The 72,089-nt window shown below is 41.4% G+C and overlaps 1 protein-coding gene and 1 long non-coding RNA gene across 2 annotated transcripts; both read right to left on the reverse strand.

The window, feature by feature from the left end:
* Positions 1–20,767: 20,767 nt before the first annotated feature.
* Positions 20,768–29,022, reverse strand: LOC310748525 (vomeronasal type-2 receptor 26-like; the record flags this gene model as incomplete). The annotated part of the gene is made up of 6 exons (XM_083584356.1): positions 20,768–21,669; positions 22,461–22,587; positions 22,857–23,084; positions 25,172–25,459; positions 27,044–27,221; positions 28,847–29,022. The coding sequence occupies 6 exons, from the start codon at positions 29,020–29,022 to the stop codon at positions 20,768–20,770; spliced, it is 1,899 nt and encodes a 632-aa protein (XP_083440482.1).
* A 30,226-nt stretch (positions 29,023–59,248) lies between these two features.
* On the reverse strand, positions 59,249–64,683 carry LOC310747207. Its single transcript, XR_014540898.1, has 4 exons — positions 64,465–64,683; positions 64,030–64,257; positions 61,625–61,751; positions 59,249–59,458 (listed from the first exon to the last, which is right to left on the reverse strand). It is a non-coding gene; the product is annotated as an uncharacterized lncRNA (long non-coding RNA).
* Between the last annotated feature and the right edge of the window lie 7,406 nt (positions 64,684–72,089).

Below are 72,089 nucleotides of genomic sequence, written 5' to 3' on the forward strand. Positions count from 1 at the left end.
TCTATCTTAACATAACATTTCTCACCCCTTTCATTTGAGTACATCCCGCTGGGACATGCTTTACAATCATAGCAACAAAATTTACTTCTCTCCTTCTTTTTCTTCCCATAACCAGGACGGCAGTTGTCATTACATACTGACAGGGGTGGCACCTATCCAAAAATATTGGAAGAATTTCTTTTAAAAAAATGGTTGGGTGGTATTAACCTAACACCAGGTGATATATAAGGAATAGGAGAACCAAGAGCGTGAAACATATGGTCCATATTTGCACAGGTGGCACATAAAATGGGATAAGAAGCAGCTACATAGCATCATACAAACTCAAGAGGATTATAATGTTCATTTTAAGCCCAAGCAATGCTATAACAAGCTTAGCATTCTATCTGATGCCACTAACTGGAGATCTGCCTCAGGTATTTCACATACAAGAATGGCTGACAACACTTTCTGATACCCATTGGTCCTCCTCAATGTTAGAAGTCTTCTGAGCTTGCTCTTTTTTGTATTGTGGTTCGTTTTTTTATTTAGTGATAGACCTCACAGTATTCCTTAAAGTATATTGATTACTCCTTGCTGGCTTACAAATATACAATAAACAAAAATGGAATTTCCATATGGTATACAATATAATATCACATACCAAGCAGAATGCAGTCAACATAAGCTGGACAGCAAATAGGATCTCTTAAACTAATGTGCAAGCATTTTCCCACAAGCAAAGCTAATGGTTCAAATAGAGATTCTCTCCATTAAAATACTATCCATCTACATATTAATTTCCTCATAAAAAATTTATAAAATAAAAAATTTATATAAAAAAAATACATATTAATTTCCTCTTCTTAAAGTCTACTTTTCTCTCCCAGCAAACTTCACATTTAATCAGGTGCTAAGTGAAAAAACGCCTCCTTGTTTTCATTGCATCCCATTTTATGAATGTTCCTATGTGATGCCAATAAAGGTTACTTGTTTGATAATCATGAATGCTGGTATTTGGGAAATTAATTTCCTCACCTGAGTCAAGCCCCTGTGCCATTTAATCTGTCCATCATTAATGGTGAGCAATTTGCCTGGAGGGGCCTGAGGATTCAGCCTTCCCACTTTGACCCTGATGTAGGATCTATTTGGAAAAGTGATCAAATTTCTAATATCAAAACCAGCTGCTAATTCTCCATGTTCATTTAATGTAATTTCATCACCAACAGAATTGTTGAATGAGATCTTCTGTAGGAATGAGTGGAGCTAGGTGGAAAGAGAATCAAAAGGTCTATAAAGTATTATAACATTCTGATTAAGATTGTTGAATAGCTTTCCTAGATGCATTCAAGATCTTTATACTTAGGGGTTATAAAGTTTTAATTCAAAGTATAGTTTATGACAGTGTAGAATTGGTAGAACCATTCTTGTTTTCTGCAAATGAAGGAATTTATACCACACACACCACATATGGAGGAAAAGTTACATGCTGTCATGTTTAAAGACTTCATTTATGCCCCTTTTCCATTTCACTTTTTCATCAGTATTGTGTGATGATATATTCTTGACCACTATATTGCTTGTTAAACCCCATACTGATCATTTTTATTGTTTATGTAGAGAATTATCCATAAATTTTGATTTAATATGCTAGCTGTTTGCCATAATAAACATTGATTGAGCTTATGGCATTATATCCCAGCAAATGTATTTAAACAATTATGCCACACCACATTTGGTTTGGATTTCTGTTACTATCCACTCCACAGTTACTACCAGCCCCAAAGCTTCAACAATTGTCTAATTGAAATATAGGAGCAGCATTCATTCCAACTCTTTAAATCTCTGCTGTTATTTAGCCACTATTTATAACTACCGTAAATACCAACTCACATAAAATATCAAGGCAGTGAACAATAGTGAACCAAACTCTTTGTAACAACAAACACTACCTTCCAAGGCTCTATATTCTGAGGAGATCGTCTTCCTGCAGCCTCCATTCTTCTGTGGTTGGATCCAGCCAAGTGCCTATGTAAGGCATGTGCCAAAGCAGAGACAGCATTATAGATACTGTAGCTGTGGCTGGTCATGCTCATTTCAAAAAATGGCGCAGGAAGGCTCTCCAGCATTTCCTCTCCAGTACAAGGCTTAGCTTTGTATATTGACTTAGTATAGTCTGTAAATGAACAACCGAATGCTTGTTCCCAGAAATCTGTGATAAAACCATTTCCATCTGCCCAGGAAGGATTTACATTCTGCAGAAAGTATCGGAAGTCATGAATTTCCTTGGAATGAATTGCAAAGGAGATAGCACCATGGAACATTTGTATATTAACATCAAATTTTTCTTGGAAAATATTTATTACGAAATCAATTTGAGCTGTGGTAATCCATACTTTCCCTTCAGGTAAGTTCTTTTCGGACTGAGCAAATATGAGCTGAGCTACCTTCATTACGTTTAGAGCAAATGACAACCACATAAGAGATGTACTTTCTCCGTATACAACAACTGTGTTTGCTGTGCTTCTCATGAAAGCTGGGAAAACAAAACTTGTGTCACGCACCACATCAAGTATGTTACCAGTGAAACGTAGATGGTATTCAACTCTTTCTGTGAATGCTGAACAGATCCCATTTTTGAAAAACATTGGTTCAATGGTATTCAAGAAGCGTTCTCCAGCTTCGTTAGCAGGAGTGATGAGCCCAACCCATTTCCATCCAAAATGCAGAAGTAATTGGATAAGTCCCTGATACTGAAGTCCTTCATTAGGAACCATGTGGTAAAAGGAAGGGAACTTAATTTGATTATTTGTGGCTGCTTCAAATGAACCATACGAAGTCTGTAAAAGGAAAAGCCCAAGCATTCTGAGTGAAAGAATTCATAACAAACCTATTTATCCCATAGATTTCCAATATACTGATTTTATGGAAAACACCCACCCACACTTACATAATAAATAAAAACACAGTTTTGCTCATTCCCCTGCCCTGTAGATATTAATTCCCATTATTACGGAATCAAAGCAGATTCCTACCTGTAGATGTTACTTTACTTCAAGTATAGGAGAGCATTTACTGTTTTTTAATTTGATGCTTTCTGCACCACAAAATTAAAAAGCAGTAAAATACAAAAATACCATATCAATCACAACCAGCAAAAAACAAAAGAACTAAAATGAAATTAAACAATACAGAACACCATATAATACTGGCACTGCTAGAAGTGTCTCCCAAATGCCGAATGACAGAACAGTAACTAGAAAACATGGTTTTCAATTAGCCGTTGAATGTGAACATTTTGCAGAAACAGCATAGTTCCCAGAAAAAGAATTTCCCAATTCTTACGGAAAGCATTCCTAGTTAACATGTCCTGAGCTTATATGATCCCATGATAATAATTTAATAATAATATATATCCCACATATCCCAAATTGACTGGGTTTTTTGGGAGGGAAATACCCACTTCTACTTGCATTAAAAATACAAACACAATGTTGCTTAATTTCACATTTCATATGGAGAGCAAGTCTAGTTATCATGTCCTGATCTTATATGATCCACTGATAACATGTTCCCAGGATATCATATGATCCTATCTGGATATCCCATTTACCAACCTGGCTCCTTTGAAGCAACTTCCCTTACATGCATTAAGCACACATCCTTTGTAACCTTGCCCCTGTCATGCACATTGTTGGAGACCCCATGCTATAACAGCAACAAACCCATACATTTCAGTCCCCTTCACTTGTCCCTGCTATAACACTCCAAATTTATGAATCAATAGACTCCTGCTGGAAAGAGAGCTGGAGAGTGAATTATGGTGTGAAATCTCAATTTTCTGATAACCATAATATTCCTACCTGTGGAATTTTGTAAATACCCAAGATGTCTGCCATACATGAGGTGACCTCAGAGCTAAGTCCCCCAATGACTCCTATTACATTTTCCTGGGAGCCACATTTGTAGTTGGGGACAAAAGCATATGAGTTAAACAGCAGATCCAGAGTGATGCGGTAGGTCATCTTAGCATCAAAGTAGCTGTCATAGATGCGGAACCCAAGCGTGACATTGGGCAAGACCTTGGGATTCCCATTGATCTCATCAATCGCAAACACCAGGGCAAGGATGTGCTGGAAGAACTTTGATAACACGCTGCGAATAAAGTGGCATTATTTCATGGGAAAATAAAATAGTGCACAAAATCTAGATCTGAGAGATACAGCTTTCAGACTTTTGGGCTATAGAAAAACTATAAGGACTATATTCTTTCCTATGAGCAATAGACATGACCAGTTTATTTTTCACATTTTTTACCACCTTTCAGCAATGAAACATAGGCTGGCTTTCTCTGTTCTCTTTGCTTCCCTTGAATCCTCACAACATTCCCTTGGCTGGAGTTAACCCAGAGAATGGAGATTGGAAGCTGTATTTCCCTAGTGTTAGTCTGCTATGCAACTAGAATGCAGGTGGTGTAAATGTCTGTCTGAAACAGGTCCATCAAACGTGTGAGGTAACATTAGCACACCAACCACATGGCGGTGGCGAAGAATGCTTACATGGTGGCAGAGCTTTTATGAGTGGTGAATGGGTATCTGTCATCTGGCCAAGTTACCATTTCTCTGGCATCAGTAATGATGCATGAAAGAGCTATCCCAGGAGCTCATTCCTGGTCAGTCAGCACCAATTCAAACGCCATAGATTTATAAGTGAAATTAAGACTTTTTTTTGCCCAAATTCAAATCACTTCACTCATTGAATTTCAATTGTCATTTTACTGCTCGTACATCCAGCTTGGAAAGATACATTTGGAGCTCTTCGCAATCCATTTTTGTTATAACCAATCTGAACAATTTGGTCACATCAACAAACTTGACTGCTTCACTTCTTCGGTTTTATGCCACCCGCCTTCTTCTCTTACTCAATTCTCTCTTTGCAGAATTGAATCACTAAGTCTTAAGGATTCCTAATGTCCAAGTGAGAGTGTAGACGTGACTTGTATGCACAGATGTTTCTCATACACTCTATCAAATCTTTCAAGTCAATACAGGCTGTCAAATCAATGCAGTTCTAAAACTATTCATTCAAAGCAAAGTATATTTCAGTCAAATATTAGAATGTAAAGCATGAATGAAATAATATTAAGGGCTATTTACTTACATTGGTCTGTCAATCAAGACTTCAGAGGGGTGTATATTAAATAAAAAATTGGGGAGGATGTAGCGGATATGAGATGCAATCCCACCAATGACAGGGTCACCTGGCTCATACCACTCATGTGGAATAGGTATAGGATTAGTTGTAGTAAAATTAGCACTATGCACTCGGCACACCATGTTGGGGAAGAGCAAGAGAAGCAGCAGCAGCAAGGTTCTACACATGGACTCTTCTTTGCCTCTCTACAATATCATCATTATCATCAGCCTGATTTGAACAGGATGGATTTGGAGGCAGCAGACTCTGCCAGTTCAGTGCTTAAAGAGACATGTATGCACCTTATCAGTAATTTCAACCCTTTCACAAAGACCTGCCTTGAATGGTAAATAAGATACAGTGGTTTAAAACTTGACCTATATAGTCACAGAGCCTGGCCTCTGTAACCTGCATTATACTAACTGCCTATGGAAGACTGGGATACTGTAAATATTTCGGACTTTCTTGTTGATTCTTCCCCCACCCCGCATTCTGCCTTTCAGAGCTTTGGCTAGGTGAATAAATTATTGTAATTTTAATAATTACAGGGGAGACCATCACTTTTTGCAATTTTTAAAGGACTCTGTGGTGCATCCAGAACTGCCAAGTAAACATATTTATCACCTCAGTGACATATAGATTAGGAATGGTTCTTCAAAGTCATCTAGTCCAACCTTCTCGCTGATACAATACACCCATAGTTATGAAACCATTGATAGACAGGCACCAGCCATTTCCCTAAAAAGCCCTCTATCAAAATACAGTATTTTTAGAGTTGAGCCAGCCCTAGCCTTCCCCCAGTTTGCTAATTTGCTACTACTGGGGCTCCTGTACTCTCTCATGTATGTATAGTAACTTTGTTGGGACACTTTTACCACCCCAATAACTGGATCTTGGGAACAGAGCTGGAACTGTTCCAGCATGTAGGGACCCTGGGAAATGAAGTAAACCATGACACCTAGCCACTTTAGAAACAATACATTTTTATTGTCTGAGGCAATCTGGTACGCATGGGAACCTCTCTGGCAGTGCACTCACTACTGATGGGTGGTCCCATCAGTAATAGTGAACACAATGTGCTCCAGGTCTTGCTGAACTGCAGGTCCCATCATCCACCCATTTACATCCATTTCTTAAATGATTCAGTATATTTAAAGGACATGGTTGGATTGGTGATTAACACAGTGCAATTTCTTTATGGGCTTCTTTGTGTCAGCTTTGCCTTTGAGCCAGTGCCAACAACTGGGCTCAACGTCTTCAGCCCCGACTGGGCCAGGCGAGCTGGGAAACCACTCCCAGAGACCTTCCACTACAGGGAGCAGGTCTAAGTGCTGTGGACTCACAACTTAGAGCTGTGAGCACCAAACTCAGTTCCAAAAGTCAGCGGAGCACAGCAGAGCATGAACCACATGAACGACAGCTCTGAAGTATAACTTCTTTATTTTCTACAGCTACTGCACAAACTAACTAAAGACTAATCGGAGACGCTGGACTGCATGAGTGTTACAGCTGCTTGAGCAGTCACCTTATCTATATACAGATAACACTCAGACTCCCTTTGAAGTCAGGCTGGAGCGGAAGAAGCAATGAGCTAAATCCACCCCCTCCTTTCTGAAACATTGTCAGCAGATTCTTGCAATGGGAGGGGTGAAACATCCTCACTTTGATGTCGTAAAAGGCACCTTGAGAGTGTCAGTGAACAAGCAATCTGGGTCCTTATTACTGGATTCTCATCATACTTGGGTACTTTCCTGAACAAAAAGTGAATGTCTTTCTTGCCAGACCGGCTCCGCTCAACTGCCTTTAACTTCTGTAGCTTCTGGAGTGGCACAGCCAACTGTAGGCATTGGTTTGGTTGCTAGTGCAATTCGGCACAGGATGAATAACAAGGCCTCAGGCAAAATTAAACTAGAATTCAATATGCTTTACTAAAAGTTTCATTTTCATTTTTTTCATTAGGCTTTCACATAATACATTTTAAGAACACCATATGTTAACCATTCTTATTTTTCTGGTTTTTTCCTGTGACTTCCCATCTCACTCAATAAGACATTATATCTCCATTCTCTGTACTGTCCATTAGTTTCTAACATTACACAAAGTATAAAAAATAGGCCTAAAAATAACATATTCTTGTTGTTCTGTTACTCAAGATATAAATCCATCTCATATTGGACAAGAATCAAAGTATTTTCTTAAGGAATCTGAAAATGGTTTCCATTCTTCTACAAACATCTCATTGGTCTGCTCACCTTCTGCAGTGGGCGGTGTTGCGGCCAGGCATCCAGGACCTTTAGTCCAGGACCTGGCTGTGGGGCGGAGGGATGCCACCCGGATCATTCTGACTCCCGGCTGTGTCAGGCCCCCGGCTGTCCAATCAGCACAACCGGGGGCATGGCCGTAGGCTGTTTAAATGATGGCGTGGCTCGGGGACACCCTCCTGTTCACCTCCTCACTGGATCTCCCAGCCCACCCTTCCTCTTTTCATGCATTGCTATAACAGCGACCTTGTTATAGACAAAAGGCACGGCAAAGGGCTCCCCCTACTGGTGTTTTAAGGGGAAAGTTTCACTCACCTTTGTATTTTTACTCATTGGGAAAGAAGTACAGTGGTACCTCGGGTTAAGAACTTAATTTGTTCTGGAGGTCCGTTCTTAACCTGAAACTGTTCTTAACCTGAAGCACCACTTTAGCTAATGGGGCCTCCCACTGCTGCTGCGCCGCTGGAGCACGATTTCTGTTCTCATCCTGAAGCAAAGTTCTTAACCTGAGGTACTATTTCTGGGTTAGTGGAGTCTGTAACCTGAAGCGTTTGTAACCTGAGATACCACTGTAATCATCCAAAAAGCAGATAGGTGTAAAGGTGGTGTTCCCTCTTTGCAGTAAAACTCCAGCACACGCCGCGTGATATTTACAGTCTTTATTACATATATACAAAGAACAGCTGCAGTTCAAAATAATGCATCTGGACCTGTTGAGTCAGTTTCGGGGAGTGGCTTCCTTTGATTTTGGCGCCAACAAAGCAGGCATGGAAACCTCATGATACGTCTTTGCTCTTTACGTTTCATTTCCCTCCTTGCCTGTGCTGGTGTGAAAGCCCCCCCCCCCCCATTTTCTGAGTCTGAACTTCCTCCTACTGGCTCTTGTGGGTTGTAGGGCTCTTCACCATCCCTGACGCCCTGCTCCTCCTGACTATGCCCCACCCCACCCCCTGCTCTGCTTCGTGCTTCAGTTCCCTGTCTTCCTCTTCTGCCAGTTCCTGCTCAAAACCCTCCCCTGCTACTGGCGAAACTGCGCATTCTGGCTCTTCCCTGACAATAGGGTGCTATCTGTTTGTGTCCATTCATGAGTAGAAAAGACTTCCATACGTATAGAAGTGAAGGGTCTTAGCTCACTGGCATGTTCTTTTCAAGGTTCTCACAGGACCAGTGGTCAGGGATGATGGGAGTTGTAGGCCAAAAACATCTGGGGACCCAAGGTTGAGAAAGTCTGAATTAGAGCATAGTAGTGAGCTACCTGTAGATGGGAAGAAGCATCAATCCTGTGGGGTGGGATGTCTGGCACAGAGGAGAGTCAGGTCGCATCAGGCTTTTACATTCTCCTGATGCTTGCCTAAGAACTCCCACCTCTGATCAGGAGAGTTTCAGGAGCTCTGGGGGGGGGGAGGGGGGCACACACCTGTGGCTGCAACCAAATAAGAGGAAGGGGACATGTAGACATTCATTGACACAATGTTGGATATTGTCCATAGTTTCATTCATACACACAGTGTCAATTCATTTACACCTCATATGTTACTATGCTGCATATCAATAAAATAAATGATAAAGCATTCTCTTCTGTTATTTATATCTTTTCAGGAAATTTCATTTCTAGGAAAATCTTGGTAAAATGACAATGCCAACAAGTCTAAATAGCCTAAATCCCAACAAAATGGACTCCCTCGGGAGGTAGGATGGCCATCTGTCATGGATAGTTTAGTTGAGATTCCTGCATTGCAGGGATTGGACTAGATGACCATTGAGGGGGGAACTCTACACTTCTGTGATTTGATGAGATATTACAAACTATTCTGTCATTACATCTTTCTCCGTATCAGCTGCTCTCTGTTATTCAGCTCAGGCCTCACCACAATGATGTAGCATTTGGGGGAAAAGATGCAACCCAGTAATCCAGCACTGGAAGCCAAGATGGAGAAGATCTCCACAGCCACCATATATTTTCCTCTGGTGCTCAGGTATGTGGGAATAAAGGAGAACCAAACACTGCAGAAGACCAGCATGCTGAAGGTGATGAACTTGGCTTCGTTGAAGCTGTCGGGCAACTTCCTGGCTAGGAAGGCCACAGTGAAGCTGACAGTGGCCAGGAAGCCCATGTAGCCCAAAACACAATAGAACATGAAGATTGACCTTTCATTACAAAGAAATATGATTTCTTCCGTCATTGAGTGCATGTCCACATCTGGGAATGGGGGAGAGGTTGCCAGCCAGAAGACACAGATTCCTACTTGAACAATGGAGCAGGAAAAGACAATGGAATAAGCCAGTTTTTTGCCTACCCACTTCCTGATTTTGGAATCTGGCTTGGTAGCCATGAATGCCAAAACCACCGATATAGTTTTGGCCAAGATACTGGAGAGGGCCACAGAGAAGACGATGCCAAAACTTGTTTGTCGGAGAAGGCAGGTTGCCTCCTTAGGTGTTCCAATGAACATCAAGGAGCAGAGGAAACACAAGAGAAGGGACACAAGGAGAATGTAAGTGAGGCTTCTGTTGTTGGCTTTGACGATGGCAGTGTCCCTGTGCTTAATGAAGATGGCAAGCACAAGAATTGTGATCAGAGAGAATAAAAGTACAGAGAAAGTTGAAACAATGGCCAAAGTTTCATCAAAGGCCAGGAAATTTGGTCTCTTTGAAATGCATTGATCCTGATCTTCATTTGGATACTGACCTGCAGGGCACCTGACACATATTTCCATCTCTGGAAATACAATGTACAAGAAAAATGAAAGAACCGTGATTATGCTAAAGAATTTTGTTATCAAAAGAGGGGGTGATCTTATGAAACCATACATAATTGTGCATAATTGCAAGTAAGTAAGGGGTTAAGGGACACAGGGCTGTAATTTTTTATAAAAAGACTTTGATATCACATCTTCACTTTTCCAAGAAGGGAGGAAGTATGTATTATTTCCAGATCCCTCCCCACCCCCAACCCCCAACAATATATTAAGCCATAATTTAACCATTTTCTCTTTCAGAAATTTAAAGGCAAGAAAACTGCCCAGAATTTACTAAAATAAATTGTATAGTTTGGTATATGCTAACACGGCATCTCTCACCCTTCTCATTTGAGAACATCTCATGTGGACACGGATCACAATCATAACAGCAAAACTTCTCCCCCTCCTTCTTTCTCTTCCCATAACCAGGACGGCAGTTGGCGTTACATAATGAAAGTGGCGGTTCCTTATATAGGATATACGATAAGAAAATGTTTGGGGTAAATTAATCTAACATAAGGTGATCTATTAATAAATAATGTGAAATGTATAATTCATATTTACAAAGGTGACACGTCCTTCGGAATTCCCCCCCTTTCTCTTCCAGTAAAATACAAATTTAATTATGTATTAAGTGAGGAACTGCTTCCTTCCTCCCCTCACGCCCCCATCTTATTGGATAACTGTGAATGTTGCCATCTGAGAGCCTGTGCAGTTCTTTTCTCACCTGAGTGAAGCCACTGTGCCACTTGATTCTGTCTGCATTAATGGTGAGCTCTTTGCCAGGAGGGGCCTGAGGATCCAGCCTCCCCACTTTGACCCTGACATATGATCCATTTCGGAGAGTGACTAAGTTTGTAATATCAAAGCCAGCTGCTAACTCTCCGTATTCATTTAATGCGATTTCATCACCAGCACTATTATTGAATGAGATCTTCTGCAGGAATGAGTGGACCTAGATGAAAAGAGAACCACAAGGTCTATAAAGGCAGGGGATGGACGGGTGTGTGTGGGACTCCCTAGTCCTGAATGGAGTAATTGCACCCCTAAAGGTTGGGTTGCCATATGTTGAGAATTTCTCGGACATATCCAGAATACTGCAGTCAGAGGTGCAGATAAATTCTGTGATGCATGTTACTGCAGCAGCTCCATCTCTGTCTATGTTTCCTTGGTTCTACATACAACCAAGAGATAGCACTCCAGGCCTTCTCCTTAAACATCCCTGCTAAATGTCCCTGTTTACAAGTCCTGTTCATGAACTTCTGCTTATGAGGTGCAAAAGAGACTGCAAGCAGTTAAGCAGAACTTGTTTCCTTATCCATCACTGTCACTCAGACCTTTCCCCCACCTCTCTCTGTGGTTTTTTGTGGTATGTGGTATATTGGGAACAAGGTTTCTCTTTCAAAATTGGTAGCTTCTGCTTCTGCTTTTGATGGTGATGGCAGCAAAGAAGGCTGGTTAAAAGTTTGCAAAGCTTGGGCGGGTGAAGCAGACATTTGTGTGTTGGGGAGATTGCATATTTTCTTCTTTACCTGAGTTTAATATCACAAGGTGGCCAACTGGAGGATGTGCTTGACTTTCATTTTCTTTGCCTCCTGGAATCCCTGCATTTTACTAGTTCACTGTAGCATGACCCCCCCCCCCCTAGTCAAATAGCCTGGCTCTGTGTGCTGGAGTTACCGTGGAAACCAGAAATTTTCATGGACACTGCATCTGGTTTTGAGAAACTACAGAAAGTCGCAAGGGTCATTTCAGACAGTTTGACATGCACTTGACTTGGCCAATTTGTGCTGTTAACAGTAGGTAAGAGGAAAAACAGATAGGCACACTTAAGCCACAAGTTTATTAACAAAATCCGTATCCCCAACCAAAACTTGGTTCAGATTAATGTTACTGCCCACTGCTGTTATTTGAGAGCATCTTAAAAAGCAGAGACATCACCTTGCTGACAAACGTCCGTATAGTTAAAGCTATGGTTTTCCCAGTAGTGATGTATGGAGGTGAGAGCTGGACCATAAAGAAGGCTGATTGCCAAAGAATTGAAGCTTTTGAATTCTGGTGCTGGAGGAGACTCTTGAGAGTCCCATGGACTGCAAGAAGATCAAACCTATCCATTCTGAAGGAAATCAGCCCTGAGTGCTCACTGGAAGGACAGATCCTGAAGCTAAGGCTCCAATACTTTGACCACCTCATGAGAAGAGAAGACTCCCTGGAAAAGACCCTGATGTTGGGAAAGATGGAGGGCACAAGGAGAAGGGGACGGCAGAGGACGAGATGGTTGGACAGTGTTCTCGAAGCTACTAACATGAGTTTGGCGAAACTGCGAGAGGCAGTGGAAGGCAGGAGTGCCTGGCGTGCTCTGGTCCCTGGGGTCATGAAGAATCGTACACGACTAAACGACCAAAAAACAACAAGTTCTTCAAGTAGTTGCTGTTATTTTCTTGCTTATGAAAACATATGTAATTTAAATTATTTTTATTCATTTTCTAATACCCATTTTGGATACCACAACAAGGTTTATTTTTAGTTATCAAGGTCTATTCTTTTATTTCTTTACTGATAGTACATTGCCAATTCACATAATATAATCAAGGCAGTGCACAACACTGAACACTCTGTAAACTGAACACTTTGTAACAGGAAACCCTACCTGCCAAGGTTCCAGATTCTGATGAGAGAGTCTTTCTCCACTCTCTGCTCCTTTGTGGTCGGCTCCAACAAAATACATTAACTGTAAGGCATGTGCCAAAGCATAGACAGCATTATAGATACTGTAGCTGTGGCCAGTCATGCTCATTTCAAAAACTGGTGCAGGAAGGCTCTCCAGCTTCTCCTCTCCGATACATGTGCCATCAACGTATTTTGACACAGTGGAGTTTGAAACTGAACAACGAAATGCTTGTTCCCATAAATCGTTGATAAAACCATCTCCATCTGCCCAATAAGGGTTTACTTGCTGAAGAAAACCTTGGAAGCTGTGAGTCTCCTTGGAGTGGATAGCAAAGGAGATAGCACCATGGAACATTTGTAAGTTAAAGCCTAAATCTTTTTGAAACATATCTAATATGAAATCAATTTGAGCTGTTGCAATCCATACTTTTCCTTCAGGTAACTTACTATATTGATGATATATTAGCAGATTTATCTTGATTGTCATTGCAGCACGTGACAGCCATGAAATAGACTGACTTTCTCCATATATAATAACAGCACTGGCTTTGCTCATTATGAAAGCTCGTGTGACTAGCTTCGATCTACGCTTCATATCATCTATCATATCAAGGATGTTACTGCTGAAACGCTGATGGTACTCAATAGTTTCCGTGAATGCTGAACAGATCTGATTCTTGAAAAGCATTGGCTCAATAGTCTGCAAGAAACGTTCTCCAGCTTCATTATCTGTAGTGATGAGCCCAACCCATTTCCATCCGAAATACAAAAGTAACTGGATAATTCCCTGATACTGAAGTCCTTCATTGGGGACCATGCGGTAAAAGGAAGAGAATTTGATTCGATTATCCACGGCTCGTTGAAATGAACCATATGAAATCTGAAAAAAAGGAAAGAACCAAACTGTTCAAGTGGAAGCAAGAACTCACAACACACTCATTTATCTGAATATAAATCTTATTTAACCAAATGTACTCATTTTAGGGACAACACCAATCTCTTTACATAGAAAAATGCACACAAATAATTGTGCTTAATAATTTCTGTAGCTATTCGTTCTTAATATTATTGAGTCATGACATTTGTATACATTGATTGTCTCCAAGTATTTGGTGCATTTTTTATTGCTGGTTGTTACTGCTTTTGGCACTAAGTGCAGATTCAACAAAACTCCAATGTGGAGCTGGAGCAACAGAAACCACTGATCCTGCTCTTTTGTTCTATAATCCTTATAGTGATTGTAGAGAGAAGTTGATGCTCCATCTATTATGAACTCTCCTGAAAAGGTATTCTGGGAACTCCAGAAGACCTCCAGAAGAGTATGTATGTTGTTGGTTTGTGAGTGCAATAAACCATATATCAAGAAAATACAAAAATAGGATGGCAATCATTGCCAGCAAAAGTTAGAGCAACTAAGATGAACTCAAACAATGCAGCAGAACAGCACAAAATAGTCTTCTCAATTAACCTCTGAAAATCAACAATGCTGAATAACATCATACATCCCCACGTAGGAAATCTCATAATTCTTAGGGAGAGAGACATTCTTAGTTGTATATACTTCCAGGGAGGAGATAACAAACAGAACATCTTCTGTTGACAGCTTGTTGACAGAGATAATTGTGTGGTGACTCCCAATAGCCAAGTCTTGGCTGTTGAATTTGGTCTGGGCATTTGGGTCTGAAGACTGGGAAAATGCTGCTTTGCAGAATGAAGAACAGCTGGAAGTCATTGCAAAGTGAATAATTTGAATAATCATTTTCATGACAGGTGGGCCTTCCTCTTTTATTCCCCCCCCTCTCTCTCTCGCCTTCTGCTTTGGGACAGTATTGGGAGTATACACAAATGAAAGTGATGGTTGGTTGGTTGGTGAAGCATCCTATGTGAAAAGCAAAGAAGGGAAAATCTCTCAGGGTGGAAGACTGGAAGAAGAAATAGCTCATAGTTGAGAGCTGTGAGAATCCACCCCTTTCTGTTTGAGAGAAGGGTTATGATCTGAGCCAGCTGAACCTCAAGCAACAGCTTGGGATCCAGGAGTACCCACAATCTATTAGCCGCTCCTTCAGAGAGAATGTAACCCCAGCAAGAGCAGGCCACCTCCCACTCATCTGGCCAGTTTATTGGCTCTCAGCCAGTCCATTACTGAGGCATGACATTGGTTCAGAACATCCACTGCAGTTGCAAAGAGAAGTAGAGCTATGTGTTATCAGTATACTGCTGACAACGTACTCCAAAACTCTGGATGACCCCACTCAGTGGTTTTGTGTAGATTTTAAACAGCTTGGGATATAAGGAACCCAAATTGAAGGCTCCATAAGGCTCTGGAAATGACCACCCAAATAGAACTGGTACCACCTCAAAGAAATGCTGTCCACCCACAATTCGGAAAGCTGTTCCAGAAGGACACCATGGTTGAGGGTATTGAAAACTACTGAGAGGTTGAGGAGAATTAACAGGGACACATTTCTCCTCTCTCTCTAGTCAATGTGTTCTGAGTTATTTATGCTTCTGTAAGCCAATACTGACATCATGGATTTACATGGATAGCTCACAAGCAGCAAGTGCAATGCTTTCAGGATTGATGAATGCATCTAGGTGCCCTATTTACCAACCTGGTGCGGGATGACAAGTCTCATAAAACCAGCATGCTAAAGTCTAATTAATGCATGGAGGGGTTAATGCTATAGAGCAGGTTGTTCTGCCAGGCTGGGTTCCCCCCTCACCTCTGGAGGAGGGTAATTAAGCCTATTTTTGTCCTTCAGTCTACCTGAGAAGCTTAGCATGTAGAGAGGTCTGAGTTAGCTCACATCCCATGGCTCTAACAGGCCATACAAATTTAGGGACTTTGACAGGTGAAACGAAGCCAAGTTACTGCCTGTGTTTTCTGACTGGGGGAAGAGGGGACTATTTTGGAACTCACAAGGTCATACTTTAAAAGTCTTACGGCTTATACTTCAATGCTTTACTTTGCTGCATGTTTTGTTATTTTATTTCTCTGCTGGGATTCTCTCACTAAAGAGTACTTGCCCCAAACATGCATCTTGCCATCCAGGGAATTCTCCTTTCTATATTTTATTTTTTACCTTGCCACCAACACCTGGAACCTTTCAAGCGATCTTCCATTACATGCAATAAACATGCATTCTTTGGAACCCTCTTGGACACCACTATACATTGTTGGTTGCCTATGTTATACCTCCTCAATATATGCATATACTGCAGCCTCTTTTATTCCTTTCATTTCACTAGTTCATATTCAAGAAGCAGCAGATCTCTAGCAGTAGAAGAAGGGAAGAGTTTCTCTTTTTTTATTCCCATATTCTACCTAGGATTTCTGCCATGCACAAGGAGGTCTCTGAGCCAAATCCCCCAATGACAGCTGCTCCATTCTTTTGGATCCTACATTACCCCTTTCGATTTAACCACTTCATATTTATGCATCAACAGATTCCTAGTGGAAGGTAAAAAAAGTGAATTATGGCATGAAATATCAATTTTGTGAATACCCACCTGTGGAATCTTGTAAAGACCTAAGACATCTGCCATGGATGAGGAGGTGTCAGAGCTAAGTCCCCCAATGACTCCTACTACTTTTTTCTGAATGCCACATATGTAGTTGGGGACAAAGTGTTGTGATTTAAAGAGCAGATCCAGAGTGGTTTGGTAGGCCATCCTTGAATCAAAATAGCTATCATAGATGTGGAATCCAAGAGTGACATTGGGCAAGATCTTGGGATTCTCATTGATCTTGTCAACAGCAAACACCAAGGCAAGGATGTGTTGGTAGAACTTTGTTATCACCCTGCAAATGAAGTGAGTTACCATTTCATGAGGGAATTAAACAGTGTATGAAATTCAGAACTGAAAGATTCACCTGCCTGCCTATCCATCTCTGTCTTGGCTTCTTAAAACAAGCTGTAGGCAATTGACTGAGGAGGTGTGGCGATCGATCAAAGCCTTGTTGGAGGATAGAGAGACACTATTCCTTTTATCATTCTGAATAAAATTTCTAAAGCTTTTCTAACAATATATCTTTTTAGGTGAGATGACCAGAACTGTTCACAATGTGCCAAGTGTGATCACACCAGAGATTAGTAGAACTGCATTATGATATTGAAGTTCTGTTTCCAGTCCATTGAGGGCTGCTTGCTAGAATGAATTTGCCATTTGCACAGCTGCTGCACACTGGGTGCACATTTTCACTGAGGTATCCACTATGCCTCCGAGGTCTCATTCCTGGTCAATTGCCACTAGTTCAAATGCCCAATGTTTATTCGTGAAATTAATATATTTTTTGCCTGAATAAGCCTCATCTTACACTTGTTTATACAGTGGTACCTCAGGTTAAGTACTTAATTCGTTCCGGAGGTCCGTACTTAACCTGAAACTGTTCTTAACCTGAAGCACCACTTTAGTTAATGGGGCCTCCTCCTGCTGCCGCGCCCCAGGAGCACAATTTCTGTTCTCATCCTGAAGCAAAGTTCTTAACCTGAAGCACTATTTCTGGGTTAGTGGAGTCTGTAACCTGAAGCGTATGTAACCTGAAGCGTATGTAATCCGAGGTACCACTGTACTGAATTGCCTTTCCCAGTTTACTGCCCCTGCCTCTAATCTGCAGTCTGGAAACTGCTTTGTGCTCTCTCTCTCTCTTTTTAACAACTGACCATTTGGGTATCACCAACAAACTTGACTACCTAACTGCTTGGCTATATGTTACAGGGCATTTTTTGTTTCTTTGTTACGCACTTTTTCTTTTCCTGCTCTCTCTTTTCTGTGTCTTTCCAGAAAAATGTGAAAAACCTTCCAGAAAAAACTTTTTTTAAAAGGTTCTAAAACTCCCTCCCCCCAAAAAAGTGATCAAAATACTTTTGTGTAAGATATAAACATATAAAGAACACATAAAATAATGTTAACCACAAATTACTTACACTGGAATGTCAATAAAGACCTGAGAAGGGTGTTTCTTGAAGGAAAGCTTGGGGAATATGTAACGGATAAGAGACACTATTCCACCAATGACAAGGTCACCTTCTTCATACCATTCATGTGTAATATCCACAGGATTATTTCTACTGCAAACAACAGTATGCACTTGGGGCACCATGTCAGGAAGTTGCAGGAGAAGCAGCAGCAGCAACAACATCCTGATTGCAAATATCCTTCTACACATATATTCTCTTTTATCTCCCTAGAATGTTGTGACTATCATCAGCCTGACCTGTATAGGAAGGATTTGGCGACAGCCAACTCTGGCAATGAGGTATGTAAATGGACATGTATCCACCTTCTCATTAATTTCAACACTGTCACAAAAAATTCCGCGAATCCTAAATTAGCTACAGTGATTTGAAATCTGACCTACACCATGAAAGAGGGGAAAAGATTGAAATAGCAGAGCCTGTTTTGATTTTTTATTTCACATTCTGCCTTGTGAAGCTTTGCCAGGTGGATTGATTATAATAATTTTAATAATTACAGGGGAGATAACCATTTGTGCAATGTTTTCGGACTATGGTGCATCATCAGTAGGAGAACTGCAAAACTAAACCTATCTGTCACATCACAGAATCATAGACTAGGAAGAGACCTCCAAGGTCATCAAAGTAAAAAAACCCATTTATAGTCAGGCATAATACCCATTTATGGTCTTCCTATAATACCTTGCTTTACACACACTCTCCTATGTAAAAATAATCAGACACTCCCATCCACCCTACTAAGTGGGTATTTTGGGGAAATGTGGGAGAGAGTCGTAACCATATCCAGATGTTGAGACCCAAGCCAATACAGTCTAACTCCTTTTGAAAAAATAAACAGAGAATGAAGCAATGTGGCATGCATGAGGACATCTCTGCCATCATTCTCTCACTCTGGGGGAAAATGTAATTCAGATGAATGACAGGCTGGTTCCATCCATGTAAATTGTAAACCAATGATAGACAATGCTGTCCACTCTGAATTTTGCTGCATTACAGCTTCCTTCATCCCTGATAATAATGGTTTGTTGTAAACGGTTGGAAGTTGTAGTCCAGCAACAACTGGAGGGGAACAGATTGACTACCTCTGGTGTAAGGGAAAGTTTGGAGTGTAGAAATAGGCTTCCTCTCTGATGTGAGGATGTGTCCTCTTCCTCTTTATCTGCCAGGGGATGTGTCATATAATAGATCCTTTTGAGTCTGGCGCACTTGCTAAGGCAAGAACCGTGATTTCCTGACTCCTATGCAAACCCCACATCAGTCCAGAAATGAGATTCAAGGTGTTTAGATGTCCTGGTTCACCATGAGAGCTTTTAGATTGGTTTGAGGTGTGTCACATGATGTGTCATGTGATGCTGCCTGGCATGTGCTGGGTAGGGGCGGAACACACAGAGGGCAATCTCTGTGCTTGCTCGTCCCAGCCCCAGGCTGGCTATAGGGCTGCCGGAGTGCTGGGCTGCGGCTGGGACGAGTGAACCAAGATCATACACGCTTGTCCCAGCTACCACATGGCTCCTGGGCTGCCAGGCAGAAGCTGGGGCTGGGGTGCGTGGAGAGCGCCCAGCCGTGGTGGGGCGTGGCACCCCCCTAAACATTGGAGAAGCTGAAGCCCCCTATACCTGGTGCCACTGATTGCTCTTGAGTCCTTACCAGGGCAGAAAGTGAATCTCTTCATTGCCTAATTGCCTCCACTTAGTGGTCTTTAACTCCTTTAGTTTCTGGACTCACAAAGCCAACCATATACACTGGTTTGGTTGCTATTGCAGTTAGGCAGAGGGTGGATAATAAAGCATCAAAATTGAACTAAAACACAATTAGCTTTTAATACAGGTGCTTTTGTAATGTGGCAATAGAAACAATGACTGTGAAGAGATCTTTAAAAAAAGAATTTTATTTTAAAACAGTTGAGTAGTTAAACTGAATAGCACACAAATATAGCAAGACTCTTCCCTCTAAACAGTGCCTAGATTTGTTCCTTGAATCAGACAACCCACTCTGCCTCAAACTGCTATTTATATATCATATTTCTCAACCTTCCGACCAATCAGAAGCATAGTAGAGTTCTGCTTAGGTTCCCATTAGTCCAAACTATAGCTGGCTCTTTTGTGTATTTTTATGTATCTCATAAGAAGCGTTTCAAGGAAACAATCATTATCCGAAAAACAAACACAACAAGATAGGTGACATCCATTCATGAGTAGAAAACACTTCCATGACAAGAGAAAGGAAGAGTCATAGCTCACCAGCATCTTCTTGCACTGATGATCAAACTGCAGGTTGAAAGAGACATCAGTCCCGGGGTTTGGGGTACAAGGCAGGGAGGAGAATCAGGAGGCATCCAGCTTTTACATTCTCTGGGGAAGACGTACCTGATGATCAGATATGTTTCAGAGTAAACACAGCTTTTCCAGCCTGGTGCCTGCTTCCAATTTTGCCTGATATCCGTCTCCAACAGCCCCAGATCAGTTTGCATCATACAACACAAACCAGAGCAACTCAACATGAGTGATCCAAAATCCTCCCAAATAGATTGAGCAACACTCTCACTCACTATAAGGCAGATTCTGATGTTCTCTTTTCCCTTTCCCCCTCTCTGCAGTTTTCTAAGAATTCCCAAAAACTGCTCAAGAGAGTTTCAGAACATCTTGGGAAAATATGGAGGTCACTCTGGGTATGCAGGAGAAGGAGAGTATAGGATGGTTATTGTACAATCAGACTTTCACTCATGCAATGCTAGGTATCACATATAGTTTTATTCTATCACAGAGTGTCAGTTTATTTACACCAAAAATGTTTGTATGCTGAATACAAAGAACATGATAAAAAATCTCTTATATTATTCATCTATTTTCAGATATCATTTCTCAGACAAGCGCAGTGAAACTGAACCTGGCCAGAAAGACTACAGAACCTAAGTCTCAAAATAAATGACAATCTTTTCTACCATTTATATCTTTCTCCGTATCAGTTGCTCTCTGTTGTTCAGGTCGGGCCTCGCCACAATAATGTAGCATTTTGGGGAAAAGATGCAACCCAGCAGCCCAGCACTGGAAGCCAAGATGGAGAAGATCTCCACAGCCACCATGTATTTTCCTCTGGTGCTCAGATAAGTTGGAACAAATGAAAGCCAAACACTGCAAAAGACTAACATGCTGAAGGTGATGAACTTGGCTTCATTGAAGCTGTCCGGCAACTTTCTGGCTAAGAAGGCCACAGTGAAGCTGACAGTGGCCAGGAAGCCCATGTAGCCCAAAACACAGTAGAACATGAGGACTGAACCTTCATTACAAAGAAATATGATTTCTTCCGTCATTGAGTGCATGTCCACATCGGGGAATGGGGGAGAGGTTGCCAGCCAGAAGACACAGATTCCTACTTGAACAATGGAGCTGGAGAGGACAATGGAATACGCCAGTTTTTTGCCTATCCATTTCCTGATTGTGGATCCTGGCTTGGTAGCCATGAATGCCAAAACCACCGATATTGTTTTGGCCAAGATGCTGGAGAGGGCCACAGAGAAGACGATGCCAAAACTTGTTTGTCGGAGAAGGCAGGTTGCCTCCTTAGGTGTTCCAATGAACATCAAGGAGCAGAGGAAACACAAGAGAAGGGACACAAGGAGAATGTAAGTGAGGCTTCTGTTGTTGGCTTTGACGATGGCTGTGTCCCTGTACTTAATGAAGATGGCAAGCACAAGAATTGTGATCAGAGAGAATAAAAGTACAGAGAAAGTTGAAACAATGGCCAAAGTTTCATCAAAGCCCAGGAAATCTGGTCTCTTTGAAATGCATTGATCCTGGTCTTCATTTGGATACTGACCTGCAGGGCACCTGGCACATATTTCATTCTCTGAAAATACAATGTACAAGAAAATGAAAGAACCATGATTATGCAAAAGAATTTTGTTATCAGAAGTGTGGGAGATTTTATGAAACCAAACATAATTTTGCATAACTGCCAGTAAGTAACCCCTGTTAAGGGACACAGAGCTGTAAGTTACTATAAAGAGTGAGTCAAGCCCTTCACATTTTCTTCAATTCAGGCAGCTGTTTTTTTCCTACACATGTCCTACACATGTTGGACTTTATTCTTAATTCGTATTCAGTAGTTATTACCCAACATGAAGTCCACTTTGCATACTGTTTTTCACCTGGAAAAACTTCAAAACTCCTAGCCCGAATGCTTTTGCCCTAGATGCTTCACAAATAAACCCATGTTACAAATGTGGATAAGCTATATGTTTTCACTGGTGCTTTTCATTTTTCCTCAGAACCTCCGATACTGCATAGTTAAATGAGAGAAATCTTACAGCTGAAATCTTGGGAGCAAGAGAGGTGATTTTGACAGGACTTTCACCCTCACTCCCCCAAATCCTGCTCCTGAAGAAGAGGCCACCACTTCTATTCCACCCTATGTTAGTCAATGTTGGTGGGAAAAGTCAATACCTCCCTTTCTAAAATATGTTCTTCCAGATTTGTTAAGGATAACATTATATTGATTTTATCTATAAACCATGAGAATAATATATCAAGCCATAATTTAACCATTTTCTCTTTCAGAAATTTAAAGGCAACAAAACTGCCCAGAATTTACTAAAATAAATTGCATAGTTTGGTATATGGTAACATGGCATCTCTCACCCTTCTCATTTGAGAACATCTCATGTGGACATGGATCACAATCATAACAGCAAAACTTCTCCCCCTCCTTCTTTCTCTTCCCATAACCAGGACGGCAGTTGGCATTACATAATGAAAGTGGCGGTTCCTATCCAAAGATATAGGATATAAGATTAGAAAATGTTTGGGATAAATTAATTTAAAATAAGGTGATCGATTAATAAACAATGTGAAATGTATAATTCATACTTACACAGGTGACACGTCCCTTGGAAAAAACATTCTTTTCTCTTCCAGTGAAATACAAATTTAATTATGTATTAAGTGAGAAACTGCTTCCTTCCTCCCCTCACGCCCCCATCTTATTGGATAACTATGAATGTTGCCATTTGAGAGCCAGTGCAGTTCTTTTCTCACCTGAGTGAAGCCACTGTGCCACTTGATTCTGTCTGCATTAATGGTGAGCTCTTTGCCAGGAGGGGCCTGAGGATCCAGCCTCCCCACTTTGACCCTGACATATGATCCATTTCGGAGAGTGACCAAGTTTGTAATATCAAAGCCAGCTGCTAACTCTCCGTATTCATTTAATGCGATTTCATCACCAGCAGTATTATTGAATGAGATCTTCTGCAGGAATGAGTGGACCTAGATGAAAAGAGAACCACAAGGTCTATAAAGGCAGGGGATGGACGGGTGTGTGTGAGACTCCCTAGTCCTGAATGGAGTAATTGCACCCCTAAAGGTTGGGTTGCCATATGTTGAGAATTTCTCGGACATATCCAGAATACTGCAGTCAAAGGTGCAGATAAATTCTGTGATGCATGTTACTGCAGCAGCTCCATCTCTGTCTATGTTTCCTTGGTTCTACAAACACCAAGAGACAGCAGTCCAGGCTTCCTCCTTAAACTCCCCTGCTAAATACCCCTGTTTACAAGTCCTGTTCATGAGCTTCTGGTTTGGAGCTCCCAGAGACTGCAACTAGCTAAGTAGAACTGAGTAGAACTGCTTGTTCCCTTCTCCATCATTGCCACCCAGACCTTCACCGCACCTCCCTCTGTGCTTTCTTTGTGGTATATGGTATGTTGGGAACTTAAGGTTACCATTTGCAATTGGTAGCTTGAGGAATAATTAAATTAGCTTTATCTAGTTTATGGCAACCGCCATCCCTGCTCACCATATAATGACTTGCTTCATTCTCCACCTCAAAAGGAGAGTGTTTTTTCCCTCCTGCTTTGGCTTTTGATGGTGGTGGCAGCAGAGAAAGTTGGTTAAAGGTTGGCAAAGCTTGGGTGGGCGAGGCAAACATTCATGTGTGTTGGGGTGACTACATAATTTCTTCTTTACCTGAGTTGAATATCACAAGGCAGCCAATTGGAGGATGCGGTTTACTTTCATTTTCTTTACCTCATGGCATCCCTGCATTTTGCTAGCTCACTGTAGCATGACCCTCTTCCCCTCCTCCCGGTTGTTAAGTAGCCTGGCTTTGTGTGTGGAGCTACTTTGGAAATCAGAAATTTCCATGGACACTGCATCTGATTTTGAGAAACTACAGAAAGCCTCAAGGGTCATTTCAGACAGTTTGATGTGCACTTGACTTGGCCAATTTGTGCTGTTAACAGTAGGTAAGAGGAAAAACAGACAGGCACACTTAAGCCACGAGTTTCTTCACAAAATCCGTATCCCCAACCAAAGGTTTGTCAGAATTATGTTACTGCTCACTGCCCCTTGCATATAACAATTGTCAATTTAATTGCCACTTGATATTTAGGACAACCCTTAGTTCTAACTGTTCAAATAGTAGTTGTTATTTGAGAGCTATTAGTTCTTCAAGTATTATTATTATTATATATAATCAAACCAAAAGCAATAACCCAATAAACCCAACTGGAGTCACTGTTAGTTTCTTGCTTATGAAAGCATATGTCATTTAAATTATTTTTATTCATTTTCTAATACCCAACTTGGATACCACAACATTACTTGAGATTTATTTTTAGTTATCGAGGTCTATTCTTTTATTTCTTTACTTATAGTGCATTGCCAACACACATAATACAATCAAGGCAGTGCATAACACTGAACACTTTGTAAACTGAACACTTTCTAGCAGGAAACTCTACCTGCCAAGGTTCCAAATTTTGGCAAGAGAGTCTGTCTCCACCTTCTATTCTTTTGTGGATGGTTCTAGCTGAATACATGATCTGTAAGGCATGTGCCAAAGCATAGACAGCATTATAGATACTGTAGCTGTGGCCGGTCATGCTCATTTCAAAATATGGTGCAGGAAGGCTCTCCAGCTTCTCCTCTCCAGTACATGTGACATAAAAGTATTTTGACGCAGTGGAGTTTGAAAGTGAACAACCAAATGCTTGTTCCCATAAATCGTTGATAAAACCATCTCCATCTGCCCAATAAGGGTTTACTTGCTGAAGAAAACCTTGGAAGCTGTGAGTCTCCTTGGAGTGGATAGCAAAGGAGAGAGCACCATGGAACATTTGTAAGTTACAGTCTAAATCTTTTTGAAACATATCTAATGTGAAATCGATTTGAGCTGTTGTAATCCACACTTTTCCTTCAGGTAATTTAATATATTGAAGATATATTAGTTGAGCTACCATCATTGCCTTTGCAACATTTAACAGCCATGCAATAGATTGACTTTCTCCATATACAACAACAGATTTGGCTTTGCTCATTATGAAAACTCGTGTGAATAACTTTGAGAAACGCACCACATCATCTACCATATCTAGCATGTTACTGTTGAAATGCACATGGTACTCAGTCGTTTCTGTGAATTCTGAACAGATTCCATTCTTGAAAAGCATTGGCTCAATAGTCTGTAAGAAACGTTCTCCAGCTTCATTGGCTGGAGTGAGGAGCCCAACCCATTTCCATCCGAAATACAAAAGTAACTGGATAATTCCCTGATACTGAAGTCCTTCATTGGGGACCATGCGGTAAAAGGAAGAGAATTTGATTTGATTATCCACAGCTCTTTGAAATGAACCATATGAAATCTGAAAAAAAGAAAAAGCCAAACTGGCATGGCAATCATTGCCAGCAAAAGTTAGAGCAATTAATTTGAACTCAAACAATGCTGCGCAACAGCACAAAATAGTCTTCTCAATTAACCTCTGAAAATCAACAATGCTGAATAATATCATACATCCCCACGTAGGAAATCTCATAATTCTTAGGGAGAGAGACATTCTTAGTTGTACATACTTCCAGGGAGGAGATGACTCACAGAACATCTTCTGTTGACAACTTGTTGCCAGAGATAATTGTGTGGTGACTCGCGATAGCCAATACCTGGATGTGGAATTTGGTCTGGACATTTGGGTCTGAAGATTGGGGAAATGCTGCTTTGTAGAAGGAGGAACAGCTGGATGTCACCCTAGAGTGAATACTCTGTATAATAATTTTTGTGACAGGTGGAAAATGGGGGCCTTCCTCTTTCATTTCATCTCTCCCTCTCCCCTCCCCTCTTTTTCTGCTGTCTTCTACTCTGGGCTATTATTAGGATTATACACACATGGGGTCACAAAGAGTTGGACATGACTAAACAACTAAACAACAACAACACACATGAAGGTCATGGATGGTTAGTGAAGGACCCTGTGTGAAAGGCAAAGAAGGGAAGATCTCCAAGGGTGGGACACTGGGAGAAAAAAAAGAGAAAAGCTCAGAGTTGAGGGCTGAGGGGATCCACCCCTTTCTGTTTGAGACAAGGGTTATGGTCTGAGCCAGCTGAACCTCAAGCAACAGCTAAGGATCCAGGAGTACCTATTAGCGGCTCCTTCAAAGAGAATGTAACCCAGCAAGAGCAGGCCACCTCCCATTCATCTGGCCAGTTTATTGGCTCTCAGCCAGTCCATTACTGAGGCATGACATGGTCCAGAATATCCACTGCAGATGTAAAGAGAAGTAGAGCTATGTGCTATCAGTATATTGCTGACAACGTACTCCAAAACTCTGGATGACTCCACTCAGTGGTTTTGTGTAGATTTTAAACAGCTTGGGATATAAGGAACCCAAAATGAAGGCTCCACAGGCCTCCGGAAATGACCACCCAAATAGGACTGGATCCACCTCAAAGAAATTCTGTCCACCCACAATTCGGAAAGCTGTTCCAGAAGGACACCATGCTTGAGGGTATTGAAAACCACTGAGAGGTTGAGGAGAATTAACAGGGACATGTTTCTCCTCTCTCTGTAGTCAATATGTCCTGAACTATTTATGCCTTTGCAAGTGAATATTAACACCATGAATTAGGATTGGTACCTCTCATGCAGCTAGGGCAATGTTTTCAAGATTATTGTAATGTGAATCCATTAAGATGTCCTATTAGTCAAACTGGCCCCCCTTGGGAAAATCTTCCATTATGTGTATTAAACACACATACTTTAGAATCTGGGTCCTCTCATATGCCTTATCGGGTACTCATAGTATTAATCCCCCCAATATATTCATATATTGCAACCCTTTTACTTTTTCCATTTTACAACTTCATATTTATGAATCAACAGCTTCCTAGTGAAAGGAGAGAAGAGTGAATTGCAGCATGAGATAGCCATATGTTTTTAATATCCATATTCTACCTGTGGAATCTTGTAAAGACCTAAGACATCTGCCATGGATGAGGAGGTGTCAGAGCTAAGTCCCCCAATGACTCCTACTACATTTTTCTGAATGCCACATAAGTAGTTGGGGACAAAGTGATGCGATTTAAAGAGCAGATCCAGAATGGTTTGGTAGGTCATCTTTGAATCAAAATAGCTATCATAGATGTGGAATCCAAGAGTGACATTGGGCAAGATCTTGGGATTCTCATTGATCTCATCAACAGCAAACACCAAGGCGAGGATGTGTTGGTAGTACTTTGTTATCACCCTGCAAATGAAGTGAGTTACCATTTCATGAGGGAATTAAACAGTGCATGAAATTCAGAACGGAAACATTCACCTGCCTGCCTTTCCATCTCTATCTTGGCTTCTTAAAAGAAGCTGTAGGCAATTGACTGAGGAGGTGTGGGGACTGATCAAAGCCTTGTTGGAGGATGGAGAGACACCATCTTCATTGAAGCAGGGGATGGTGTCCCCTCCTTCAGAGACTTGCCCAGAATCAAAAAAATGTTAAACAACGATTGCCAAGTTGCAAATACTCCACTTTGGGATGCTTGGCAGAGATTGAATATCTGGATCCTTTTTCAGTCTGGCTTCTAAGAAGTTTTAAGGGCCTTCTCTGTAGCTACCCCCAAGGTATGGAATCACCTCCCCACATAAGCATGTCTGGCACATTCAGTACCTAGGATTCGGGAAACATTGCAGATGTACCTCGTTACCCTAACATTTGAGACCTGTGAATTTTCCAGGATCAACCCTCTTCCTGTGACACTATTGCTTGAATACTGAAATTTAAAATGTTGTGGCCCACTCTGGCTCTTGATTGACTGTTTAATGAACACTGCCTAATTAATTTCCCTGAGTTCTAGTATTCTGAGTGAGGGAGACAACTTTTCCCTACTGACTGTCTCCACATCATACATAACCTTAAACATATTGTCACCTCTTGCATGCCTTTTCTCTAACTTAAAAAGGGGAGATGTTCTATCCATGTGATCATTCTGAAGGTAATTTCTAAAGCTTTTCCAACAATAAATCTTTTTAGGTGAGATGACCAGAACTCTTCACAGCATTCTAAGTGTGGTCACACCAGAGATTAGTAGAACTGCATTGTGATATTGAAGCTGTGTTTCCAGTCCATTGAGTGCTGCTTGCTAGAATGAATTTGCCATTTTCACAGCTGCTGCACGCTGGGTGCACATTTTCACTGAGGTATCCACTATGCCTCCAAGGTCTCATTCCTGGTCAATTGCCACTAGTTCAAATGCCGAACGTTTATTCGAGAAATTAACATATATTTTTCCTGAATAAGCCTAATCTTACACTTCCTTACACTTCCTTACACTTCCTTACAATTGCGTTTCCCAGTTTTCTAACCATGCACCTAGTCTGCAGGGATTATTTTGGACTGCTTTGGGCTCTATAGTTGTTTTTTAATAACAACTGAACATTTGGATGTAATCAGCAAACTTGAGTACCTGACTGCTTGGCTGTACGTTAGAGAGTATTTTTTTTAAAAAATGTAGCCCACTTTTTCTTTTCCTGCTCTCTCTTCTCTGTGTCTGTCCAGAAAAATGTGACTCTTTCTTCATCTTAATTGACAGCTTAGGCATAGTCTACAGTTTATGTAAGTATATTTCTCATTTTTTTAAAAAAAGTCTATTTGCTTTTTAAAAATGTTCTAAAACTCCCCACCCCCGAAAAGCAATCAAAGTACTTTTCTGTAAGATATTAACATATAACGAAAACATAAAATAATGTTAATGACCATTTACTTACACTGGGATGTCAATAAAGTCCTGAGAAGGGTGTTTCTTGAAGGAAAGGTAGGCGAATGAGTAACGGATAAGAGACACTATTCCACCAATGACAAGGTCACCTCCTTCATACCATTCATGTGGAATATCCACAGGATTATTTCCACTGCAAACAACAGTATGCACTTGGGGCAGCATGTTGGGAAGCAGCAAGAGAAGCAGAAGCAGTAGCATATTGATCACAAATATCCATCTACACATATATTCTCCTTTATCTCTCTACAATATTGTTATTATCATCAGCCTTACCTGTATAGGAAGGATTTGGTGACAGACAACTCTGGCAATGCAGTACGTAAACGGACACGTATCCACCTTCTCATTAATTTCAACACTGTCACAAAAAAATCAGTGAATCCTAAATAAGCTACAGTGATTTGAAATCTGACCTACACCATGAAAGAGGGGGAAAGATTGAAATAGCAGAGCCTGTTTTGATTTTTTATTTCACATTCTGCCTTCTGAAGCTTTGCCAGGTGGATTGATTATAATAATTTTAATAATTACAGGGGAGATAACCATTTGTGCAATGTTTTTGGACTATGGTGCATCATCAGTAGGAGAACTGCCAAACTAAACATATCTGTCACATCATAGAATCATAGACTAGGAAGAGACCTCCAAGGTCATCAAAGTAAAAAAAACCCATTTATGGTCTTCCTATAATACCTTGCTTTACACACACTCTCCTATGTAACATTGATCAGACACTCCCATCCACCCTACTAAGTGGATATTTTGGGGAAATGTGGTAGAGAGTCGTAACCATGTCCAGATGTCTGGATCCAAGCGAATACAGTCTAACCCCTTTTGAAAAAACAAACAAAGAATGAAGCAATGTGACATGCATGAGGACATCTCTGCCATCATTCTCTGTGGTAAAAAATGTAGTTCAGAAGAATGACAGGATGGTCCCATCCATGTAAACAAATGATAGACAATGTTGTTCCCTCTGGGTTTTGCTGCATTACAGCTTCCTCCCTCCCTGATAATAATGGTTTGTTGTAAACGGATGGGAGTTGTAGTCCAACAACAACTGGAGGGGAACAAATTGACTACCTCTGGTGTAAGGGAAAGTTTGGGGTGTAGAAATTTGCTTCCTCTCTGATGTGATCTTTATCTGCCAGGGATGTGTCATATAATAGATCCTTTTGAGTCTGGCGCACTTGCTAAGGCAAGAACCGTGATTTCCTGACTCCTATGCAAACCCCACATCAGTCCAGAAATGAGATTCAAGGTGTTTAGATGTCCTGGTTCACCATGAGAGCTTTTAGATTGGTTTGAGGTGTGTCACATGATGTGTCATGTGATGCTGCCTGGCATGTGCTGGGTAGGGGCGGAACACACAGAGGGCAATCTCTGTGCTTGCTCGTCCCAGCCCCAGGCTGGCTATAGGGCTGCCGGAGTGCTGGGCTGCGGCTGGGACGAGTGAACCAAGATCATACACGCTTGTCCCAGCTACCACATGGCTCCTGGGCTGCCAGGCAGAAGCTGGGGCTGGGGTGCGTGGAGAGCGCCCAGCCGTGGTGGGGCGTGGCACCCCCCTAAACATTGGAGAAGCTGAAGCCCCCTATACCTGGTGCCACTGATTGCTCTTGAGTCCTTACCAGGGCAGAAAGTGAATCTCTTCATTGCCAAATTGCCTCCACTTAGTGGTCTTTAACTCCTTTAGTTTCTGGACTCACAAAGCCAACCATATACACTGGTTTGGTTGCTATTGCAGTTAGGCAGAGGGTGGATAATAAAGCATCAAAATTGAACTAAAACACAATTAGCTTTTAATACAGGTGCTTTTGTAATGTGGCAATAGAAACAATGACTGTGAAGAGATCTTTAAAAAAAGAATTTTATTTTAAAACAGTTGAGTAGTTAAACTGAATAGCACACAAATATAGCAAGACTCTTCCCTCTAAACAGTGCCTAGATTTGTTCCTTGAATCAGACAACCCACTCTGCCTCAAACTGCTATTTATATATCATATTTCTCAACCTTCCGACCAATCAGAAGCATAGTAGAGTTCTGCTTAGGTTCCCATTAGTCCAAACTATAGCTGGCTCTTTTGTGTATTTTTATGTATCTCATAAGAAGCGTTTCAAGGAAACAATCATTATCCGAAAAAGAAACACAACAAGATAGGTGACATCCATTCATGAGTAGAAAACACTTCCATGACAAGAGAAAGGAAGAGTCATAGCTCACCAGCATCTTCTTGCACTGATAATCAAACTGCAGGTTGAAAGAGACATCAGTCCCGGGGTTTGGGGTACAAGGCAGGGAGGAGAATCAGGAGGCATCCAGATTTTACATTCTCTGGGGAAGACGTACCTGATGATCAGATATGTTTCAGAGTAAACACAGCTTTTCCAGCCTGGTGCCTGCTTCCAATTTTGCCTGATATCCGTCTCCAACAGCCCCAGATCAGTTTGCATCATACAGCACAAACCAGAGCAACTCAACATGAGTGATCCAAAATCCTCCCAAATAGATTGAGCAACACTCTCACTCACTATAAGGCAGATTCTGATGTTCTCTTTTCCCTTTCCCCCTCTCTGCAGTTTTCTAAGAATTCCCAAAAACTGCTCAAGAGAGTTTCAGAACATCTTGGGAAAATATGGAGGTCACTCTGGGTATGCAGGAGAAGGAGAGTATAGGATGGTTATTGTACAATCAGACTTTCACTCATGCAATGCTAGGTATCACATATAGTTTTATTCTATCACAGAGTGTCAGTTTATTTACACCAAAAATGTTTGTATGCTGAATACAAAGAACATGATAAAAAATCTCTTATATTATTCATCTATTTTCAGATATCATTTCTCAGACAAGCGCAGTGAAACTGAACCTGGCCAGAAAGACTACAGAACCTAAGTCTCAAAATAAATGACAATCTCTTCTACCATTTATATCTTTCTCCGTATCAGTTGCTCTCTGTTGTTCAGGTCGGGCCTCGCCACAATAATGTAGCATTTTGGGGAAAAGATGCAACCCAGCAGCCCAGCACTGGAAGCCAAGATGGAGAAGATCTCCACAGCCACCATGTATTTTCCTCTGGTGCTCAGATAAGTTGGAACAAATGAAAGCCAAACACTGCAAAAGACTAACATGCTGAAGGTGATGAACTTGGCTTCATTGAAGCTGTCCGGCAACTTTCTGGCTAAGAAGGCCACAGTGAAGCTGACAGTGGCCAGGAAGCCCATGTAGCCCAAAACACAGTAGAACATGAGGACTGAACCTTCATTACAAAGAAATATGATTTCTTCCGTCATTGAGTGCATGTCCACATCGGGGAATGGGGGAGAGGTTGCCAGCCAGAAGACACAGATTCCTACTTGAACAATGGAGCTGGAGAGGACAATGGAATACGCCAGTTTTTTGCCTATCCATTTCCTGATTGTGGATCCTGGCTTGGTAGCCATGAATGCCAAAACCACCGATATGGTTTTGGCCAAGATGCTGGAGAGGGCCACAGAGAAGACGATGCCAAAACTTGTTTGTCGGAGAAGGCAGGTTGCCTCCTTAGGTGTTCCAATGAACATCAAGGAGCAGAGGAAACACAAGAGAAGGGACACAAGGAGAATGTAAGTGAGGCTTCTGTTGTTGGCTTTGACGATGGCTGTGTCCCTGTACTTAATGAAGATGCCAAGCACAAGAATTGTGATCAGAGAGAATAAAAGTACAGAGAAAGTTGAAACAATGGCCAAAGTTTCATCAAAGCCCAGGAAATCTGGTCTCTTTGAAATGCATTGATCCTGGTCTTCATTTGGATACTGACCTGCAGGGCACCTGGCACATATTTCATTCTCTGAAAATACAATGTACAAGAAAATGAAAGAACCATGATTATGCAAAAGAATTTTGTTATCAGAAGTGTGGGAGATTTTATGAAACCAAACATAATTTTGCATAACTGCCAGTAAGTAACCCCTGTTAAGGGACACAGAGCTGTAAGTTACTATAAAGAGTGAGTCAAGCCCTTCACATTTTCTTCAATTCAGGCAGCTGTTTTTTTCCTACACATGTCCTACACATGTTGGACTTTATTCTTAATTGGTATTCAGTAGTTATTACCCAACATGATGTCCACTTTGCATACTGTTTTTCACCTGGAAAAACTTCAAAACTCCTAGCCCGAATGCTTTTGCCCTAGATGCTTCACAAATAAACCCATGTTACAAATGTGGATAAGCTATATGTTTTCACTGGTGCTTTTCATTTTTCCTCAGAACCTCCAATACTGCATAGTTAAATGAGAGAAATCTTACAGCTGAAATCTTGGGAGCAAGAGAGGTGATTTTGACAGGACTTTCACCCTCACTCCCCCAAATCCTGCTCCTGAAGAAGAGGCCACCACTTCTATTCCACCCTACATTAGTCAATGTTGGTGGGAAAAGTCAATACCTCCCTTTCTAAAATATGTTCTTCCAGATTTGTTAAGGATAACATTATATTGATTTTATCTATAAACCATGAGAATAATATATCAAGCCATAATTTAACCATTTTCTCTTTCAGAAATTTAAAGGCAACAAAACTGCCCAGAATTTACTAAAATAAATTGTATAGTTTGGTATATGCTAACACGGCATCTCTCACCCTTCTCATTTGAGAACATCTCATGTGGACACGGATCACAATCATAACAGCAAAACTTCTCCCCCTCCTTCTTTCTCTTCCCATAACCTGGACGGCAGTTGGCATTACATAATGAAAGCGGTGGTTCCTATCCAAAGGTATAAGAAAAGGTTAATATTAAGAAAATGTTTGGGGCAAATAAATCTAACATAAGGTGATCTATCAGTAAATAATGTGAAATTCATATTTACACAGGTGAAATGTCCTTTGGAAGAAAACTTTCTTTTTCCTTCCAGTGAATTACAAATTTAATTATGTATTCAGTGCAGAACTGCTTCCTTCCTCCCCTCACACCCCCATCTTATTGGATAACTGTGAATGTTGCCATCTGAGAGCCTGTGCAGTTATTTTCTCACCTGAGTGAAGCCACTGTGCCATTTGATTCTGTCCGCATTGATGGTGAGCTCTTTGCCAGGAGGGGCCTGAGGATCCAGCCTCCCCACTTTGACCCTGACATATGACCTGTTTCGGAAAGTGACTAAATTTGTAATATCAAAGCCAGCTGCTAACTCTCCATATTCATTTAATGTGATTTCATCACCACCACTGTTGTTGAATGAGATCCTCTTCAGAAATGAGTGGACCTAGATGAAAAGAGAACCACAAGGTCTATAAAGGCAGGAGAAGGAAAGTTGTGTGTGGGACTCCCCAGTCCAGAAGGGAGTAACTGTGCCCCTAAAGGTTGGGTGTCCAGAATTTCCGTAATCTCTAAAAATGTCCAGGGAAATCCATACGTATGGCAACCCACATTGGTATTGCTGTAATATTTTGTTTTTGTGCGAAATTGACAAAAAAGCTCAATAACTCTTGGTAAAGCTTTTCTGCCTGGATCTTCACTGTTTGAAATATAGCAAACTTCAGTTCTTAAGTATTACTATTATTATTATTTCATCTCATTCACTGCCCTATACCCGGAATCTAACGGCGGTTCACAACAAGACCACAACATATAAAATTATGGCACACTTAAGCCACATGTTTCTAAAAAAAATCTGTATCCCCAACCAAAACATGGTTCAGATTTATGTTACTGCCCACCACCCCTAGCATATAACAATTGTCAATTTAATTGCCGCTTGATATTTAGGACGACCCTTGGTTCTAACAGTTCAAATAGTAGCTGTTACTTGAGAGATATTAGTGTTTCAAGTATTATTATTATAATAATATAAAATCAAACCAAAAGCAATAACCCAATAAACCCAACAGGAGTTGCTGTTAGCTTATTGCTTATGAAAGCACATGTCATTTAAATTATTTTTATTCATTTTCTAATACCCAACTTGGATACCACAATATTAATTAAGGTTTATTTTTGTCGAGGTCTATTCTTTTATTTCTTTACTTATAATGCATGGCCAACACACATAATACAATCAAGGCAGTGCACAACACTGAACATTTCATAAACCGAACACTTTCTAGCAGGAAACTCTACCTGCCAAGGTTCCAAATTTTGATGAGAGAGTCTGTCTCCACCTTCTATTCTTTTGTGGATGGTTCTAGCTGAATACATGATCTGTAAGGCATGTGCCAAAGCATAGACAGCATTATAGATACTGTAGCTGTGGCCGGTCATGCTCATTTCAAAATATGGTGCAGGAAGGCTCTCCAGCTTCTCCCCTCCGGTACATGTGCCATCAATGTATTTTGACACAGAGGCGTTTGAAACTGAACAACCAAATGCTTGTTCCCATAAATCTTTGATAAAACCATTTCTATCTTCCCAATAAGGGTTTACTTGTTGAAGAAAGCTTTGGAAGCTGTGAGTCTCCTTGGAGTGGATAGCAAAGGAGAGAGCACCATGGAACATTTGTAAGTTAAAGTCAAAATCTTTTTGAAACTTATCTAATATGAAATCAAATTGAGCTGTTGTAATCCACACTTTTCCTTCAGGTAACTTAATATGTTGATGATACATTAGCAGAATTATCTTCATTGTCTTTTCAGTCCTTAACAGCCATGCAGTAGTTTGACTTTCTCCATATATAACAACAGCATTTGCTTTGCTCATTATGAAAACTCGTGTGAATAGCTTTGAGAAATGCACCAAATCGTCTACCATATTAAGCATATTATGTTTGAAATGCAGATGGTACTCAATCGTTTCTGTGAATGCAGAACAGATCTGATTCTTGAAAAGCATTGGCTCAATAGTCTGTAGGAAACGTTCTCCAGCTTCATTATTTGTAGTGATGAGCCCAATCCATTTCCATCTGAAATACAAAAGTAACTGGATAATTCCCTGATACTGAAGTCCTTCATTGGGGACCATGCGGTAAAAGGAAGAGAATTTGATTTGATTATCCACGGCTCTTTGAAATGAACCATATGAAATCTGAAAAAAAGAAACCACCAAACTGTTCAAGTGGAAACAAGAACTTACAGTGCACCCATTTATCTGAATATAAATCCTATATACCCAAATGTACTCATATTAGGAATGCCATTCTCCTTACATAGAAAAATGCACACAAATAATTGTGCTTAATAAATTCTGTAGCTATTCATTCTTAATATTATTGAGTCATCACATTTGTACCCTTTGATTGTCTCCAAGTATTTGGTGCATTTATTATTGTTAGTTGTTACTGCTTTCTGCACTAAGTGGATGATTTAACAAAGCTCCAATGTGGAGCTGGAGCAACAGAAACCACTGATCCTGTTCTTTTGTTCTATAACCCTTATAGCAGGGGTCGGCAACACTGTATGTTGTAGCAGGATTGGTATATGAGAGCAGCAAGGAAGTAAAGTATTGCTCTGAGCACCCTGAGTACTTATGAAGTAGTGGGGAAATCAGGCTAATACAAATGTCTCTGTAATATAGGCACTGGAGAAGGACATGCTCTATTGTTTCTATTTGTCCTGAGTCACAGGGGCATTGTCTCTCCAGGTATTGACCTTCAAAAACAGGTCTTCCTGTACTGACCTTCAATAACAGCCGAGGGGAGGGCATGACATTGAGCCAGGTTAAAAGCCCTTCAGTGTTTAGGGACTTTGAGTTTAGTTAGATATGCCATAGGGGAGGCAAAGTACCTGGTGGATTCCTTGGCAAGAAAAGTCCTGGTTAGATCCAATTGGCTCTCTGTGTCTACTACACGTGTTTAATGAGTGCTTTAGCCTGAACATATCCCATGCTAAGTAGAAGACCTGGAAAGAAGCCCAGGGATGAGATTTTAGTTGCCACTGCCTTTTTCCACGTGGATTGAAAATCATCATTCATAGTTAGTGGGGCAAGGCCATGGGGAAATAAAGATAGTTTAAGCCAGTCATTGAGTCTGGTCACCCACACTCTAGCGTCCACTTTTGTGAAGCCTGACTCAGAGTAGCATTAGAGACACATTTTGGGACTTGAAGGACTGACCTTAGAAATTTGGATTGCACAAGTTCTAGTGGTGCAAAATTGGAAAAGAGACCCAAGTGGGCACCATAGAGAAGTTGTGCTATAGGCTTGGCTTCAAATAATTTGAGTTCTGCTGGTATATAAGGACAACCTCTTGCTTTAAAAAATTTAAGAATTGCTGGTAAGCTTCTCTGAGCAATTTCAGCAGTGTAGTCCCCATGGGCTTTCCTACTGACAGTAGAATGGAAGACTAACCCCAGGTATTTGAAGCAGGAGACCTGCTCAGTCTTGTGGCCATCTATGCTCCAGGAGCGGCTCCTAGGCCTTTTGGCAAATGCCATGATTTTAGTTTTCTGATAATTAAGTTCTAGCTGGTCCTCCTTACAGTACTGTATTAATGTTCTCAGAGCTCTTTTGAGGTCAATATGTGTTCTTGAAAGTATTGCTGCATCATCTGCATAGAGCAGAGATGTGTCTTCTAGCTAGATTTGGGGAGTGAAAGTTTATGTTTTGGAGATGGTCCACCATGAAGATGATATAGAAATTAAATAAGTGTGGGGCCAGTATGCAGCCTTGCTTGAAACCTTTCTCAGTTTCAATGACATTGGTGAAATGGCCCCGAGGGTTCAATAAACATGTATTGAAAGATTGTTGGACACCCATACACATTGTTGGATGCCCATGTTATACCTCCCCAATATATGCATATATTGCAGCCTCTTCTACTCCTTTCATTTAAGCAGTACATATTCATGACATATTCACAGGGACGCGGGTGGCGCTGTGGGTAATACCTCAGCGCGTAGGACTTGCCGATCGTCAGGTCGGCGGTTCGAATCCCCGCGGCGGGGTGCGCTCCCGTTGCTCGGTCCCAGCGCCTGCCAACCTAGCAGTTCGAAAGCACCCCCGGGTGCAAGTAGATAAATAGGGACCGCTTACTAGCGGGAAGGTAAACGGCGTTTCCGTGTGCTGCGCTGGTTCGCCAGATGCAGCTTGTCACGCTGGCCACGTGACCCGGAAGTGTCTTCGGACAGCGCTGGCCCCCGGCCTCTTAAGTGAGATGGGCGCACAACCCTAGAGTCGGACACGACTGGCCTGTACGGGCAGGGGTACCTTTACCTTTTTATTCATGAATCAGCAGATTAATAGAGGAAGAAAAAGGGAAGAGTTTATTTTTGCGTGAAATCTCTCCTCCCGCCCCCAAATTCTACCTGTGGAATCTTGTGAAGACCTAAGACATCTGCCATGGATGAGGAGGTGTCAGAGCTAAGTCCCCCAATGACTCCTACTACATTTTTCTGAATGCCGCATATGTAGTTGGGGACAAAGTGCTGTGATTTAAAGAGCAGATCCAGAGTGTTTCGGTAGGTCATCCTTGAATCAAAATAGCTATCATAGATGTGGAATCCAAGAGTGGCATTGGGCAAGATCTTGGGATTCTCATTGATCTCGTCAACAGCAAACACCAAGGCCAGGATATGCTGGTAGAACTTTGTAATCACCCTGAAAATGAAGTGAGTTACTGTTTCACGAGGGGATTAAACAGTGAATGAAATCTAGATCTGAAAGATTCACCTGCCTGCCTATAATGAAAGGGCACAGCCAGAAAGTTTAGTCATGAATGAAGTCTTATTAACATTATTTATTGTTATCATCAAAATTTCTATACTGTCCTTAATCTGAGGATCAGAGGGTGGTTTGCCATAAAAAACAACAGCACCAAAATAGGCATGACCACTTATTTGCTATATTTTTACACCATCTTTTATCAAGGAAGCTCAGGTCCCTTTATCCTTGAATCGTAACAACAACTCCTACCCTGTAGGTGACCCAAAAAATGGAGATATGAACCAAGAGCTCTTGTGTGCAGGTCTGTGTCTGAAGAAACAGAAGGGCTGGTGGTTAGAGCACAGCCACGTAAATCATAGCATCAATCATGTATGTGTGAGACTGTATTAGGACACTGCAATGTGGTAGTAGCGTTGGCACAGAAAGCTTACCTTTCTGCCACGACTGTGTCCACAAGTAGCCATCTGACAGAGCTTTTCCAAGTGGTGAATGGAAAATTGTCATCTGGCCAAGAGGGGTGTTTCTTTGACATCTTCAGAAGCCTGGTGTAATGATTTTAAGGCAATTTAGAGGAAAAATCTCTCAAATTTAGGCAAGTCAAATGGTATGCAGTGGGCTGCCTGTTCCAACTTTACTGAATCCACATTGCCTATTGCTTTTTATAAAATAGGTTCTAAATCCACCCCACCGCCGCCCCAAAAACACACATAAAATAATGTTAACGACCATTTACTTACACTGGGATGTCAATAAATTCCTGAGAAGGGTGTTTCTTGAAGGAAAGGTAGGGGAATAAGTAAAAGATATGAGACGCTATTCCACCAATGACAAGGTCACCTTCTTCATACCATTCATGTGGAATATCCACAGGATTATTTCTACTGCAAACAACAGTATGCACTTGGGGCACCATGTTGGGAACCAGCAAGGGAAGCAGAAGCAGTAACATATTGATCACAAATATCCTTCTACACATATATTCTCCTTTATCTCTCTACAATGTTGTTACTATCATCAGCCTGACCTGAATAGGAAGGATTTGGTGACAGCCAACTCTGGCAATGCAGTATGTAAATGGACATGTATCCACCTTCTCATTACCTTCAACACTGTCACAAAAAATTCCGTGAATCCTAAATAATCTACAGTGATTTGAAATCTGTCCTTTACAATGAAAGAGGGGGAAATATTGAAATAGCAGAGCCTATTTTGATTTTTTATTTCTCATTCTGCCTTGTGGAGCTTTGCCAGGTGGATTGATTATAATAATTTTAATAATTACAGGGGAGATAACCATTTGTTCAATGTTTTTGGACTATGGTGCATCATCAGTAGGAGAACGGCCAAACTAAAGATATCTGTCACATCACAGAATCATAGACTAGGAAGAGACCTCCAAGGTCATCTAGTCCAACATCTTGACTAAGACAAGAAATTGATAAGTAAAATAGCCCATTTATGGGCAGGAATCAATCCTCTTCCTATAATACGTTGTTTACACACTCTCTCCTATGTAACATTGATCAGACACTCCCATCCACCCTACTAAGTGGATATTTTGGGGAAATGTAGGAGAGAGTCCTAACCATATCCAGATGTCTGGACCCAAGTGAATACAGTCTAGCCACTTTTGAAAAAGAAACAAAGAGTGAAGCAATGTGGCATGCATGAGGACATCTCTGCCACATTCTCTCACTCTGGTAAACAATGTAGATCAGAAGAATGACAAGATGGTCCCATCAATGTAAACCAATGATAGGTAATTGTTCCCTCTGGATCTTGCCGCATTACAGCTTCCTTCCTCCCTGATAATAATGGTCTGTTATAAACGGATGGGAGTTGTAGTCCAGTATCAACTGGAGCGGAACAGATTGGCTACCTGTGGTGTAAGGGAAAGTGTGATTTGGAGAAATAGGCTTCATCTCTGACGTGATCTTTATCTGCCAAGGATAAGTCATATAATAGATCCCCTTGAGTCTGGCACACTTGCTAAGGCAACAACTGTGATTTCCTGACTCCTATGCAAACTCCAGATCAGTCCAGCAGTGAGATTCAATGAGTTTAGATGTCCCAGTTCACCCTGAGAGTTTTTAGATTGGTTTGAGGTGTGTTTTTGAGCATTGAGTTTCTAGTGAGAGACCCATATGATTTCCAATTTGGAGCACTTTTGAATGCTCCACTCCCATTAGTTTGTGGAGGTGCAAAAGAGGTGGGTAATTATCTACATATGATGAAGACAACAAATGAATACATAGATGTTCTGGCTTCAAAATGAGTCACACAAATGCATGATTTAACAGAATTAAAGTCCACAGGACTTTGTCACTTTCCATTCATTTCTTAAAAGAAACAGTGTGTGTAAGGATTATGGTTGGGTTGGTAATTAGCATAGAGTCATTTCTTAAGGGACTTCTTTCATATGTGATGGCAAACCTCTTCAGTTGGCTAAAACAATTCCAGTGAACAGTGCCTAGATCTGTTCCATAAATCAGACAAGCTACTCTGCCTCACAGTGCTATTTCTATACCTCTTATTTCTGTACCTGTATTTCTATTTCTCTACATTTGGCCATTCTGAAGCACAGTAGAGTTCTGCTCAGGTTCCCATTAGTCCAAACTATAGCTGCCATTAGAGTTGCCCTAAGTCAGGAATTTCCCGGAGAAATAAGTGTCCAGTGAAATTAGTGTCCTGGAGGGAATTTTGGGAAATCTGCAAAATTTCCAGGTTTTTGCCAACAGAATCAGGAAGTGTGTGTTTGATTAACACCTGTGCTAACACCTTTTATGTTTATGTGAGTCATAATCACTTTTAACTATTAGCTTTTATCTCTTTGCTCTCTAAGTCCTATGTGCCTAATTTTATTCGCATGTTTTTATCATATGCTGGTCTGCGACCGTAATAAAATTTAATGATGATGATGAGTAACACTTTTTGCCTTATTTGGGTGAATTCCTAAAACAGCTCAAAAGCTCAACAACCTTTGTGTCCAGATTTTTACTTCTTGAAATATGGCAACCCAAGCTGACCCTCTTGTAGATTTTTATCCACTTCAAAAGAAGTGTACTACCGGGCTATAGCTCAGAAAACTCTTATTTTTATTAAAGATAGTAGTGATCAACCAGCAGATTGGAAGAGGCAATAATCCCGTGGTGTGGGGTACAAGGCATGGAGGAGACTCAGGAGGCATCAGGCTTTGACATTCTCCATGGAAGACATAGTTGATGATCAGATAGGTCTCAAACTACAAACAGGTTTTCCAGCATGGTGCCAGCCTCCACTTCTTGTGTGATATTAGTCCCTAACAGCCCTACATCATTCTGTGCCATACAACCCAAACCAGAGAAAGCCATGGCTACTCCAACTCAATATGACTGATGCCCAAATCTTTCCAAATAAGCATAATTTGGATGGAGACTTGGCTGAATTTAGAGCATGGTCCTGATAAAATGGGCAATGCTCTCACTCAGTATAAGGCAGCTTCCAATGTTCCCCTTCCCCTTTCATCTCTCTCCTGATTCCTAAGGACCCCCACTTCTGCTCAGGAGTTTCAGAACCTATTGCGAAAGTGGATGCGGGAGAAGTAGAGTGAGGGAAGGTGTAGAAATTCAATACCACCCATAGCTTCTTTCATACATGTAATCACAGTTCATTTACACCTCATATGTAACTATGCTGAATACCAAGAACATAAATAATAGGACAATCTCTTCTGTTATTTTGATCTTTTCAGGTAACTACCTTTCTTGGAAAACCACAGTTAAATTTTCATACCAACAGTCTACACACAGAAACAGCAAACTATTATGTTATTTACATCTTTCTCCTTACCAGCTGCTCTCTGTTATTCAGCTCAGGCCTCACCACAATAATGTAGCATTTAGGGGAAAAGATGCAACCCAGCAGCCCAGCACTGGAAGCCAAGATGGAGAAGATCTCCACAGCCACCATGTATTTTCCTCTGGTGCTCAAGTATGTGGGAATAAAGGAGAACCAAACACTGCAGAAGACCAGCATGCTGAAGGTGATGAACTTGGCTTCATTGAAGCTGTCAGGTAACTTCCTGGCTAAGAAGGCCACAGTGAAGCTGACTATGGCAAGGAAGCCCATGTAGCCCAAAACACAGTAGAACATGAGAACTGACCCTTCATTACATAAGAATATAATTTCTTCACTGCTTGAGTGCATGTCCACATCTGGGAATGGGGCAGAGGTTGCCAGCCAGAAGGCACAGATTCCCATTTGAATCACAGAGCAGGAAAGGACAATGGAATACGCCAGTTTTTTGCCTACCCACTTCCTGATTGTGGAATCAGGCTTGGTAGCCATGAATGCCAAAACCACTGAAATAGTCTTGGCCAAGATGCTGGAGAGGGCAACAGAGAAGACAATGCCAAAAGCCGTTTGTCGGAGTGGGCAGGTTGCCTTATTAGGCATTCCAATGAACATCAAGGAGCACAGGAAACACAAGAGGAGGGAGATGAGGAGAATGTAAGTGAGGCTTCTGTTACTGGCTTTGACGATGGCAGTGTTCCGGTGCTTAATGAAAATTCCAAGTACCATAGCTGTGATCAGAGAGAATAAAAGCGCAGAGCAAGCTGAAATAATGGACAAAGTTTCACCAAAGCCTAGGACGTTTGTTTTCTTGGGAATGCACTCATTCTGCTCCTCATTTGGATATTGATCTGGAAGACATCTGGCACAGGTTTCCAACCCTGAAAAAAAAAGGTTGTATGGCTATTGGAAACAATCCAAAATATGCTTAAGGGTTGTTGTTTTTTTAAAAAAATCTGGAGTCCCCTTAGCATATTGTTTCCACGAGGAAATGTTTCAAAACTTCTAATCCAAATGCTTGTGCCCTTGATAATTTGATTATAAAGTCATGCATGAAATCTGACATTTCCTATATGGGGAAAATATGCTTTTAGAGATCCTCCTCCATTTTCTTAGAACCACAGATTAAATGAGAGAAATATTACAGCTGCGATCTTGGCAGCGAGAAAGGTGATTTTTATCAGATTTAAATCCTGTCCCCAAAGATCCTTGTTTTTAGAGACATGTCCACCACTTCTATTCCATCCTCCCTTCCCCAAAGGTAAGAGTTTAGTGTCTTCCAAGACAGAATGCATGTACAAATTTTATGTCTTTTTACAGTAAAACAGAGGGGTGGGTCTATACTCATGGTGTATATTGTTAAAATGTGTTATTAAAATGTGGCAGCACAGCTGTGAGCCACCGTCAATGAGAAACTGCATTAAAAATTAGAAAATGTTACGTAGATACAGCGATGGAAAAGCTTTACATTACAAATTAGCTCACATCTTCATGGTATACTCTCTTGAAGGTTAAGATAACTTCATACTGGCAGCTATTACAGAGACAGAAGGGCGATAATTATACTATTGTTAATAAAAAGGTAAAGAACCCTTGACAGTTAAGTCCAGTCATGAACGACTCTTGGGTTGCGGTGCTCATCTCGCTCTATAGGCCGAGTTAGCTGACATTTGTCCACAGACAGTTTTTCCGGGTCATGTGGCCAGCATGACCAAGCCGCTTCTGGCAAAACAAGAGCAGTGCATGGAAACGCCATTTATCTTCTCGCTGGAGCGGTACCTATTTATCTACTTGCACTTTGACGTGCTTTTGAACTGCTAGGTTGGCAGAAGCTGTGAGCGAACAAGGGGAGCTCACCCCATCGTGGGGATTTGAACTGCCCATCTGCTGATCAGCAAGCCCTAGGCTCAGTGGTTTAGACCACAGCGCCATCCGCGTCCCAATACTATTGTTAATAAACAATATTAATTGAGACCATACAGAGCAACCCTCATTGCCGATTTGCTCAGAATTTACTATAATAGCTTGTATGGCGTCTCTCACCCTTCTCATTTGAGAACATCCCACGAGGACATGGATCACAATCATAACAACAAAACTTCTTTCCCTCCTTCTTTTTCTTCTCATAACCAGGAAGGCATTTGGCGTTACATAAGGAAAGGGGTGGCACCTATCCAAAGATACGTGAAGAGGTCAATATTAAGAAAATGTTTTAGGGGATTCATCTAACATCAGTAAGTAGGAGGGCCAGAAATGTTAACTGTAGGTTAACTGTAGGTGCCAAAACAGCACATACACAGTGGGAGAAAAAGTTATAGTTCTAACCATCATACAAACACAAGAAGATTACAATGTTCATATCTAGATTGACCATTGCTACAACCATCAGATAATTTGATCTAATACATTACTGGTTATTTCTTTTTATGGAACTACAGCCTCCTGCTCTTTGCTGCTGTAATTTCACTTGATGCCCCTTAGTGAGCTTCAAGGAGTTGGGATTTGGAGGTAGTGAATTACTGTGGTTCTGCTCCTATTTGGACAGCCCTATCACTTATACCATTGGAAAAAAGAGAGGCAGCGAAGATGGTGCGCAGATGTATTGGGGTTGTGATGGACTGGCTTTATAAAACCAACTTCATAAAAAGCAGGGAACTACAATACAATGTGTACATAAAATAAGTTGGGACTTTTTCAAAAAGAAACATTTCCAAAATTTTTCCAATGAACTTTTAAAAAAATATATGATTTTGTAGGCAACTAATGCTGACAAGCCTTGGATTGAATAAATCAGAAACATTTGTTAAATTATAGCAGCAAAGATCCTTTTAATACACTTAATATATGCAAAAGAATATCTTGATACACAAGGAATTGGGAATGGGATTTAGCAAATATTTGGTTAACAATTCTGGAAAGAAAATAGCTGTGGGCATTAAAATGTTCCCAAAATGTTTATTAGTGTGAATCCGAAAGAGAACTATCTTAAGTTAATATCCCAATGGTACTTAAATTTACACAGAATTTATTTATTTATTTATTTGTTGAGCTATAATGGAATTCAGGAAGTTCTAATACATATCTTCTGAATTTATAAAATACAGTGGTACCTCGGGTTACATACACTTCAGGTTACAGATTCCTCTAACCCAGAAATACTACCTCGGGTTAAGAACTTTGCTTCAGGATGAGAACAGGAATCGTGCAGTGGTGGTGCAGAGGCAGCAGGAGGCCTCATTAGCTAAAGTGGTGCTTCAGGTTGAGAACAGTTTCAGGTTAATAACAGACCTCCAGAAAGAATTAAGTTCTTAACCTGAGGTACCACTGTAATAATGCCTTTCCGGACCGAAGTACTGGATATTTCTCCTTCAGAAGTCAGCTGTGGTTGAACTTTTCCCAGTGCTGTTTTTCTTTACCAATACATATGCTCAAAACAAGAACAATCATATTGCCACGTTAAGTTCTTGTAAAACTCAGAACTGCTTGTGAGGATATGCAGAGGTGTACCTAGACTCCCTTGTGCCTTGGCAAGGAGATATATCAGTGCCTCCAATGTTGGGAGGGACCATAGAAGACTTGGCTGGTTGGCTGGCTTCTCCCTCCACTGAGCTCAGCTGTGGTTGGCAGCACAGGACAATGACAAGCAACTGGATTCCTCCACTGAGGCATTGAGAGGAGCCTGCATGCCTTGTCCACAGCTGATGGAGTATATGGATGAGCAGCCAGGCTAGTAACCACTCCGAGCAAGGCATGATTTGGGGGGCTCCCCCTGGGCCCGGGCCTGTGGCAGGGGCCAACCTGACACACAATTACGTACATCCCGGCTTCTAGCATTCCAACTCGACACTAGAGTTTCAAGAAGCAACAGAAGATTACAATGCTAGCAATCTACCTAATGCTACTAACCGGAAAACCGCCTTGGACCAACAAGCATGTTGGACAACACTGTCTGATAGCCATCGGTCCTTCTTGGTGTGACATGTCTTCTGTGCATATTGCTCCTTTTGATGACGTGGTTCATTTGTTTAATTATTAAAACAATTATTTGTAGCAATATTATTAGTAGTGGCAGCAGCAGTTGGGCAGCACCTCCTTTTTCACCTCAAGTGGCAAAACTACATGCCCTCCCGCAGTGATTTCCTTACCTGAGTGAAGAGTCTGTGCCATTGGATTCCGTTCCCATTAATGATGAGTTCTTTGCCAGGAGGGGCCTGAGGATCCAGCTCCCCGACTTTGATCCTGACATATGAATTATTTGGGAAAGTGACCAGGTTTATAATATCAAAGCCAGCTGCTAATTCTCCATGTTCATTTAATGTGATTTCATCCCCAGCACTGTTGTTGAATGAGATCCTTTGTAGCAATGAGTGGTGCTAGGTGGAAAGAGAATCAGAAGGCCTAGAAAATGTTGTAATAGTCTTAAATCCCAGAAGGATTTAAGTTATTTTCCTGCAGGAGTTAACCAGTTCAGTTCCCAATGGAGAGCACCCAAATTTCAGTAGCAGATACACAGAGAGAGGGAAATCATGAATCAGCATAAGCTCAGCAGTCAAGAGGCCTTCGGGAAGATACATAATGCATGCATAAGGCTATAGGTGTTTTTGACACTGTCTTTGGCGAAATTGACTGGCAGCTTCGCTTGCCCCTGGAGCCCACACGCTTCCCTGCGTGTCTCTGCTCCCTCCGGGCCCTCAGCTGCAGTTAGCAGAGTGAAGTACACAGCGGTAGAAGCAATGCGATGAATGCCGTGTGTGCAGTAAATCAGTCAGACGCTCGGTGTCTTTCCTTATCTTACAAAGAGCTTTAATCTCATACAGATCAACAGATCATAACTCTCCCGGTGACACGCAACTCATTTTCCCGGTGCGTTCCTTGAGCAGACTCAGCTCACACTGTCTCTCACTGAGACACAGTAAAACACTCCCACTTCAGTGTTCTAAACACGCCTCTGAATGTGAGACGTCACTCAGAACTTCTTAACCCTGTAAGTTCTGACTCTCTCCATACTGTCGACCATGCTATCCTCATGGACTATCTTGGAGGGCTAGGAATTGGAAGCACTGCTATGCAGTGGTTCTGCTCCTTCCTCCTGGGTCATGTCCAGAAAGTAGTGTTGGGAGTTGAGTGTTTGGACCCCTGGGAGCTCATTTGTGGGGTGCACCAGGGTTCTGCCCTCTTTCCCATGCTTTTCCACTTCTCATTTAAACTATAACCAGCGAAGGCAGTGAACATCCTGTTTGGGTGTCTGAAGGCAGTTGGTGGGTGGGTGGTGCCTAATGGATTGAGGTTCAATGCCAACAAGACAGAAGTACTGTTTCTGCAGGACAGGGGGAGGGTAGGTGTGGGGGGATTCCCTAGTCCTGAATCATTTTTGACAGCTTCAGATACATTCCACTTGGCCACTTGATGCCATTAACCTCACACAACAAGTTGTCTAATTCCGTGGCTTGGTCCAATGGGCGGGTTCACGTGCTTTTCATTATATATATATATAAATCAATGACTGTCTAGTTTAAAGCACTATCCCACTGCTTCTGTGGAATCTTTAAGTGAATCTTGCCTTATGTGTTTGAGAATTCATCTCATCTTGGAAATCCAGCAGAGGTTTAGTGTGTTTTTAACATTTTGTGGGGCAATCCAGCCAGATGGGTGGCGCACATATAAAAACATAACAAAACATCAAACATTAAAAACTTCTGGATACAGGGCTGCCTACAGATGTCTTCTAAAAGTTTTGTAGTTCTTTATCTCCTAGATATCTGAAGGGAGGGTGTTACCCAGGGAAGCTGTCACTACCAAGAAGGCCCTCTGCCTGGTTCCTACTTGATAGATAGATAGATAGGTTTCAAAGCTGCTAGAAATGTTCAAAAATTGTTCATTTGTGCTATACTTTAATAAAATAGAATTGGTCTGTGCTCCAGCTAAATCTTTGTCATTTTTGCATGGTAAAATCACAAATTTCATGGTCTGTTTTTTAGTAGACTAAAAATCCTCTGCTTATTTCGGGCTACCCCACATTTTCTTCGAAAAATTGCTTTGCTACCTTACAGTTATCAAAATTTTCAAAAGCAGGGGTCCCATGGCTTAGCTCTTGAAAAAAAGTGGAAACTCAGGAATTAGCTAATTAGGAACCACTGGTCTAATTAAATGCTAGTTGAAATACTGGAACAGTGCCAGTTTAAATAGCAGCGTATTTTTAGAACAATTATTAAACGTTCAAGTAGTTGCTGCTATTCTGTCACTTAGGAAAGTCTGTGTAATCTAAAGTCTGTTTAGTGTAGGAAATAAAATAATTTAAGGTTAATCTTTCATGTATTTATTACTATTAATTATTTACTTATAGATGAATGCCAACTCACATTATAGATCAATACAGCGCACAACACTGAATACTTTGCAAGGTGAACACTTTATAAGAGGAAACATTACCTGCCAAGGCTCTACATTCTGAGAAGAGAGTCTGTCTCCACCTTTTGTCCTTTTGTGGATGGCTTCAGAGGAGTACCTAATATGTAAGGTATGTGCCAGAGCATAGACAGCATTATAGATACTGTAGCTGTGACCGGTCATGCTCATTTCAAAATATGGTGCAGGAAGGCTCTTCAGCATCTCCTCTCCAGTACATATGTCTGCTGACCCAGTGGAATTTGAAAGTGAACACATGAAAGCTTGTTCCCAGAAATCGTTGCTAAAACCATCCGCATCTGCCCAGGAAGGCTTTATATTCCTCAGAAAGTCTGAGAAGTCTTGAATGTCCTTGGAGTGAATGGCAAAGGAGAACGCACCATGGCATATTTGTATATTTATTTCAATAGGTTTTTTAAAAAAAGCTAATGAGAAATCAGTTTGGGCTGTTGTAATCCATACTTTTCCTACATGTTGCTTCCTCTTAGATGGAGGCAATAGCAGCTGAATCATATTCCTTGCCTCTATAGCAATAGTTACCCACAAAATAGATTCTCCATATATAACAACCACATTTGCTTTGCTTGACATGAAAGCTGGGGTCAAAATCCCTGTGTCATCCAACATATCCAGGATGTTACCCGTGAAATGCAGATGGCATTCAACTTTTTCAGTGAATTCTGAACAGATTCCATTCTGGAAAAGCATTGGTTCAATGATCTGCAAGAAACGTTCTCCAGCTTCATTAATTGGAGTGATGAGCCCGACCCATTTCCATCCAAAATGCAGAAGTAACTGGATGATTCCCTTGAACTGAAGATCTTCATTGGGGACCATGCGGTAGAAGAAACCACGTTTGATTTGATCATTTGTGGCTGGTTCAAATGAACCATATGAAATCTGAAAAAGGAAAAATCCAAACCTTTCCATGTGAAAACAAGAATTCAAAACACACTCATTTATCTGAATATACATCCTGTATACCCATATTTACTAATCTCCGCCATGGCGAACCCCCATTTACATAGAAAATATATTGCTCAAAAACCAAACAAACAATATTGTTCATTTAATTTTGTAGATATTAATTCCTATTATTATGGGAGTCATCACAGCTGCATACATGTACACACAGATTCTCTCCTTTCACTGGCTTCAACAATACTCTAAAGTGGACCATGAGAAAGACAAGCAATTGATCAGGATCTTAGTGTCTATAATCTTTAAAACACTTGTAGAGAGAGGTTGATGGCATTTGTACTAAGAACTCTCTTAGATCTCCTGGAAATCCTGAAGATTTTCTGGCCATTATGCATTTTATTATTATGTGACCACAATAAACCATATCCTATAAAAGTAAAATACCAGCAAATATTAAGGCAACTAAACAGAAGTCTAGTAATGCAGCAGAAGAACACCATGTTGGTAACACTATATCCCTCCCCAAATGCCTCAAAAATAACAAGAAATTTGTTTTTGATTAGCTTCTGAAAATGGACAGTACTAAACATCATCATACGTATACAGGGAGGGGATCTTATGATTCCTAGGGAGAGGGACATTGTTGTCTCAAGTTATTTATGGCTTTGTAAGCCAGCTTCAGGGGGACATGGGTGGTGCTGTGGTCGAAACCACTGAGCCTCTTGGGCTTGCCGATCAGAAGGTCGGTGGTTCAAATCCCTGCGACGGGGTGAGCTCCAGTTGTTTGGTCCCAGCTCCTGCCAATCCAGCAGTTTGAAAGCACGCCAAAAAGTGCAAGTAGATAAATAGGTACTGCTCCGGCGGGAAGGTAAACGGCGTTTCTGTGCGCTGCTCTGGTTTTGCCAGAAGCGGCTTAGTCATGCTGGCCACATGACCTGGAAAAACTGTCTGTGGACAAACGCCGGCTCCCTCGGCCTGTAAAGCGAGATGAGCGCCGCAACCCCAGAGTTGTCTGTGACTGGACTTAACTGTCAGGGATCCTTTACCTTTACCTTTTTTTTAAAGCCAGCTTCATCACTATGAATTGGCACTGGTATACCTCTCATGCAGCTAGGGCAGTGCATTCAGGAATGATGTAATGGGAAATTTATCAAACTGGAATATTCAAACAATTTTCCATTAAATATACTGTACACACATTCTATAGAACCTGGGTCATTTCATGTACATTGTTGGGTACTAATATTATACCCCCCAAAATATATCCATATATGGCAACCCATTTCCCTTTTCCATTTTACCACTTCATATTGATGTATCAACAGATTCCTATTTGAAGGAGAAAAGAGTGAATTATAATATGAAATACCAATTTTTCAATACCCATATTCTACCTGTGGAATCTTGTAAAGACCTAAGACATCTGCCATGGATGAGGAGGTGTCAGAGCTAAGTCCCCCAACGACTCCTACTACATTTTTCTGAATGCCACACATGTAGTTGGGGACAAAGTGATGTGATTTAAAGAGCAGATCCAGAGTGGTTCGGTAGGCCATCTTTGAATCAGAATAGCTATCATAGATGTGGAATCCAAGAGTGACATTGGGCAAGATCTTGGGATTCTCATTGATCTCATCAACAGCAAACACCAAGGCAAGGAGGTGTTGGTAGGACTTGGTCGTCACTCTGCAAATAAAGTGCCTTATTATTTTATGGGCAATTAAACAGTGCACAACACCTAGATCTGAGGGATACAACTGCCTCGATTAAATTGTGTTGGAAATATAGAAATTGTTTTCTGCCTTTAGAGCTAATGTTTGGATCTCTCTTCCATCCGAAACAGATTTTTCCCCTTTTCCGAACACATATATTGAGAAGTGATCTTCAATTGTTTTTCTAACCATGCTGCTTTTTATCACTAGCAAAATGCGCCATTATTGACATCATTACTAAACCCCTTTTGTCAGTTGTTGTCCCTACCAAAACAAACTGGTATGAAATGAAAATAATTTAGATATGCCTTCAGTTTTATTCCATCCTTCAACAAAGCAGCTCAAACTGGTTTTCATAGCTTTTCTCTCTCCCCTTGCATAGTCGTGAAAGCCCCTAGGGTGTAGCTGGCCAAGTAAATGGAGATTTGAACCCAGATCTCCCCAGTGCAAGGCTGCCATGTGATATTACTGTGGGCAGGAGGATCAATGACTAGAGAGCAAGTGGAGGTGATCTGAAACAGAATCAGCTCAAACATGGTTGAGGTTTCATTTCTGTACCTGGTAATGGAAGGGAAGGGGCAGTGGTAAAGACAGCTAACTTCTTCACCACAATTGTGTCCACAACTAGCTGCCTGGAAGAGCTTTTCAATGCTGAATATACACTTGTTATCTGGCCAGGAGAGCATTTTTCTTATAACGTTAGCAACCTGCTATTATAACTTTAGAAACTCTTTAGGGATGGAATCAATCAGATTCAGAGTTGCATACCATGATTAGAGCCAGTCAAATGGTATTCACAAAATGTGTCCTCTTTGTTCCATCTTTGCTGGATCAGTTTAGATTATCGTGGCCTGAGGATGTAGTGAATGGGATTTGAGAAATGAAGCTGCCCAATGGACCCCATGACCCTTGCCTATCTTGGCTTTTAAAAACTAGCTATATGGGATTGACCGACATGGGCAGACTTTGGTACTCTGGCTCCCTGGGCAAGTCCAAAATTTTGCTCCACTTGGCACTTTTTAAAGGTGGGCAAAGCTGTGCCAGGCTTAAGGAAGGAGACACAAGGCTCGCTTGGGTAGGATCCAAGAGCCCCCCTCCCCCCCGGTTCCCAAAGCTGGGGAAGTGCTAACTAGGCTTTGGGAAGGAAGCAGGAGGACTCCAGGACCTCGTCAGAGCCCATGACTCCTTTCCAAAGCCAAGTGCCTTGCTTACCAGGTTAGGGGACAGCAATCCAATGGCTCTGTGTCCAATGTGTGCACACTGTTCGCAGATGCTAAACATCTCCCTTGCAAGTAGTGAGGTCTAGCGAGTGAACTATGCTTCACTGGAGGATAGAGAGATACCATGAATCTTGAAGCAGGTTATAAAATAGTCTTATAAAATCTTACTATTGAGTTTCATCTTACTTTGGGTTTCAAAGCAAACCAAGTGCTTTATAGTCAGATATAAATGTAGAAAGAATAAATGAAATGAACTTAAGAGCCATTTACTTACATTGGGCTGTTAATAAAGGCCTGAGATGGGTGTTCATCAAAGGAAATGCTGGGCAATAGGTAATAGATATGAGACATTATCCCACCAATGATAAGGTCACCTTGTTCATACCATTCATGTGGAATATGCACAGGATTATTTCCGCTGCAAACAACAGTGTGCACTTGGGGCGCCATATTGGGAAGCAGCAGGAGAAGCAGCAGCAACAACAACATCCTCATCACAACCATCCTTCTACACCTGGAATCTCCTTTGCTTCTCTTTGTCATCAGCCTAACTTGAACAGGATGTATTTTGTGACCACTGACTCTGCTAATTCTGTACTTAAAGGGGCAGGCATGCTCATTAACTTCAACACTGCCACAAAAAATTCATTGAATGCTAGGATTTGAAATCCAACCAATACAATGAAAAGCAAAAGCTGGCCTCACCTCTCCTTAGCTTACCTTAGCTCTCTATGGAACACCGGGGTGCTTTTAATCATTTCAGATTTAATTATTTTTTCTTATTTCCCATTCAGCCTTCTGGAGCTTTTCCAGGTGAATTGATTACCATAATTTTAATAATTATAGAGAAGATAATTACTTTTGCAATGTTGTTGGACTTGCAATGTGTTGCATCACTAGTAGGAGAACTGCCAAAGTAAACATGTTTGTCACATCGCAGAATCAAAGGTTAGGAAGAAGCCTCCAAGGTCATCTTGTCCAATTTTCTTGCTATTGCAGGACACCCAGAACTAAAAACAAACCGAGAAAAAGAAAAATATTTTAATAATTATTTCACCTAAAAACTTCTCTATCAAAATCTTTTTAGAGGTGAAGCAACTGCATCCTTTCCCCATTTGTATAATTTCCTACTACTATTGGCCCTAACACTCTCTGACATATGTAATATTGATTCCAGTTGCTAGATCTTGGAAACAATGATGGAAATGGTCCAAACCATATCAGGATATAGAGACCCTGGACCGAGTCCAGCTACTTTTGAAAGAACATGTATATACCGTTTGAAGCAGAGTGACATGCTTGGGAACATCTAAGAGAGTGTCAGGGCCTGGCTGGACGAGGAAGAGTAGTGGCAGCCGCTGGCCCAGGAGGCACCTGAGGGGGAAGGAGACTTTGAACCAGGTTCAGACAGGTGGGACAGAGAAGAATCATCAGCAGAGAGTGAACATGAAAGGGAGAGGCTTGAGGTAGCTACGGAGGTGATAGAGAAGGAATAGGGGGTGTCTTCTGCTCTGCCATACAGAACTGATTCATCTCCTTCCGCTTCCCCATTCTCAGTGCAGGAACAAAGAGTTGAGAAAAGACTGGAACAATTAAGAAGGGAGGTATAAATGGGGGGGTGTGTGTGAAAGGGGCAGGAATTTAATTTCTGCAACTGACCTGCTTAGCTGATGGATGTGCCATGTGATGTCTCGTTGGTTACTGAGCTTTAAAGTTGATTACTCTCAAGCCCTGCCTTTGTCTGCTTACAGCGTTGAACCACAAATGGAAGGGCTTTCCTGGCAGCCTGACAGTCAGAGGCTTTTGAGTCCATGGCTCACTTCTCCAACTACATTCATTCTGTGGCACCCCTGTGAGGTTCAGGACCCCAGTTATGTTACCCCTTGCCTGCAGAGCTGGCAGCCTCCCACCATTTTTTAAACACCCACCCCTGCGGTGTTTTCCCTCAGCCTCCTCTCCTCTGCCCTCTCCTTGGGAGTCCTCCAGGAAGCTGATGCTGCTGACCCTGGTTTCTGAGCTGCCCCCTTACCCCAAACAGGGGTACCTCCTAACACAGCCCTACTGCTAGGAAGCACCCCCTGGCCAGTCCCAGAGACACCATTCATCTGGAGAGCATGTAGCCCAGGCTGTGGAAACTTTTGGGAGACCGAGTCACAAGAGGGCAGAGAGGAGGGAGGGAGGGAAAGAGGAACAGAGGTCAGTGTTGTCTGTGGCACCCCTGACCATCATTCAAGGCACCCCAGTGTAAGGCACTGATAGGCACTGTTATGCCATCCAGATGTTTTTGGTCTACAGCTTCCTTTTTTTAAAAAATAAATTTTTATTAGTTTTCAATACATTCATACAATTTTATCCAAATTTTACCTGATTTTAACAAAATTCAAATTTTGGACTTCCTTCAACTTCTCTGATAATCATCCATTTTTACCCTTTAATGCGCATTTCTTTAATTGCATTGCCATTTGTCTTCCCTCCTTTTTCTATTTACTTTCAGCAATACCTTTTAAATTTTTTTACAGTGCTTCTTGAAACCCCACTAGCGTTGTTTGAACCTCACATACATTTTTCAGATAATCTACAAATTTTCCCCAATCTTCGATGAACTTTTGGTTTCGGGCATATCTTATTTTCCCAGTCAATTTGTCCAGTTCCGCATAGTCAGTCAATTTCATTCTCCATTCTTGAAGCGTCGGTATTTCCTCTTGCTTCCATTTCTGGGCCAATAAAATTCTTGCTGCCGTAACTGCATACTGGAAAAGTTTATAGTCTTTTCTTCTTATATCTTTTCCTGTAATCCCTAAAAGAAAGGCTTCTGGTTTCTTAACAAAAGTGTATTTTAACATCTTTTTCAGTTCATTATATATTGCTTCCCAGAAGCTTTTTACTTTCTTACATTCCCACCACATATGGTAGAATGTTCCCTCTCTTTCTTTACATTTCCAACATTTATTACATATTTTGTACATTTTTGCCAATTTTACCGGAGTGATATACCATCTGTAAAACATTTTCATTGCATTTCCTTCAACCCCATACATGCAGTAAACTTTAAACTTTCCTTCCATAATTTTTCCCAATCTTCAAATTGAATATTATATCCAAAATCTTTGGCCCACTGTATCATTACCGATTTAACCTCTTCATCCTTCGTAGTCCATTCTAACAATATCTTATACATTTTTGACAGAATTTTATATTCATTGTTTATTATCTCTGTTTGGAACTTTGAGTCTTTTTCTGCATATCCACTTTCCTTTGTATCTTTTTTAAACATTTCATTTACCTGAAAGTGATGCAACCAATCATACACATAATCTTTAACCTCTTCGTATGGTTTTAGTTTCCATTTTCCTCCTTCTTTAGTTATTAATTCTCCATATGTGGCCCATTTCCCTCGCATATTGATCTTCTTCACACTCATAACCTCTAATGGAGATAACCAATGTGGAACTTTTGGTTCCAGGAGGTTTTTGTACCTATCCCATACTTCTATTAACAAACTCCTGAAAATGTGGTTCCCAAATCCTTTATGGACTTTCTTCTTGTCCCACCATAAATAGGGGTGCCACCCAAATCTGTTGTCAAAACCTTCTAAATCCAATAATTCCACGTTTTCTAATTTAATCCACTCTTTTAGCCAGCAGAGACATGCTGCTTCATAATATAATTTCATATCTGGCAGGGCGAAGCCTCCCCTTTCCTTCTCATCTGTTAATAATTTATATTTTATTCTTGGCTTCTTGCCCTGCCAGATGTATCTTGAAATCATTCTTTGCCAATCTTTGAAAATCCCTACGCCCTTAATAACGGGGATAGTCTGAAATAAAAATAACATCTTTGGGAGCACATTCATCTTTATCGTAGATATTCTGCCCCAAAAGGACAATTTCATTCTACCCCACACCTCCAGGTCGTTCTTAATTCCTTTCCATATCTGAACATAGTTATTCTGGAACAGGTCAATATTTTTAGGAGTCAGCCAAATTCCTAAGTATTTTACTTTCTTTACCACCTCTATCTCTGTCTGTTGTTGCAATGTTTCTATCTTTTTACACTCCATGTTTTTCACCATTATTTTAGTTTTTTTCTTATTCAATCTGAAACCGGCCACTTTTCCAAATTCTTCAATCTCCTCCAATACTTTTTTAACACTCTCCCCTGGTTCCTCCATCGTTATAACCAGATCGTCAGCAAAGGCTTTTACTTTATATTCATTCCGACCTACTGATACCCCTTTAATTAATTTATTTTGTCTAATCGTATTTAACAGAACTTCCAGGACCATTATAAATAACAATGGCGAGAGCGGACAGCCCTGCCTTGTTCCTTTAGATATTTTTATATCTTCTGTAACAACATTGTTAACTATCAATTTAGCTTTCTGTTCTGTGTATATTGCCTTGATTCCATTAAAGAAGTCTTTCCCCACTTCCATATACTCTAAATTCTTCAGCATAAAATCCCATACAATGTTATCAAAAGCTTTTTCCGCATCCACAAACATCAGTATCGCTTGTTTCTCATTTCTGGCAGTCAAATATTCTGTTTTTGGTCTACAGCTTCCATCATCCTTGATAGCAATGGTCTGTTGTAAGCTGGTGGGAGCTGCAATTCAGCAACATCTGGAGGGCCACAGATTGATGACCCCTGGTGCAAAAGAGGGGTGCAGAATAAGGCTCCACCGCTAGGGTGATATTGATCCACTAGGGGTATGTTAGGTATTAGAGACCTCTGAATCTGGAGCAGTATCTACATATCGCAAAGTGAGTCACTTCCTGGCTCCCTGCACAGTCTTATGTCGATTGAGTTAAGAGATTCCAGAAGTGTAGAAATCTAGGTTTATACTGGGAATTCTAAAATTGGTTAGAGGTGTCTTTTTGTGCCTGGAATTTCTAGTGGAATGCCCATATGATTTTCAGTTTGGAGCACTTTTAAATGTTCTGCTTCCACATATAATGAACATCATAAATGAATACATACATAAATGTAGGCTCCTCAAAATGAATCACACAAAACATGACCCATGATTTAATAGAATTACTGTTACCATGAAATTGTCACTTTCCATTCATTTCTAAAAATAATCAGTACATGTAGGGGAATGGTTGGGTTGGTAATGAACATAGAGCCATTTCTTGATTGGCTTCCTTGAGGTGTGATGACACAAGCTGGAAACTGAATCTTGAGAGTGGCAGTGGGCAAACAATCTTTGGCCGTTACTACTGGATTCTTACCTTCTTCTTCATCCTTACCTAAACATAAAATATCTTTACTGCCTGGCTCCCTTCATTTACTTGCACAAACCTTTTGAAATGGCTCAGCCTCTTTGCTAGTGCAGTTAGGCATATAGTGAAGACAAAGTATCTCAGATCCAATCTGCTGCAATTTTATGGCTGTCTAACATGAACTTAATAGACGGTCACCCAAAATAGGGACAATATGGCTTGGGGCATGGTCAAATCTGGAGCACAGCCCTGCTGGATAGACTCATGGACTCATTATAAGACAGCTTCTCAAATTTTTGTGTTCCTTTTCATATCTTCTCTCTGTACCCCATCACCTCCTCCTCAGGAGATGTTCAGGGCCTCTTGGGGGGCATTTCTTTGGATGCAGGAGAAGAAGAGAAACGGAATGTATAGGCATTCAAAGTTTTTGCATATAATCCATGGCTTCTTAAATAAACATAGTCCTGTTTCATTTACATCTCATATGCAACAATGCTGGATATCAAGAACATAGATGATAACACCAGTGATCCCCCCCCCCGAGGGGATGCAGGGAGATGCATAACCCTAAACATTTTGTGAATCTAAGTTTGGCCTTATTAAGGGGCAGAATTTCAATATGAGTAGGAAAACGAGAGTACCACTAAACATTTTCTCTCCTTTTTATAAAATAAGCACTGGATAAGACAATTCTCTTCTGTTATTTTCATCATTTCATTTAACTTCCCTTCTTGGAAAAACACACAGTGAAATTACCATACCAACAAGTCTACAGAGTCTAAATACAGAAATGACAAACTATACTGTTATTTACGTCTTTCGCCGTATCAGCTGCTCTCTGTTATTCAGCTCAGGCCTCACCACAATAATGTAGCATTTAGGGGAAAAGATGCAACCCAGCAGCCCAGCACTGGAAGCCAAGATGGAGAAGATCTCCACAGCCACCATGTATTTTCCTCTGGTGCTCAAGTATGTGGGAATAAAGGAGAACCAAACACTGCAGAAGACCAGCATGCTGAAGGTGATGAATTTAGCTTCATTGAAGCTGTCAGGCAGCTTCCTGGCTAAGAAGGCCACAGTGAAGCTGATAATGGCCAGGAAGCCCATGTAGCCTAAAACGCAATAGAACATGAGAACTGACCCTTCATTACATAAGAATATAATTTCTTCAGTCATTGAGTGCATGTCCACATCTGGGAATGGGGCAGAGGTTGCCAGCCAGAAGGCACAGATTCCCACTTGAATCAAAGAGCAGGAAAGGACGATGGAGTAAGCCAGTTTTTTGCCTACCCACTTCCTGATTGTGGAATCTGGCTTGGTAGCCATGAATGCCAAAACCACTGAAATAGTCTTGGCCAAGATGCTGGAGAGGGCCACAGAGAAGACAATGCCAAAAGCTGTTTGTCGGAGAAGGCAGGTTGCCTCCGTAGGTGTTCCAATGAACATCAAAGTGCAGAGGAAACACAAGAGAAGGGACACAAGGAGAATGTAAGTGAGGCTTCTGTTATTGGCTTTGACGATGGCAGTGTCCCGGTGCTTAATGAAAATGCCAAGTACCATAGCTGTGATAAGAGAGAATAAAAGTGCAGAGAAAGTTGAAACAATGGCCAAAGTTTCCCCAAAGCCTAGGACGTGTGGTTTCTTGGGAATGCACTGATTCTGCTCATCATTTGGATATTGCTCTGGAGGACATCTGGCACAGGTTTCCAATCCTGAAAAAAGGTGGTAGGACAATTGGAAACAATCCAGAATATGCTTATGAGTTTTTTTAAAATCATGAGTTCCCTTACCGTAGTGTTTCCATGAGGATAAGTTTCAAAACTTCTAGTCGAAATGCTTGTGCCCTAGAAGCTTTGAAGATAAACTTCCCAAGGCACCTTGTTCTTAGAATAACGACCCCAATTCTTTTCCATCCTCCCTCCCCCAAAAACCTTGGTTTCTTCCAGGGCAGAATGCATGTACAATTTTTATGTCTTTTTGCATCAAAACAGAGGGGCGGATCTACACTCATGGTGTATATCATGAAAATGTGTTATTAAAATGTGGCAGCACAGCAGTGAGCCACCATCAATGAGAAACTGCATTAAACATTAGAGAATATTACCTAACAACAAGAAAACTAGCGCTAATACACCCAGGAACCTCACCAAAATGCTGGAGAGGGTGCACCTCCACAGGCACATACCTACACATGTGGTGGGAATGCCCCAAAATCCAACTATTCTGGACAACAGCCATACAAGAAATGTAAAATAACTAAGCAAGTATTAGAAATCACACCAGAACTGGCCCTACTAAACAGATTCCAAGACAACAATGCCCACTCACATCACAAAGAACTCATAACCCACCTACTCTCAGCAACCACAAACATCATAGTCAGACACTGGAAAGACCTGTCAGGAGTAAGCATGGACCAATTGTACCAAATAGTATGGGAAACAGCGCAACTAGAAAAATTAACCAATAAACTGAAAGTGATACAATGACAAATAGAAGAAGATACCTTCACTCCGGTATGGCTCCTCTTTATCACATACACAGCCCAACAAGACAATGACAAGAATCCACCAACAGCATATGAATCAATATGGTTACCTGATCCAAAACACCCACCTACTCCCACTCACACACGAAAACAAAGTTCACCACAAGCAACCACAAACAAGCAACTGCACCCTAGGCCAACCGCAATCTCTCTCAGCACCAAAGGAACACATGCAAATAGCAAAGAGCACCTGCACAATGTACACTGACACAAAACCCCACACATACATTAAGCAAAATAGAAATATCGCCTCCCGACCCCACCCCCACGCACCATGGCCCCCTCCACCTCTTCCCCCCTTTTCTCTTCCTAATGTAACCCTAATGTCTCAACAAATGAACTGACCTATGGAAAATGTAACTTGAAAAAAAGAGACACTGCACATACCTTTGTAAACCAAGAAAACTTCAATAAATATATATATATTTTAAAAAATTAGAGACTATTGAATGCAGTAATGTATAGAATGGGACGCAGGTGGCGCTGTGGGTTAAACCACAGAGCTTAGGACTTGCCAATCAGAACGTCGGCAGTTCGAATCCCCATGACGGGGGGAGCTCCTGTTGCTCGGTCCCTGCCCCTGCCAACCTAGCAGTTCGAAAGCACGTCAAAGTGCAAGTAGATAAATAGGTACCGCTCCGGCGGGAAGGTAAAGGACGTTTCCATGCGCTGCTCTGGTTTGCCAGAAGCGGCTTTGTCATGCTGGACACATGACCCTGAAGCTGTACGCCGGCTCCCTTTGCCAATAAAGTGAGATGAGCGCCGCAACCCCAGAGTCAGCCACGACTGGACCTAATGGTCAGGAGTCCCTTTACCTTTACTTGTAATGTTTAGAATATCACTGTATGTAGGTACACTGATGGAAAATCTTTACATTACAGATTACGGTCACATCCTCATGGTATACTCTCTTGAAGGTTAAGATAATTTCTTCATAGTGGCAGCTTTTACAGAGACAGAAGGGAGATTATTCTACTACAGTGGTACCTCGGGTTAAGTACTTAATTCATTCCGGAGGTCCGTTCTTAACCTGAAACTGTTCTTAACCTGAAGCACCACTTTAGCTAATGAGGCCTCCTCCTGCTGCTGCCACGCCGCTGGAGCACAATTTCTGTTCTCATCCTGAAGCAAAGTTCTTAACCCAAGGAACTATTTTTGGGTTAGCGGAGTCTGGAAGCTAAAGCGTATGTAACCTGAAGCGTATGTAACCCAAGGTACCACTGTATTGTTAATAAACAATATTAATTGAGACCATACAGAGCAAACCTCATTGCCAATTTGCTCAGAATTTACTATAATAGCTTGTATATGGTGATATGGCATCTCTCACCCTTCTCATTTGAGAACATCCCACGAGGACATGGATCACAATCATAACAACAAAACTTCTTCCCCTCCTTCTTTTTCTTCTCATAACCAGGAAGGCAGTTGGCATTACATAATGAAAGCGGTGGCACCTATCCAAAGGGACATGAAGGGGTTAATATTAAGACAATATTTTAGGGGATTCATGTAACATCAGGTGATCTACCAGTAAGTAGGAGGGCCAGAAATGTTAACTATAGGTTTTCTATGTGCCAAAGCTGCACATACACAGTGGGAGAAAAAGTTATAGTTCTAAGCATCATACAAACACAAGAAGATTACAATGTTCATATCTAGATTGACCATTGCTACAACCATCAGATAATTTGATCTACCGTATTTTTCGCTCGATAACACGCACCTGACCATAACACGCACATCGTTTTTAGAGGAGGAAAACAAGGGAAAAAACATTCTGAATGAAACAGTGGATGTATCATTTTTGTGCTTCATGCTGTGGCCACAGACATGTGATCTGATGGTGAATTTGGGGTGACCCAATGCAAAAATCCTGAGAATCCCTGTGGATCCATGCTTTGTAACCACGTTTTTGCACCATTGCAGCCCCAGGCAACAGTGGGTGTGTGATTTGGGGGGGGGGCAGGCTGTAGCCATGGACATGCTATGTGCTCTGATGGTGAATTTGGGGTGACCCAATGCAAAGATCCTGAGGATCCATGTTTTGTAACCACGTTTTTGCACCATTGCAGCCCCAGGCAACAGTGGGTGCGTGATTTGGGGGGGGGGCAGGCTGTAGCCATGGACATGCTATGTGATCTGATGGTGAATTTGGGGTGACCCAATGCAAAGATCCTGAGGATCCATGTGGATCCATGCTTTTTAACCACATTTTTGCACCATTGCAGCCCCAGGCAACAGTGCGTGTGTGATTTTTGGGGGGCAGGCTGTAGCCATGGACATGCTATGTGATCTGATGGTGAATTTGGGGTGACCCAATGCAAAGATCCTGAGGATCCATGTGGATCCATGCTTTTTAACCACATTTTAAGTGGGGAAGGAAGGAAAAATACAGAATGGACAAGGAGCACGAGAGGGGTGTGCAGAGAAGCAGCTGGCTAAGAATGCAGGAGAGGGGTATAACGGGAGGGAGGAAAGGAAGGCAAAAGTTTTCCCTCACCTACCCACCCAAGCCAGCCAGCGCTCTCTCTCTCTCTCTCTCTCTCTCTCTCTCTCTCTCTCTCCCTCCTGCATGTTTTCAGCAGCACCGGAGCACAGAGACGACACTCTGCTTGCCTGGAGGGGAGGGGCTTTCCCTGCTCTTTGTTCCGTTTGAGCAAACACAGCAAGGAAACAGAGGCGGGTGGGCAGTAAGACCCTGAGGCAGAATGCAGGAAAGCAGCCACTTCCTCTTTTCAGGTTTCCCTTCTCCGAGACGCGCGATTTGATTTTTGCCTGATTTTTTTTGCCATTTGGCTCCAGGGACCACACATTCGCTCAATAACACGCACAGACATTTCCCCTTCCTTTTTAGGAGAAAAAATCTGCGTGTTATAGAGGGAAAAATACGGTAATACACTACTGCTTATTTCTTTTTATGGTACTACAGCCTCCTGCTCTTTGCTGCTGTAGTTTCACTTGATGTCTCCTTAGTGAGCTTCAAGGAGTTGGAATTTGGAGGTAGTGAATTTCTGTGGTTTTGCTCCTATTTGGACAGCCCTATCACTTATACCATTGGAAAAAAGAGAGGCAGCGAAGATGGTGCACAGATGTATTGGGGTTGTGGTGGACTGGTTTTAGAAAACCAACTTCATAAAAAGCAGGGAACTACAATACAACGCGTACATAAAATAAGTTGCGACTTTTTCAAAAAGAAATATTTCCAACATTTTTCCAATGACCTTTTTAAAAAATATATGATTTTGTAGGCAACTAGTGCTGATAAGCCTTGGATTGAATAAATCAGAAACATGAGGCTTTGAGAGGAGCCTGCATGCCTTGTCCACAGCCGATGGAGTATATGGATGAGCAGCCAGGCTAGAAACCACTCCAAGCAAGGCATGATTTTGGGAGCTCCCCCTGGGCCTGTGGCAGGAGCCAACCTGACACACAATTACATACATCCCGGCTTCTAGCATTCCAACTTGACACTAGAGTTACAAGAGGCACCAGAAGATTACAATGTTAGCAATCTACCTAATGCTACTAACTGGAAAAGCGCTTTGGACCAACAAGCATGTTGGACAACACTGTCTGATAGCCATCGGTCCTTCTTGGTGTGACATGTCTTCTGTGCATATTGCTCTTTTTGATGACGTGGTTCATTTGTTATTAATAAAATTATTAGTAGCAGCATTATTACTAGTGGTGGCAGCAGTTGGGCAGCCCCTCCCCCCACAGTGATTTCCTTACCTGAGTGAAGACTCTGTGCCATTGGATTCCGTTCCCATTAATGATGAGTTCTTTCCCAGGAGGGGCCTGAGGATCCAGCTTTCCGACTTTGACCCCGACATAGGAATTATTTGGGAAAGTGACCAGGTTTGCAATATCAAAGCCAGCTGCTATTTCTCCATGTTCATTCAATGTGATTTCATCCCCAGCACTGTTGTTGAATGAGATCCTTTGTAGCAATGAGTGGACCTAGGTGGAAAGAGAATCAGAAGGCCTAGAAGATGTTGTAATAGTCTTAAATCCCAGAAGGATTTAAGTTATTTTTCTACAAGAGTTATCCACTTCAAGCAATCTTCTTTTATTACCATCGTAGACGAGCATAAGTAAGGTGGGGTACTGTCATTTAAAATCTGTAAAATGGTTTGGAAAGCTAAAAAGTATTTAAACAGAAGGTACCGTATTTTTCCGTGTATAAGACGATGCTGGTCTTATATGCGGATAGGCATATGCCCATGCACCCACAAATTGTTCAATGAGGGGGTCAGACCGCCCTCAATATTCTGCAGCCAGAAGGGCTCTGGTGGGCCTGCCTCCTACAGCAGTGGGCTCCTATGGGGCAGTGGGAAGGGGCGATGAAGCCCCTTATAGACTCTGAAGGCCATTAGGAGATACCCTAAAAAGGCCTCTGAAAAGCCCGGAGGGGGCAGCTGGGGCTCCTCCCAGTGTGTAACATCACAGGAGCGCGTGACATCACACACGTGCACGGGACACCCACAATGTGGGGAGGAACATGGTGCAGGTGGCCCCAAGCGTCATTTTTGACAGCTTCAGATACATTCCACTTGGCCAATTGATGCCATTAACCTCATACAACAAGTTGTCTAATTCAGTGGTTCACTATTAGAGGTCTGGGGACCCCAGAGTTTCCACAGAACACACCCAGGGGGTCTGCAGTACCATCCCCTGCTGGGGTACTCACTTTTCTTGTTAATTGCACAGGGAAAACCTTCCACGGATCATTCAGCCTCTGCTTGCGGCCAATTCCTGCTTTCTGGCAGGGGAAAAACTTGTGAAAGAGTCGATGGACGGCAAGTGAGGTGGGATTGGGGGAAAAACCTTGGACACATTTCCTTAGTGCTCTTTAAATTGGAAAGTGGGAGGGAGAAAAAGTTTTGTAGTTCTTTATCTCCTTGACCTCTGAAGGGCAGGTGTTACCCAGGGAAGGCGTCACTACCAAGAAGGCCCTCTGCCTGTTTCCTACTTAGATAGATGATAGATAGATGATTAGATAGATAGATAGATGATAGATAGATAGATAGATGATAGATGATAGATGATAGATAGATGATTAGATAGATAGATAGATGATAGATAGATAGATAGATGATAGATGATAGATGATAGATGATAGATGATAGATGATAGATAGATAGATAGAGCTAGATATATGCATAAAGGTTTCGAAGCTGCTAGAAATGTCAAAATTTGTTCATTTGTACTATGTTTTAATAAAATTGAATTGGTCTCTGCTCCAACTAAATCTTTGTCATTTTTGCATGGTAAAATCACAAATTTTATGGTCTGTTTTTTAGTAGACTAAAAATCCTCTACTTATTTGGGGCTACCCTACATTTTCTTCTTAAAATTGCTTTGCTACCTTAGAGTTATCAAAATTTTCAAAAGCAGGGGTTCCATGGTTTAGCTTTTGAAAAATAGTGGATCCTCACTAATTAGCTAATTAGGAACCACTGGTCGAATTAAATGCCAGCTGAAATACTGGAACAGTGCCAGTTCTATATAGCAGCGTATTTTTAGAACAATTATTAACCTTTCAAGTAGTTGCTGCTATTCTGACACTTATGAAAGTCTGTGTAATCTAAAGTCTGTTTAGTGTAATTGTAGGAAATAAAAAAAATTAAGGTTAATCTTTCATGTATATATTACTTTCAGTTATTTACTTATAGATGAATGCCAACTCACATTATAGATCAATACAGCACACAACACTGAATACTTTGCAAGATGAACACTTTATAAGTTACCTGCCAAGGCTCTACATTCTGAGAAGAGAGTCTGTCTCCACCCTTTATCCTTTTGCTGATGGCTTCAGAGGAATACCTAATATGTAAGGCATGTGCCAGAGCATAGACAGCATTATAGATACTGTAGCTGTGACCGGTCATGCTCATTTCAAAATATGGTGCAGGAAGGCTCTCCAGCATCTCCTCTCCAGTACATATGTCTGCTGACCCAGTGGAATTTGAAAGTGAACACATGAATGCTTGTTCCCAGAAATCGTTGCTAAAACCATCCGCATCTGCCCAGGAAGGCTTTACATTCCTCAGAAAGTCTGAGAAGTCTTGAATGTCCTTGGAGTGAATGGCAAAGGAGAACGCACCATGGCATATTTGTATATTTATTTCAATAGGTTTTTTAAAAAAAGCTAACGAGAAATCAATTTGGGCTGTTGTAATCCATACTTTTCCTACATGTTGCTTCCTCTTAGATGGAGGCAATAGCAGCTGAATCATATTCCTTGCCTCTATAGCAATAGTTACCCACAAAATAGATTCTCCATATATAACAACCACATTTGCTTTGCTTGATATGAAAGCTGGGGTCAAAATCCCTGTGTCATCCAGCATATCCAGTATGTTACCAGTGAAATGTGGAAGTTCTTCATTTTTATCTGTGAATTCTGAACAGATTCCATTCTGGAAAAGCATTGGTTCAATGATCTGCAAGAAATGTTCTCCAGCTTCATTATTTGGAGTGATGAGCCCGACCCATTTCCATCCGAAATGCAGAAGTAACTGGATAATTCCCTTGTACTGAAGATCTTCATTGGGGACCATGCGGTAGAAGAAACCACGTTTGATTTGATCATTTGTGGCTGGTTCAAATGAACCATATGAAATCTGAAAATGAAAAAAATCAAACCTTTCCATGTGAAAACAAAAATTCAAAACACACGCATTTATCTGAGTATAAATCCTGTATATCCCATATTTACTAATCTTCGCCATGGCCAACCCCCATTTACATAGAAAATATATTGCTCAAAAACCAAACAAACAATATTGCTCATTTAATTTTGTAGATATTAATTCCTATTATTATGGGAGTCATCACAGCTGCATACTTGTACACACAGATTCTCTCCAGGAACAGGAGAGCTTTTATCCTTGCACTGCCTTCAACAATACTCTAAAGTGGACCAGGAGAAATACAAGCAATTGATCAGGATCTTTTTGTCTATAATCTTTAAAACACTTTTAGAGAGAGGTTGATGGCATTTCTACTAAGAACTCTTGTGGGAGGATCTCCTGGAAATCCTGTATGTATCCTGTATATTGTTCATTTTATTTTTCTTTGACCACAATAAACCATATCCTATAAAAGTAAAATACCAGCAAAAATTAAGGCAACTAATATGAAGTCTAGTAATGCAGCAGAAGAACACCATGTGGTAACACTATATCCCTCCCCAAATGCCTCAAAAATAACAAGAAATTTGTTTTCGATTAGCTTCTGAAAATGGACAGTACTAAACATCATCATTCGTACACAGGGAGTGGATCTTATGATTCCTAGGGTGAGAGACATTGTTGTCTCAAGTTACTTATGGCTTTGTAAGCCAGCTTCAGGGGGACGTGGGTGGCGCTGTGGTCTAAACCACTGAGCCTCTTGGGCTTGCCGATCAGAAGTCCGGTGGTTCGAATCCCCGCGACGGGGTGAGCTCCAGTTGTTTGGTCCCAGCTCCTGCCAACCCAGCAGTTTGAAAGCACGCCAAAAAGTGCAAGTAGATAAATAGGTACTGCTCCAGCGGGAAGGTAAACGGTGTTTCCGTGCACTGCTCTGGTTTCGCCAGAAGCGGCTTAGTCATGCTGGCCACATGACCCGGAAAAACTGTCTGTGGACAAACGCCGGCTCCCTTGGCCTGTAAGGGAAGATGAATGCAGCAATCCCAGAGTCGTCTGTGACTGGACTTAAATGTCAGGGGTCCTTTACCTTTACCCTTTTTTTAAAAGCAAGCTTCATCACTACGAATTGGGACTGGTATACCTCTCATGCAGCTAGGGCAGTGCTTTCAGGAATGATGTAATGGGAAATTTATAAAACTGGAATATTCAAACAATTTTCCATTAAATATACTGTACACACATTCTATAGAACCTGGGTCATTTCATGTACATTGTTGGGTACTAATATTATACCCCCCAAAATATTTCCATATATGACAACCCATTTCCCTTTTCCATTTTACCACTTCATATTTATGTATCAACAGATTCCTATTGGAAGGAGAAAAGAGTGAATTGTAATATGAAATACCAATTTTTCAATACCCATATTCTACCTGTGGAATCTTGTAAAGACCTAAGACATCTGCCATGGATGAGGAGGTTTCAGAGCTAAGTCCCCCAATGACTCCTACTACATTTTTCTGAATGCCACATTTATAGTTGGGGACAAAGTGATGTGATTTAAAGAGCAGATCCAGAGTGGTTCGGTAGGCCATCTTTGAATCAGAATAGCTATCATAGATGTGGAATCCAAGAGTGACATTGGGCAAGATCTTGGGATTCTCATTGATCTCATCAACAGCAAACACCAAGGCAAGGAGGTGTTGGTAGGACTTGGTCGTCACTCTGCAAATAAAGTGCCTTATTATTTTATGGGCAATTAAACAGTGCACAACACCTAGATCTGAGGGATACAACTGCCTCGATTAAATTGTGTTGGAAATATAGAAATTGTTTTCTGCCTTTAGAGCTAATGTTTGGATCTCTCTTCCATCCAAAACAGATTTTTTTTACTTTTCTGAACACATAGATTGAGAAGTGATCTTCACTTGTTTTTTCAACCATGCTGCTCTTTATCACTAGCAATATGCACCGTTATTGACATCATTACTAAACCCCTTTTGTCAGTTGTTGTCCCTAGCAAAACAAACTGGCATGAAATGAAAATAAAGAAATTTAGATATAGCTATATGGGATTGACCGACAGTGGCAGACTTTGGTACTATGGCTCCCTGGGCAAGGCCAAAATTTTGCACCCACTTGGCACTTCCTGAAGGTGGGCAAAGCTGTGCCAGGCTTAAGGAAGGAGACATAAGGCTCGCTTGGGTAGGATCCAAGAGCCCCCCTCCCCCCTGGTTCCCAAAGCTGGGGAAGTGCTAACTAGGCTTTGGGAAGGAAGCAGGAGGACTCCAGGACCTTGTCAGAGCCCATGACTCCTTCCCAAAGCTAAGAGTCTTGCTTACCAGGTTAGGGGACAGCAATCCAATGGCTCTGTGTCCAATGTGTGCTCACTGTTCGCAGATTTAAAACATCACCCTTGTGACTTGGGAGGTCTAGCGAGTGATCTTTGCTTCACTGGAGGATAGAGAGATACCATGTATCTTGAAGCAGGTTATAAAATAGTCTTATAAAATCTTATTATTGGGTTTCATCTTACTTTGGGTTTCAAAGCAAACCAAATGCTTAATAGTCAGATATAACTGTTGAAAGAATAAATGAAATGATCTTAAGAGCCCTTTACTTACACTGGGCTGTTAATAAAGGCCCGAGATGGGTGTTCATGGAAGGAGATGCTGGGCAATAGGTAATAGATATGAGACATTATCCCACCAATGATAAGGTCACCTTGTTCATACCATTCATGTGGAACATGCACAGGACTATTTCTACTGCAAACGACAGTGGTCACTTTGGGCACCATATTGGGAAGCAGCAGAAGAAGCAGCAGCAACAACAACATCCTCATCACAACCATCCTTCTACACCTGGAATCTCCTTTACTTCTCTTTGTCATCAGCCTAACTTGAACAGGATGTATTTTGTGACCACTGACTCTGCCAATTCTGTACTTAAAGGGGCAGGCATCCACCTGCTCATTAACTTCAACACTGCCACAAAAAAGTCACTGAATGCTAGGATTTGAAATCTAACCAATACAATGAAAAGCAAAAGCTGGCCTCACCTCTCCTTAGCTTACCTTAGCTCTCTATGGAACACCGGGGTGCTTTTAATCATTTCAGATTTAATTATTTTTTCTTATTTCCCATTCAGCCTTCCGGAGCTTTTCCAGGTGAATTGATTACCATAATTTTAATAATTATAGAGAAGAGAATTACTTTTGCAATGTTGTTGGACTTGCAATGTGTTGCATCACTAGTAGGAGAACTGCCAAAGTAAACATGTTTGTCACATCGCAGAATCAAAGGTTAGGAAGAAACCTCCAAGGTCATCTTGTCCAATTTTCTTGCTATTGCAGGACATCCAGAACTAAAAGCAAACTGAGAAAAAGAAAAACGATCTACCTGTAGACAGGCATCCATATTTCACCTAAAAACTTCTCTATCAAAATGTGTTTAGAGGTGAGGCAACTGCATCCTTTCCCCATTTGTCTAATTTCCTACTACTATTGGCCCTGACCCCTTCATGGATCACTGCCTTGCCATGGCGAAGGGGCTTGAAGAACTCAGAGAAGCTATGAACTATGCCGAGCAGGGCACCCAAGATGAACAGGTGATAGTGGAGAGTTTTGACCAAACGTGATCCACCTGGAGGAGGAACCGGCAAGCCACTCCAGTATCCCTGCCAAGAAAACTCCATGGACAAAGACAACAGGCATATAAAAGTTATGACGCTGGAAGATGAGCCCCTCAGGTCGGAAGGCGTCCAACATGCTACTGGGGAAGAGCGGAGGACAAGTACAAGTAGATCCAGAGCTGATGAAGCGGCTGGGCTAAAGCCGAAAGGACGTTCAGTTGCGGATATGCCTGGAAGCGAAAGGAAAGTCCAATGCTGTAAAGAAAAATATTGCATAGGAACCTGGAATGTAAGAACCATGAACCTGGGTAAGTTGGATGTGGTCAAAAATGAGATGGCAAGAATAAATATTGACATCCTGGGCATCAGTGAACTAAAATGGACAGGAATGGGCGAATTCAGTTCGGATGACCATCATATCTACTACTGTGGGCAAGAAACCCGGAAAAGAAATGGAGTGGCCCTCATAGTCAACAAAAGAGTGGCGAAAGCTGTACTGGGATGCAATCTCAAAAATGATAGAATGATCTCGATACGAATCCAAGGCAGACCTTTTAACATAACAGTAATCCAAGTTTATGCACCAACTACTGGTGCTGAAGAAACTGAAATTGACCAATTCTATGAAGACTTACAACACCTTATAGAAGCGACACCAAAGAAGGATGTTCTTCTCATTATAGGGGATTGGAATGCTAAAGTAGGGAATCAAGAGATAAAAGGAACAACGGGCAAGTTTGGCCTTGGAGAGCAAAATGAAGCAGGGCAAAGGCTAATAGAGTTCTGTCAAGAGAACAAGCTGGTCATCACAAACACGCTTTTCCAACAACACAAGAGACGACTCTACACGTGGACATCACCAGATGGGCAGCATCGAAATCAGATTGATTATATTCTCTGCAGCCAAAGATGGAGAAGCTCAATACAGTCAGCAAAAACAAGACCTGGAGCTGACTGTGGCTCGGATCATCAGCTTCTTATAGCAAAATTCAAGCTTAAACTGAAGAAAGTAGGAAAAACCACTGGGCTGGTAAGATACAATCTAAATCAAATCCCTTATGAATACACAGTGGAAGTGAGGAACAGGTTTAAGGATTTAGATTTGCTAGACAGAGTGCCTGAAGAACTATGGATGGAGGCTCGCAACATTATACAGGAGGCAGCAACGAAAACCATCCCAATGAAAAGGAAATGCAAGAAAGCAAAGTGGCTGTCCAATGAGGCCTTACAAATAGCGGGGGAGAGAAGGCAAGCAAAATGCGAGGGAGATAGAGAAAGATACAGGAAATTGAATGCAGATTTCCAAAAAATAGCAAGGAGAGACAAGAAGGCCTTCTTAAACGAGCAATGCAAAGAAATAGAGGAAAACAACAGAATGGGAAGAACCAGAGATCTGTTCAAGAAAATTGGAGATATGAAAGGAACATTTCGTTCAAAGATTGCCATAATAAAGGACAAAAGTGGTAAGGACCTAACAGAAGCAGAAGACATCAAGAAGAGGTGGCAAGAATACACAGAGGA

This window comes from Podarcis filfolensis (genome assembly GCF_964270895.1).
Source record: "Podarcis filfolensis genome assembly, chromosome: 13".
NCBI classification, from domain to species: Eukaryota; Metazoa; Chordata; class Lepidosauria; order Squamata; family Lacertidae; genus Podarcis; species Podarcis filfolensis.